This window comes from Capsicum annuum, chromosome 11 (assembly GCF_002878395.1).
Source record: "Capsicum annuum cultivar UCD-10X-F1 chromosome 11, UCD10Xv1.1, whole genome shotgun sequence".
In the NCBI taxonomy this organism is placed as follows: Eukaryota; Viridiplantae; Streptophyta; class Magnoliopsida; order Solanales; family Solanaceae; genus Capsicum; species Capsicum annuum.
The window spans coordinates 93,533,003-93,605,091 of NC_061121.1; positions in this window are offsets into that span (position 1 = coordinate 93,533,003).

The window sequence follows — 72,089 nt, forward strand, 5'->3', positions numbered from 1 at the left end:
CTTATTTTTAGTTTTTCTATATTGAGTTGTAAATAGTTTTTGTTTAGTTTATTTTTATTTTATTTATTTCTCTTTTTATAATACTTCTTGATATGACAACCCGGGATAAATGGTTTTCAAGTGATGATGATTCTATATGGTGTATGATTTGTGGTCAAAGTGGTCATTCTGAAGATATGTATGTTGTAAACCCCAATTTTGTAATGTTTATGGGCTATGATGAACGGTAAAATTACATAAACTACTATAATTTAACGAGGATGAATCAGTCACAAATTTAATCATGGACCAACTAGCAGTAGTTTTAACAACAACAACTAAACATGCAGGCCACAACTCAAACGAGCAATTTGGAAGATTTGATGAAATAAATTTTAGCATCTCAGAATGAGTTGTTGGCATACATTAATAACTAGAGGAAGAATTCAGACTTCCCAACTTATTGTAGATAAAGTTGTGGATAATTTAAGGAAGTTTGAGTACTCGAAAACTAGAATTGTTGAATAGGTTGAGGAGATAACACTGCCACCATGTCTACAGTGGCTAAAAAAATAAAAATATAAGGAGGATATTATCCAATTTATGGAGTAAACACAAGAATCACAGCCACTAAATTGTCATTTTTCTTTTGCGACTGAAATTGAGAAAGTGAAAAAAAGTGAGTGTGTAATAGATTGTGTAGATTTTGAAGTTGGATTAGTTGTGCCCCCATTCATAGAACTTTTACACATTATGTTTAGATGATGTCTTATCAATGGAGTCATTTAAAATTGTGAAAGAGTGTGAAGATGAGGAACAAGAATCCTATATTCTTGATTTTACACTGGTTAAGCAATATAAAAAACACACCTCACTTTAAGACCAACTGTTTTACTATGGACATTTAATTACTCGATTCCTTAATCTTCGTACCACCTCTATATGATAGAGGCAAAATGATGGATGTGATGTTGGGGGTAAAATTTATATCCTCAAGGTGGAGGAAAAAGTTGATTTGGGTCGTGCCGTGGCACTAAATTAGGCGCTTCTTGGGAGGAAACCCAAGCTTAGGTATGTTTTCTTTTCAATTTTTTTTAGTTTTTATTTCACGTAGTTTTTGTTTTTTATTGAGTCACAGGTTAATGGAAAGTTTGAGTACCATAAAATTGAGTTAAGGAGCATGGAAAATACTGAGTGTGGGGTCCCATGGATCTCATTAATACAAAAGATGCTACTAGCTAGGCCTAGAGGCCTCAGAGAGTATTTCTGTCTCTTACCTTTTAAATTCACTTTGGGGACAAAGTAGATTTTGAAGTGTGGGGCAGGAAAATTCTCAAATTTTGGTTAATTTAAATTTTTTAAGAATAGGAATAAGTGAGATATTTGAGTTGGTGCTATTTTTTATTGTATGGTGCAAGTGTTTTGTTTGGTAAAAGCTTGTTGATTGAGGGAATTTCTACTTTTGAGACTTTTAGTATCATTTTTGTGACTCTTGTATTTTTTGGCTTAAATTTGAATTCATGCTATTATTTGGTGGAGAGTCAATGATGATCCTATTGAGTTGAGCATGTGCCATGTGTAGTAAGGTTTTTGTACATTCCTTGTTACATGTGATTTCTAGAACTTTCTCGGTGTATGTGTGAAGCGAAATAAAGAATGTGGGTTTAGGAGATGATTTAGGCATTTCTTTGATAGCGTTGTTTATACATCCTATTTTTCCTACCTTTGTGCTTAATCCTAGTTAACCCCCATTAAGCTTTTATATTTTTCTTTGGCAACCTCATTAGTAGCCTAATACTTTCTTTGGTAGACTATAATTTTATCCAAAAAGGTCCTCAGTGCTTTAATGAAAAATTGATTGAGTAAGGAGTTTGAGAAATTGAAGAAAAAGGTGAAATTGATGCCCCAAGGTAATAGTTATTGGTGTTTATATTCAATTTGTGGTGGATGGGTGTGATATAAATGATTTTAGAAATATTCCCATGATTGAAGAGAATAAGAAAAATTAAATCTTAAAGGAATTAGCAATACGCCCACCATGTGTTTGTGAAAATGCCTAAAAGAGATGGGGTAAAATAAAACATATGGGTGGATGAAAAAATTGTACTTTGTTTGTTGGAGATTGGTTTTAAATGTTTAATGTAGTGTATTAAAGCACTTAGAGAGGTTACTCACTATTCTTGGCCAAAATAGTTTCTACCCATCCCTAAGCCTACATTACAACCTGGAAAAGACCTTTTTGATCCTAATCTTTACATTCTAATATTAGTGGAGCGTTACACTAAGGGAAAGCCAATGGTTCATTTTGTGCAACTTGTGAATTCCTTGTGAGAGTGAGGATGTTGGGTGAATTTATGCATTCTAGCATCACTATTCTAGCATTTTTAGCCTTGTTTTGAGGCTGATTTGTGTTCTATATGGGTTGATAATGAGATAAATATGTATCAAAGTGTTAATTCATGTGTTTATAATGTTAGGAGTTAGTTCCAAAAAAGTTTGTGCTTAAAAAATTCATTCCGAGTTTAACTTGGAAAACTAGTGCTACTAGCTTGAGCTAGGTGCTTGTCTAGTTAATTCCGATTGATTCTATAGTGTTGAAAGTTTTTGAAATGGTCTTTATGTGTTATTTTGAGTGGAATAAAGTGTTGGTAATGATCAAATTTCAATTTGAATGAGTGTATAGCTAGAACAATAAGTGAAAGATCAATGCGAATTAGCTTAGCTTACCTCTTGTTTTGATTCATTGTAATGGATGTATTGTTATGTTTTCTTCTTAATTCGTGTTCTTTATCTGTGTAGGATGCTTTTGGAGCTGAATATCATGATATTTTGATGTTAATAAGTCTTGGAATTCATGGAAAATACCCCACAAGACAGAGGTTCAATAAGGGAGACTCAACACTTAGCCAAATTTTGAAGAGCAAATTCCAGAGAGCCTGGGCGATATTGAGGTGCCGCCCCACCTGTAGAGGGGCTGTATCCAGAGCGCGGACCCACCTAGAGTAGGGGGATACCCAGGGCACCACCCCACCTAGTCCCATGATCAATATCTAAAGGTTTTCTTAGCCAACACGGATCGGGCTTACTCCTATACTATAAATACATGTTATATAACATTTTTACATACTTTTGGATACCTTTGGACAAGAGGAGGCTACTCTACACATTATTTAGGTTTTATCATTTCGTAATTTTGTTTCTTTTTGGTTTGTATCATCACTCTAAGTGATTCGATGCTGAATATTTCCATTCAAGGCTAAAACTCCTTTTCTGGGGTTAAGGCTAATATCATGACTGCTTTTATTTTGAATTAATTTCATTTAGTTGATTATCATTATGGTTGCATTTTTATTCTTGATTTAATTATTTTGAGGATTGATCACACTTAGAATACATTGTCGACCTTGTGATCTCGAAAGAGGGAATAGGGAGATAGGACGTGGGAATAGACAAAGTACGGTTTTTATTTCTTTATAAAATAAGGAATTTGAATTATCATCTAGGACATGGATGTACTTAGAAACCTTACTTGATTCACACGTAGGATGATAACTTTAAAACACTTAAGTGAACTATTACATCCCCGCTCAACGATATAGTTGTAAGGTTCAACTTAGGTAAAGGATTAGAGGTTGGGAAACCATAATCATGCAATTAAACCTACGAATCAACAACCAAGTTAAGCAATTTAACGAAAGAATTTCAATAACGTAGTATGATTGTTCGTAAGCCTTAACCCTAGGCTACTATCCATAGATTACCCAAAGTCATTATTTTCTTTCGTTAGTTTAGTTTAGTTTTAGTGTACAACTTTATAACTCTATTTTCTCCTCTTCTCAATTGGTTTAACTAGAATTGGATAAGTGGCAAAAGCAAGTCCCTGAGAGATCGATACTTGGGCTTCCTTGAATCCACTTTATTACTTGATAAGACCACATACACTTGCGTGTACACTGTCAAGTTTTTGGTGTCGCTGCCAGGGACTTATAACTAGGCAACTATTTTATTTTTAGTTTTTCTATATTGAGTTATAAATTGTTTTGTTTATTTTTATTTTCTTTTATTTCTATTTTTATCATACTTCTTGATATGGCAACCTGGGATAGAATGTTTTTAAGTGATGATGATTCTATATGGTGTATGGTTTGTGTTCAAAGTGGTCATTCTGAAGATATATGTGTTGTAAACCCCATTTTTGTAATATTTGTGGGCTATGATGTAAGGCAATATTGCATAAACTACTATAATCGAATGGGGATAAATCAGTCACAAATTTAATCATTGACTAACCAGCAATAATTTTAATAGCAACAACTAAATATGCAGGCCACAACTTAAATGAGCAATTTAGAAGAGTCGATGAAACAAAATTTAGCATCTCAGAATGAGTTGTTGGCATACATAAAGAACCAGAAGGAGACTTTAGAGAAATTGGAAAATAAGCTAAAGGTAGGTGTAGAATTGACTACCCAACTTGTTGTAGATTAAGTTGCGGATAATTTGAGGAAGTTTGAGTACTCGAAAACTAGAATTGTTGAATAGGTTGAGGAGATACCATGCCACCATGTCTATAGTGGATAAGAAAAGAAAAGAAAAATGTAAGGATGATATTAGCCAATTTGTGGAGCAAACACAAGAATCACAGCCACTAGATTGTCATATTTCTTTTGCAACTGAAATTGAGAAGGTGAACAAAAGTGAGTGTGTAATAGATTGTGTAGATTTCAAAGTTGGATTAGTTGGGCCTCATTCAAAGCATTTTTCCACATTATGTTTAGATGATGTATGATCTGTGGAGTCATTGAAAATAGTGGAAGAGTGTGAAGATGAGGAACAAGAATCCTATATTCTTGATTTTACACTAGTTAAGCAATATAAAAACACACCTCACTTTCTGGCCGAGTGTTTTACTATGCATATTTTATTACTTGATTCCTTAATCTTCGTACTACCTCCATATGATTGAGGTAAAAAGATGGATGTGATGTTGGAGGTGAAATTTATATCCTCAAGTTGGAGGAAAATGTTGATTTGGGTCGTGCTATGACACTAAATTAGGGACTTCTTAGGAGGCAACCCAAGCTTAGGTATGTTTTCTTTTCAATTTTTTTTAGTTTTTATTTCACATAGTTTTTGTTTTTTTATTGAGTCACAGGTTAATGGAAAGTCTGAGTACCATAAACTTGAGCTAAGGAGCATGGTAAATACTGAGTGTGGGGTCCCATGGATATTATTAATGAAAAATATGCTACTCGCTAGGCCTAGAGGCCTCAAGGAGTATTTCTATCTCTTACCTTTTAGATTCACTTTGGGGACAAAGTAGATTTTTAAGTGTGGGGTAGGGAAATTCCCAAATTTTGGCTTAATTTAAATTTATTTTTAGGATAGGAATAAGTGAGATATTTCAATTGGTGCTATTTTTGATTGCATGGTGCAAGTGTTTTGTTTGGTAAAAGTATGTTGATTAAGGGGATTTCTACTTTTGAGACACTTAGGCTCATTTTTGTGACTCTTGTATTTTTTGACTTACATTTGAATTCATGCTATTATTTGATTGAGAGTCTATGATGATCCTATTGAGTTGAACATGTGCCATGTGCCTGTAAGGTTTTTGTATATTCCTTGTTACATGTGATTTTTAGAACTTACCCGGTGTATGTGTGAAGCGAAATAAAGAATGTGGTTTAGGAGATGATTTAGGTATTTCTTTGATAGCCTTATTTATACATCCTATTTATCCTACCTTTGTGCTTAATCCTAGTTAACCCCATTATGCCTTTAGTTTTTCTTTGAAATCCTCATAAGTAGCCTAATCCTTTCTTTTATAGACCATAATTTGATCCAAAAAGCTACTAAGTGCTTTAATGAAAAAATTGAGTAAGGAGTTTGAGAAATTGAAGAAGAAAAAGGTGAAATTGATGCCCCAAGTTAATAGTTATTGGCATTTATATTTGATTTGTGGTGGATGGGTGTGATATAAATGAGCTTAGAAATATTCCCATGATTGTAGAGAATAAGAAAAATTAAATCTTAAAGGAATAAGTAATACGCCCATCATATGTTTGTGAAAATGCCTAAAACAGGTGGGGTAAAATAAAAGATATAGGTGGATGAAAAAATTGTACTTTGGTTGTTGGAGATTAGTTTTAAATGTTTAATGTAGTGTATTAAAGCGCTTAGAGAGGTTAGCCACTATTCTTGTCCAAAATAGTTTCTATCCATCCCTGAGCCTATATTACAACTCGAAAAAGACCTATTTGATCCAAATCTTTATATTCTAATATTAGTGGAGCATTACAATAAGGGAAAGCCTATGGTTCATTTTGTGTAACTTGTGATTTCCTTGTGAGAGTGAGCGTAATTTGATTCTTGTACCTATTATGTTATAAATTGCATTATTATGAGTGATGTGGGTAACTCTCTTTATGTGAGAGGCACATGTTTGATGAATGTGGGTGATTTGTATGATTTCCTTCATTAAATTATAAGCATGATTTTGCCAACTAAGTGAATCAATTCTTGAGGCTAAGATGTTTTCAAGTAGTGTTCATGAGCTTTCAATTGTGTAAATAACATGGTTTGTCTAGAAACTTGCATTTCATGTAGTCATTGTAGTACTAGCTTTAGTGTCTTGAACATACTAGAAGTGTAGAATCTCTAGCTCATGATACTTAGAGTGAAGAGTTTTCCGAGGATGAAACAAGGCTGTAAGTGTGGGGTGGTGATGTTGGGTAAATTTATGCATTCTAATATCACTATTCTAGCATTTTTAACCTTATTTTGACGATGATTCATGGGCTATAGGGGTTGATAGTGAGATAAATATGTATCAAAGTGTTAAACAATGTTTTTATGATGTTAGGAGTGAGTTCCAAACAAGTTTGTGCTTAAAAGATTCATTTAGAGTTCAACCTAGAAAACTAGTGCTACTAGCTTGAGCTAGGTGCTTGTCTAGTTAATTTTGGTTGATTTTATTGGGATGAAAGTGTTACGAATGGTCTTTATGTGTTATTATGAGTGAAATAAAGTGTTGGTAATAAGTAAATTTCAATTTGAACGATTGTACAGCTGGAACAATATGTGAAAGATCAATGCGAACTAGCTTAGCTTACCTCTTGTTTTGATTCGTTGTAATGGATGTAGTGTTTTGTTTTCTTCTTAATTCGTGTTGTATAGTTGTGTAGGATTCTTTTGGAGCTGAATATTATGATCTTTTGATGTTAATAAGGCTTGGAATTCATGGGAAATACTCCACAAGACAAGGGTTCAAGAGAGGAGACTCAACACTTAACCAAACTTCGGAGAGCAAATTCCAGAGAGCCTGGGCGATATTGAGGTTCCGCCCCACCTGTAGAGGGGCTGTAGCAAGGGTTCCACCCCACCTGGAGTATGGGGATAACCAGGGTGCCGCCCCACCTTGTCCCATGCTTAATATCTAAAGGTTTTCTTGGCCAACACGGATTGGGATTACTCCTATACTATAAATACATGTTATATCATGTTTTTACATACTTTTGGATGTCTTTGGACAAGAGGAGGCTGCTCTACACATTATTTAGGCTTTATTATTCTTTAATTTAATTTCTTTATGGTTTGTATCATCAATCCAAGTAATTGGATGATGAATATTTCCATTAAAGGCTAAAACTCCTTTTCCGGGGTTAAGGCTAAGATCATGACTGCTTTTATTTTGAATTAATTTCATTTAGTTTCTTATCATTATGGTTGTGTTTTTATTCTTGATTTAATTATTTTGAGGATTTATCACCCATAGAATAAATTATCGACCTTGTTATCTCGAAAGAGGGAATAGGGAGATAGGACGTGGGAATAGACAAAGTATGATTCTTATTTCGTTTTAAAATAAGGAATTTAAAGTAGCATCTAGGACAGGGATGTACTTAGAATCCTTACTTGATTCACATGTAGGATGATAGCTTTAAAACACTTAAGTGAACTATTACATCCCCGCTAAACGATGTAGTTGTAAGGTTCAACTTAGGTAAAGGATTAGAGGTTGGGAAACCATAATTATGCAATTAACCCTACGAATCAACAACCAAGATAAGAAATTTAACGAATAAAGTTCAATAACATAGTATGATTGTTCGTAATCCTTAACCCTAGGATACTATCCATAGATTGTCCTAAGTCATTATTTTTTGGCCTTAGTTTAGTTTAGTTTTAATTTACATCTTTAAAACTCTATTTGCTCCTCTCCTCAATTGTTTAAACTAGAATTGGATAGGTGGCGACCGCAAGTCCCTGAGAGATGGATACTTGGGCTTCCTTGAAGCCACTTTACTACTTGATAAGATCATGTACACTTACATATGCGATTGGGAGCTATCATCCTGGCACCAAAATAATTTTTTGGTTCATTTCTATAATCTCCAGCCTTACATATTGAGTACACAAATTACCCTATAATGAAATAAGTGCAAAACATGGGTTACCTCCCATGTAGCGCTTGGTTTAACGTCATGGAACGATGTGGCTAGGTTGGATACTTAGACTTCACCGACCAGCCCTATGGATTTCCTATGATGCAGCCTTATGTTCCCCCAGAAAATCCTTCCCCGTGCTCATTATTCCTTAAATATTGATGCACCCACTCCTTCTCGTATCAAAAGGGGAAAATCCAAAACTCCAAGTAGCCCTTGCAAAAGAGTGACCTTCTTGATGTCTACAGCTATTCCATTTTCATGTCCTTCATAGGATTCTGAGCTTAGCACCATGAAATATTCCTTTCTAAACCATCTTAAAAAACATCCTTCTTCTCCTACTCTTCCAAAGCTTAACTCTTTCATCACTCAACTTGTTAATGAAGAATCTTTCCTGAATATTCAAAATTGTTTTGATGATGTTTTGTTGGATAAAACTAGGGTAACTAAAAACCTCATTTTGCTGTCTAAAAGCCTAGGAAAGAGCATAGTTGACCATAAGAAAAATAATATCAACAAACCACCAAGAATCTCTAGAAAATGGTTTAGAAGTTTTATTGAGAAACAACTGACTCTTGAGGGTCCTAGTCCCAAGAAGAGAAAAATAGCTAAAAGGGAATGTGTGATCACTTATACCAGAAGTAAGAATATGGAGAAAAGTAAGGCTGTATCCAAGAAAGTTAGAAATAGGTTCTTGAAGAATAAAAAGGTGTTAACTAGAAGTATTTTTAATTCAAATTTGCTAAAAGAACCTGGTATGGTGGAACTTGTTGACCTGGTTAAACATCAAGTTTGGATACATCTCATGGAAGGATCTATTCCCAATGTTTTTGATAAGATAGTCAGGGAATTTTATTTCACTTTGAAATTCTTATAAGATGGGATAAGTCTAATTGCATAGGTCCAAGGGAAGGAAATAAAGATGAATGAGGAAACACCGGGAAAAATTTAGAAGTTCCTATATATGGGGTGATAACTGTCTCTAAGCAACTGCCTTCAATAGAATTCTTAGAAAATGCATCCAAGGTCAAAGGGAAATCTATGGCTGCAGTGAATTGGAACTCACTCAAGAGTGAGTTTCAATTGATTTTTGACTTTGTGAACAAGGTAATCCTACCTAGGTCACAAAAGAGAAATATTGCCTCATCCTCTGACTTATATGTAATGGAATGCCTTAGTAGCTTTAAATTTATTAATCTACCTGCATTGATGATAGAACACATTCACAAAGTAGTTTTTGGTAAGAATGGAAAACATGACATGCTGTATGGATTTTGGCTAAACAAAGTACTTAATTATTATGGCATTGTATGTGATTCTAGAACCCAAGGATCTATGGTTCAAATGCTTGATATGAAACACTGGTCAAGGATGAATGTGTCAAATTGAGTAGCATTTATCAAAGGGAGCTCAGGAAGGAAATAGAGGAACTGAAGTTCAACCTTGCTACCAAGGAGGACGAAATCAACAAGCTTTAGGAGATAATTTAGTTTCTATCGAAAGGAAGCCCATGTGACAAATAAATGCTTAGATCTGAGAATGCTAAACTGAAGAAGCGGGTGTCAATCTTAGCTGATGAGGTCATTAAGTCAAATACATATATAAGACATCTCAATAACAACCTAACTCTACTGCTTTTAACTCTTCTTCCTAGTCCTTCAATGGTTAATCATTCTTGATTCTTGTGACTTTTTACCTAAGAACATTTAATTTATCAGCTACTTTGATACTTACCCTACTTATGATGAATCTTTGATTTGTATGTTACATTTGTTATCTTTAAATTACAAAGTTATTCTTCATGTTAGTGTTTCCCCATTGGCCATGAGTTAACTAATATATGCTTAATTTATTACTTTTCAATGATGCCAAAAGGGAGAATACACTACTGAGTACATATAGTAGGGGACCAGGAACCAAATGTTATGTTCTAGGTAAATGTAAATGGCATGCTAATAGGGGGACTTCTGTGAGGTGCTGAATAGAAGAATTAGGAGTCATGTTAGTCTGTGAGATGCAAAATAAAAGAATTAGGAGTCATATTGACAAAGGGAAGCACACAATATGCAAATGGACAAATTAAAGGTGCATAATGACATAGGGAAGAAATGGAAAAAATCAGAAGGTGACAATAAGGGACCAGGTCCCTGTGTTGGTGATGAAGGAAGGATGATGATAGGGGGAACATTCATCTTCAGGTAGTATTCACACTAATTAAAAGTGATGAATTTACATTGATGCTCAAATTGTATGGTTTGATTTGTCATCCTCAAAAAGGGGAAAAATTGCTATATGTAGTTTTGATAATGAGCAGCTGAACTACAAGGGACCAGGTCCCTAGATGTGCAAGGCACAACATAGCTGGCATGCATCATCTGTACAGTTTTGTCCTCTTGTGTAACGAATATGTAGATGCTATTTTGTACTGACTTGGATAACTGGTCCAATGATCTGTCAGCCCTAATCATCACTTATCTATAAAATAAAAGAGATGCCTCTTCATCAAATGAGTTTTTTTCCAATTCTACAGAGTGAAGTGAGGTAACAAAAACTCCATTTCAAGTCTGCTCAAGCATTGCTCATGTACTTATCCTTCTAGTATGCTTAAAAAGTGAGTGGGTTTTCTTGACTGCTAATTTATAACTGAACTACTCATGCTATAAGAGTATTGTTTTCTCATTGAGAGAGTTTCTTAGATAGATTTACCTAAGTTTGACACTAATTAGAGCTAAATAAAAGAGAGGGTCCTTGGTAGAGTTAGCAAGATGAGCTTGTACTAGAGTTACTACTAGCAAAAGAAACCTAGAGTTAGGTTTAGTGAAGGCTGTAATCAAGATTTTGATTATAGTGAATTTATAGGTGCTTGTGAGGGCAAGCCATGGTTTTTCCCTTTCTCGGTTTTCACATAAAAATCCTTCTATTTTAACTCTTCCTGCATAGTCTTTTACTTCCAGGTTATTTTTGTGTACTTTGCCTATGATTGATTTTGAGGGACCTGGTCCTTTATTATGTGGTGAAACCCCCAAGGGTTCTAACAAATTCCATGCCATCAGTGTTCATAATTAATGTTTCTAATGCCTCAACCACAAGTCTCTTCTCAATGGGAGAAACCACTACATCAACCTTATCATTAATAGTGTCTATCACAGATACCACCCACATATCATTAGGCTGTCGCATCGACTGACACACATTAAAATCACTTGCTCATTATTGAGCCTGAACTTTATCTGTCCCAACTCTATATCATCCAATTCCCTACCCGTAGCTAGGAAGGGTCTACCTAAAATGATAGGGACTTGGAAGTCCACCTCAAAGTCAAGAATAAAATAATCAGCTAGAAAAATGAAGGATACCACCTTTACCAGCACATCATAGAAAACACCAACCGGTCGCTTCATAGTGCGATCAACCACCAATAACCTTATAGATAATGTGATTCTACCTTTTGGCTCAAACCTGAATTTTTTGCCTTAATCTCCTTATGGAAGGTTTCCTGACTCTCCTAACCTTTTACCAGCTTAGACAACTTTTTTTCCATCCTCGACTCAGTTTCTCGACTGCCTGGTGGAACATATCTTTCTCGCTTCTCCTTGTAGTCATACTTTCTTCTCCATTCACCATCACTCTCTATACTTTGATCTCTGTACCTATTTCCATAATAGTTCTTACCTTTGTTTCCTTTCCCCTTGGCTTGAAAACCCACCAACTCATGATCTGGGAACTTTCTCTTTTCTCTTAAATTAGTTTTATAAGATTTAAATGCCTTACGCTGTGGACCCATTGCATTGACCTTCTCAGAATTCATTGTTGTGAACTACTTAGTCAATAACCTAACCTCATTCCATAGTTGAGCAACCTCTTATGCTATCGTGTCATTAAAAACTCTGTGCTCACTGGAAGGTCCAATAACATAAATACCAATATTTCTCTTAGCCTCCTGAGTATGCCATCCTTGGTTGGAGAGCAAGATCTTATCTAATACCTATGATGCCATATCCTAGCGTAGATGCATGAATTCTCCAATGATTGGGTACCATTATTAGCTTCTTCTTAAATAAGAACCATGACTCATTTATCAACTCCGAATGTAGTTACCTGAAGTTATATATTTTATTTTTCAACTGCAACATTCTCCCCAAAGGGAATAAAAATTTAGAAACTGCCTCCGCAATTTATTTCAAATAGTAATTAACCCTCAAAGAAGTTCCCCTAACCATAATGTAGCTTTTCCAGTCAATGAAAAAGGGAACAACCTGAGTCGCAGTGCCTCCTAATCTACCCCAAGTATAATTTATGAGGTGCAGATTCTAATAAAGTTTGTGAGGTGCATATTTGCATCATTAGTGGGCAAGCCCACAAATACACCCTTCAAATTCAACAATTGATCAGGGCACTGCTAATATTAAAATTCACACCGGTGGCAAAGTATAAGGAATGATAACTCCTATATCTGTGGGCTCAACGTACCCTATATCCTCATTTAGATTATCATAAGGTTTAATGTACTCATATACATAGATTACTTAAGCTCTATATAGTCTGTGTCGATTCCCATTGGGTGCTGCTTGATGATCTATTGCAGGTCTCTACCTATCTAGCTCTACCACCTAAGCTAAATGATGGGCCTCTACTTCCCTTCTCACATTATCTGTATTTACTTTTGCCAATAATTATTCAATAGTTTTATTAGTAATGTCTTTAATTCTTTCAGGAGAAGGGGGAAGCATACCATCAGGATTATTTTAAACCCCTTTAAGCTGGCCATCACGTATGTGTTTTGTCATCGTATGATTCAGCTATAAGATTCTCTCTGGGTTAGGATTCAGTGGGAGTATGGGATTGACTTGACTCCTAATGTTAGACATAGACCAGTGTATACCCAATGAATAACTAAAAATTAAACCTAAAAACTATAACAACATCAATCAATAACTCCGTAATCGTATTCCCCAGCAATGAAGCAAAAATATTATATTGCCTAAACTTACACCTCCACGAAGTATAAAACAGGCAAAGTTAAATACAGTAACAAAACTAGGTTGGTGTCGATCCCATAAGGAATAGGTCAAAATTGTATCTCACTCTTTCTAAAATAGTAGGGAAATATGGAAAAGGTAATTCGGGGATTTGCATCGAACAATAAAAAGTAACAAGCTTTATATGTCTTTGGTTGTAAAAAATCCAAAATGAACACTAGGATTATGTTCCCGCTGGCTTTATTACTCCATAAGTTTATTGTACTCAGTCCGACTATATCAATGCTACACATGCATAATCTGATAAGAAATGTATCAGCAACTGTCTTGTGGACTCGATTGTAAATCTCACCCTTCACCTTGTGAGTCTCAGGGTGTCGCATTACTAACCCTTGTCTTCAATTCTAGTTTAGCTTTCACCTTGTAGGTATCAAGCTATTAGACGAGGGTTGGTAGCCTAGAATCACTATTGTGCTTTTATTTTTCCAATCTTGAACTTTCTTGTAAAGATGATCACGAATACGGACAAGTATTTTTCTTCTACAGTAGCTAAGGAAGAAATTAGATGAAGAAGATCATAATACATGCGGCAACAATGATCTAACTGAACCTCGTTACTTTCCCTACTTCATTAATTTGCAGAGGTTCCCACAACCATAGTTAAGGAAATTAGAAAGAATAGAATAAATTGCACAATGATGAAAGAATAAAATACAAAATCTCAGATTAATTATGAAACCAAAAACCAAGAACAAAAGTATCAAGGATATCAAAGTGCGTGAAAATATCTCAAAGTGTGTAACCTAATACAACAACAACCCTCGAGTATTTTTAGTTTGTCAAAATAATAAAGGAAACCTAATTAAAACATAATCGGTAAACTAGGTTGGTAGTGGTCACGTCTCTAGCAACGAGTCATTAGGACTAGCAACGACTCGTTGCTTGCTGTCATAGCTCTCTTTTGGATTCAATGGTCATAACTGGTTATGTGATATAATTAGTCGTAAGCTAGGCCCGTTCTCACTCTAATGAACTTTCATCTTTCAACACATGTCTTCTGCTATCATCACCACTTGTCACCATGAGTCGTTGTCACTCATGATGACTCGTAGTCTTCACTCGTTATGACTGCAGCTTCACTTTGATAACCTTTAGGACTTTTAACTACTTTGCTCAGAATGACTTTACTCTTTGACTCGTAGTCAGTCATAATGAGAAGTGAAGAGTATTCACTTTATTCCAGGAGCTCAGCATGGGCCATCATTAAATCATGACTCTAGCAACGAGTCATTAGATGACTAAAAATTTTTGCCTGGTCGACACTTGCACTTTTTATGAGCTTTTTCATCCTTTTCCAATCAACACCACTTCTAACCCAATTCACCTATAACATACCTAAAACACACATCGTATCTGACAAATGACCTAAGTAAATGCATATTTTCACCACCGTAATCATCAAAAGTTCCATAAAACCATAGCATATCAGTCCTTTTTCCCTTGATTTATATTTTTTTCATACACTAGGAAAAATTCAAAGTCTTTTAGTTGGGGGTGGAGTGTCCCATAGCCACCATGGATTTTTTTTACAGTTCTGCTTTTTTTGTTAGCCGTGGTATGGTTTTAGAGCCGACATGTCTTGGGTAATATTATGTCATATTGTGTTTTATTTCATATTGTGTTGTGTTGTTGTGTACATAGGAGATTTTTTTAGTATCTAAGGCAGTTGATGTAGTTTGTGTTGATTTTTCAGAAAAATGATGATACCCCTCCCAAATAATTATTTTTGAACTGTGAGATGTGTATATATTTGTAAACATTATTAATGTATTCATGGCATTAGAATTGGGAACATAATAATCACAGCTAGAAATTGCATGAACCAGATAGGTAGTAGCTTGAGATCCAATCCTGTGCCATGTGTGTGTGAGATACTACATTGTTTCCTTTATGTGTTGAATTTAGAACTTGCGTGGTTAGTCTTGACTAGGTTATAAGATTGTCTATTTGGATAGGATAATAGTCCATTGTTGAAATAAGTCCACTTTTTGCCTGAATGACCTTCTACATTTGAATGAGTATCCCTTGATCCCTAAATTAAGCTTGTATAGACTATTTTTCTTGTTAAATATTTCACCTTCCTATTTTTGTTATAATGAACCTGTTTTGGCCTTGATCCTCCTTGGACATGTGCACCTCACTCAGGCAAATCACTTAAGTTGAGGGTGGATTTCATAGGGGTGTATAATGTGAAGTGGGTATGGAGAATGGTAAATAAGAGAAAATAAATTAGCACTGGGTGTGGTATAAAAAGAAAAAACATAAAAAGAAAAATAAAAGCAAAAAGAAAGAAAAAGAAAAGAAAAAAATAAAAAAACCCACACCCAACCTGTATGTACAATAAAAGAATAAAAAAGAAGAAATAAGGGTGGAATAAAAAACATTGGTTGATACGTGGATCCACTAAGTAAGTGTAGTTCTAAGGAGGCTTAGTCACTAAAATGTCCATATGTGCCATACCAGCCTCCAAGCCTACATTACAAATCGACTAAAGTCATATAGTGGTCCTAAACCAACTATTTGAAAACTAAGGTAGATAAAATAAGGGAAAGCCTACGGTATTAGATAAATATTGTTGGAACTTCATCATGAGTGCGAGTGTCTCTTTATACATCCCCTGCATTGACATGCATGATTTGAGATGAGTGACTGAGACTTCTTTGACGTGAGGTCATATGCATCATGTTGCTAGCTGATTACTTGTTTGGGTAGTGTAATTTGTACATATACATGATTGTTTGTTGATAATATAATGCCATATCTTGATTCACTTGTGTTACTTTGTTGTGCTTCATTGATACACACAATTGGTTTCAAGTGTAAAATTTGGAAAGGGATAATGAATTGAGCTTAAACTTGATGATTAACTGCCATAGATATCTCAGTATTCTCCTAGTTAAATTTTATTGTGTTGTTTTGATATGTTATGTTTCTTGAGGATATGGAAACATTCTAAGTTGAGGGTGTTCATGTGCTATGGTTTCATAGCACTTTCGATGGTTAAACGATGAAAATATGCAAGTTACTTAGGTCTTTTTGTGAGATATGATGTGTTTTCTGTTATGTTTTGCAGGAAACCAGGTTTTGGAGATGAACAGGAGAAAAAAGGTGAAAATTGAAGTGTTTGGACTACCTACATGGGCACTTACACCTCATTTGTACTACCTATGTTGAGACTTTCACTTACGGGGGACTACCTATGGGTAGTAGGTAGTACCTACACCCCGTAGGTGTCATACTTCATGGATTTCCTGAGAGATTATTGTAGCATTTGGACACTAGCACCTATATGGGATCACCTACAATCGGTAGGTGCCACCTACAGGCCGTAAGTGGCCCCATATGTAGCCACTGACTCCAATTTTCCTCTTTTGTTTAGGATTGGTTTCCTAGGGTTTTTATGTACTCTACAAATACCTTTTTGACGTTTTTAGTTTTCTTACACACTATTAGAACTTACAAACATATATTTGATTTTGATTTTGGGATTGTTTTGAAGAAAACCATATTTAGCCTTTTGGGCCAAAATTCCCAAATGTTATTGTTGAAATTGTATTTTAACAAGCTTTAGCTGACAAGAATCGAAGTAAAATAATTGAAATAGGGATTTGGATCTTACTCAAGCTTGAAATTGGAAGAAATCGCCCATAAACTCTAAAACCCGAAGCTCAAATCTCAAAAATAGTGAAAAATAAAGAAAAAAATCTATTTTTTATACTATACTAGGGTTGACCTCTAAAGCGGTCAAATGTCCACATTAGCGGTCACTGCTAAAGCAGCAAGTCTCGTTTTAGTGGTACCTGCATGCATGCCATTTTGCTAAAGCGGACAAGGGGATGCTTTAGCAGCCTTCTCTAAAGTGGACAAGGATCCGCTAAAGCTCCTTTCCAAGCTGGGAGCCGGGTCGCTAAAGCGGCCAAAATGGTGCTTTAATGGATGTACCACCTGGGTGGTGCGTTTGCTGGACTAGGCAATTTTCATGTCTCTGCCAACCCCTCGGATTTCATCTAGAATCTCAAAAATAGAAACAGTCTATGCTACCCTATCACATTCGACGCTTCAAAGTCAATAAGAACATCAAATTTTTAAAAAAAGATTGTTTTCATAGAATTGTCCCCCCCCCGAGACCCAATTTTCCAATTTTCCAAACTACGGGTCAAAATTAGGTATAAAAGTAATAAAAGTGCACTAACTATGCTACCAACCCAAAATTGAAGTTCTAGATCTGATGGCATCGTCCATTTTTCCATCCGATCACATAACAATAAATGTTAATAGAAGTTAACGAGAATGCCTTTTTAACCTCCAAAAACCACAAACTCACACAAATTGCACCAAAATGCATTGGGAACCATGCCAATCATTCCATACCCCCAAAATATTACAAAGCAACCATGAGGAGGGGCAAAATAGTCATATCACATAAAAAGGAAAGTTTCACAGAATTAATACCTTACAATATCCACCACTAAGAATCTAGTTCGTCCTTGAACTTAAGACAAAGGGAAATACCCGAATTAGCAAAAAATGTTTGGGATAACTACCAGTCATATTTAACTCGACCTCCTAGTAGCCTCATCCACAAGTTGATGTCTCCCCTTAACCACTAAAATATCTCTAAAACTCAACCGTCTAACATCCTGAGTAGGATGGAGACTAGCTCCTTAACAAAGGACTATATCTCATCTAACAACACTAAACACCAATGAATGACATAAGACTTATCCGAAATATAGTGTTGAAGCATAAAAACATGAAAAACTGGATGAACGGCTAATAAATTTGGGGGAAATACTAACTCATAGGCTACATCCTCTACAACCCAATGAATCTCAAATGATCCATTTACCTGGGGCTATGCTTTTCTCTCTTCCCAAACCTTATCATGACCTTTATGGGTCAAACAAAAAGGAAGACTCGATCACCAACACTAAATATCAAGGCATGAAATCTACGATCCGTATAACACTTTTGCCTACTCTGAGCTGCTTGAAGTCTATCCTAAATGATCCATACTCTATCCAAAGACTCATAATGTATGTTCGTACCTCGAGGTCTTATCTCTGAAACCTCAAACCCAACAACTGGAGAGTGAAAATACCTCCATACAAAGCCTCACATGGAGCAGTCTCAATATTAGAATGGTATCTATCGTTATATGTAAAATCTACCAAAGCTAGATGTTGCCTCTATTTACCTCCAAAGTCCGTAACACAACGGCAAAGTATATCCTCTAAAATCTGAATAGTCTATACTGACTGATCCCCAGTCTGGGGGTGAAAAGATGTGCTAAGATCAATACGGCTACCTAACTCCTCTTAAAATGTCTACCAAAAGTGAGATATGGAAACTAAACCTCTATCTGAGATGATGGATACCGGTACACCATTGAGATGAACTATCTTACTAATGTAGATATGGACCAATCTCTTAGCACTGAACAAAACTTGAACAATAATGAAGTGAGTAGATTTGGCCAATCGATCCCAAACACTATTAGAACTGCGAGAAGTATGAGGCAACCCAGTCACAAAGTTCATAGTGATCCATTCTTATTTTTACTCAAGAATGGGTAACCTCTGAAGCAAACCACCAAGTCTCAAGTGCTCAACATTCACATGCGGACAACATAGGCAACGTGCTACTAAATTAGCTATATCCTTCCTTATACTACCCCACCAGTAGTGATGTCTAAAAATATAAAACATCTTGGTCACTACGAGAATAATAAAATACCTAGAACAATGGGCCTCCTCCAATATCAATCTTACCTAATCACGCACTCTGGCCACACAGACACTTTCTCCAATACTCAAAAAATCATCTAAATTAAGTGAGGTTCCTTAGCCTCACCACGCAACACGTTATCCCAAATCACTCTTAATCCAACATCATTAAATTAATGATCTGGAATCGGCTCCATCAAAGAAGATCTAGTCTTTATGAATACCATAACATACCAGGTGTCAAAATATCAAGACTAACTATTTGGTTAACTAAAGACTAAATTTTTAAGCAAAAGGCCTATCCTGGGTCAAAAGATGTGCTAAACTACCCATATTAGTCGACTTCTGACTTAAGGCATTTGCAACCATATTAGCGTTGCCGAGGTGATAAAGAATAGTAAGGTTATAGTCCTTAAGCCACTCAAGCCAATGATGATACCTCATACTAAGATCCCAATTGGTGAACAAATACTGAAGGCTATGATGATCTGAGAAAATCTCACAATGGAATCCATACAAATATTGCCTCCACATTTTCAAAGTAAATACAACTACGTACAACTCTAAATCATCGATAGGATAATTCTTCTCATGGGGATTCAACTAACAAGAAAAATACACAATCACCTTACGCTTTTGGATTAACACAAAACCTAACCCAATATCGAAAGCATCACAAAAAATGATAAAACCCACACCCTCCTTAGGCAAAGTCAAGAAAGGAGATAAGGTTGATAAATCATTAAGTTTTGAAAGCTTGCCTCACTAGTATCAATCAACTAAAATGAAATCTTCTTTTGAGTCAACTTAGTCAAAGGATCCGTAGTAGATGAAAAACCCTGAACAAAGCATTGATAGTAGCTTCCTAAACCATCAAAACTTTGAATTTTGATAGGAGAAGCAAGCCTAGAATAATCATAAACTGCTATAATCTTGGAGGGATCAACTATAATACCATCCTTGGCCACTACATGAACCAAGATAGAAACAAACCCTAACCAAAACTCATAACTGGAGAACTTAGCATACAACTTCTTATCTCTCAATATTTGAAGTACAATATACAAATGATCCTCATGCTGGCCTTACTTTTGGTGTAGACACAAATATCATCAATAAATACAATAAAGAAAGAGTTGAGATACAATCAAAACACCCAATTCATTATCTCCATCAATGTGGCCGGGGCATTGGTCAACTCAAAGAACATGACCAAGAACTCATAATGAGCGTATCGAGTCCAAAAAGCTATCTTCTAGATATTTGGAGCTCTATTCCTTAACTGGTGATACCCAGACCTCAGATAAATCTTTAAAAATACCAAAGAACCTTGAAGATGATCGAATAAATCATTAATATAAGGAAGAGGATACTTATTCTTAACCTTCACTTTGTTCAACTATCGATAATCAATATTCATAGGCATAAACCCATCCTTTTTTTATTTACAAAAAGATAGGTGCCCCCAAGGTGATACACTAGGTTAGATAAATCCCTTATCAAATAACTTTTGTAACCCATCCTTTAATTCCTTCATCTCTGCTGGGGCCATTTAGTAAAAAGGAATAGAGATAGGTTTGGTACCTTACTCAATATTAATAGCAAAGTCAATATCATAATTTGTAAGCTTGCTAGGCAAATCTTTGGAAAAAGCATCCATGAACTCATCAACAATATAGATAGAGTCCAAACAAGGAGGTGAATAAACACTATTCACACAAATATAGGCCAAATGACAAACATCCCCACTTAACCAAGAAATGGGTACGTATAAAGAATTTAGCTCTCTTGGGACCCAATTATTGTGAACCCTTTTAAGCTATCTTGGCATATCCAGCGGAGCTAAAGTCACGATCTTAGAATAAAAGTCTAGGATATAATGAAAGAGAGATAACCAATCCATACCTAAGATAGTATCAAAATATACCATATATATGATAATCAGATTTGCCAAAATCTTATTGCTGACAAAAGTCATAATACATAATCCCAATCCACCACTAAAGAGTCTCCTACAGGGGTAGATACATTGGTAGGCAAAACCCAAAGCAAAATATGCAGACACATAGGAGAAATTTGACCCCAAATCAAAGTATATAGATGCAGATCTGAAACAAATAGGGACTATACCTATGTTAACATAAATAGAAGCCTCTACCTCTGGTCTAGAAGGTATATTATATCACTGTCCACATCCCCTACTTGATGGAATATACCCACAACAGCTCCGTGGGAACCACTACCTCTAATATATGTACTTCTAATAGTACCTATACTTCTCAAATGGTCACCTCTCTTTATTGATATAAGAGCATGCCTAAAAACATAGGAGGGCCAGTCCTTAGCTAGAAGGCTAAACTCGTCGCGCACATAACAAACTTACATCCAACTCAATAGAAGGAGGTATGGCATAAGCTAGAATGACCAACCCAAAACACTAAATCAGAAGACCTACTATCTGAATCCTATAAGGTTGCATGACCGATCTACTGTGGTACTTATGAGAAATTCTAAAATCTCTAACTCTAGGATTGTTACTACTAGACTCGCCCTATTGGCATACCCTATTGGTGCCTCCTTAAGAAACTAAAAGATTAGACTCAATCATCTTCACATGATCCATTATACTCTGAAAAGATGCCCCTAACAATACTATCTGGGCCATAGCCAACTGAATTAAAACATCCAATCTATTTATGAACTTCTAAATCTTCTCAGATTTAGTGGCAATACTGGCAAAAAAATATTTGGACAAGGCATGGAAATATGCCTCATACTCTAGAACAGTTATGCAGCCTTGCTCCAAATGATCAAACTAATCTCTCATCTGATCCCTCAAACTAAATGACATAAACCTGTCCAAAAAGGCCTCAACAAACTAATCCCAAAACATCTCTATAAAACCCAAAGGTCTGCAACTATAAAGTGTCCTCCACTAATTTCTAGCTACATCTCTCAACTGATAGGAAGTGTAAGAATCTCCGTACGACTCAAGAAATTTTAGGTTATGCAACTTCTCCTAACAATTAATCAAGAACTCATAGGCATTGTCGCCCACAACACTATGAACCTTGATGGACTTAAGCTAGTGATCTCTCAAAACTCTTTTGATACTTAGAAGACATAACTATACCCATAACAATTAGAGGCATAGTGAATCTAGCTGGCTGAGATCTTCCTGGTGGGGTAACATAGAAGAAGGTTAAACTCCTAACCTTAGGATACCATACTCAGATATCAGCATAAAACTAGGAACAATACTTGAAGTATGTGGAGTACTATAAGCAGATATTGATACAACTGGAGGATACACACTCAACAATGAAGGAATACCATAGGCAGACTCTAAAACAGATTGGGGTATAATACTCGAATCTAGAGGAACACCAGGTGCAATCAAAGGAACACCCTCTAAATGAGTCAGGGAATGAATTAATAACCTCTTTAATATCGAGGTAGACAAATTCTATAGAACCTGAGTAGGTCCTATATCTCTAGCATGCTCAACCTAAGGCTCAAAAGATATCCCCCTAGTAAAACTCTAGAAGGGGAAAGTCCTTGATACCGTACTCTACCTTAGACTCTTCCAAGACTCATCACTCGCCCACTAGACTAGGCTCTCTTCTTAGATGATAGTTCAATATCTCTAGCCTAATGAGATATAGTCCTTACCATTTGCATAGAAAAGAGTGAAACATGATTTAGAATATAAGGTATAAAAGATCTGCATGATAAAGAACTAAATAAGGAAGTTTTCTAAATATATCTTATAAATTCTAAAAAATAGATACAAATGTCTACATATCAATCCGTAAGACTCTACCTGACACCCTTTTCTTTAATTAGTAAGACCAATGAATCTGGATCTAAACCAATTTGTCATGACCCAAAAATAAGGGTCATAATGGAACTTATATCGGAAATGCCTTGACAAATAAATGAATCACCCAAATTGATACGACTAAGAAAATAACAAAAAAATCACAAGGTAGAATTTTTGAATAAAGTAGAACTATACATACATAAAGATAGTGGAAATTTAAAATTCAAAAGAATGCCTAAACCATCCCAAAACATAGTTTCACAGTGTAAGAACAATCTTCATAAAACACAAAATCTGAACATACAACTAAAGGTCCAAAAAGGAACACATATCTATCTCTAAATACAAAACAAGACATAAACTAGATAGGATTGGGTAGGAGGTTAACTCTGGATGCATAGAGAAACCACTACCTTGAAAGTATCATTGCCTAAACTCAACTACTATGCAACACACTCATACTTGAATTTGAACTAATAAGGCACAATAAGGATACGTATAACCCACTTGCACTTAGTAGGTATCATAGGTTGACTGAGCAAAGTAGAAAATAAGGTATATCCCAAATGTAATTAGCAAATATCCCAAATGGTATCCCACACCGTCTCTACTAATAATACTAATTATAACATACATCCAAGTACAAGTGAAAAATAGAAGAACAAAAAAAATAGACATCAAATTAAACAAAAAAGTACAAAACAAAATATGCATAAAGTATGAAATATAGTGAGAATAATAATGATGATAGTGATGTGATAAGCATGAGGTTGTCACATATCCTCCGTATACACCTACCGAACTCTTATATAGAGGAGTTCCCATGGGAGTTTCGCAACCCATATACAATCCACTAATAAACAGCAATACCAATCCAATAACTTTAACTCCTCTGTGGCACTTTATCTTCATCAAAGGGTTTTTAAAAATGTCACATTTCTGTTAGAAAAACTAGTCTTTCCGTCGTGGTACCAATGTCTCATTAATGAATGTATGTTATGAGGATGTAATTCTTAGAACTATACCTGAATGACAATCCCAAATCCAAATAATACACATGCACGTGAGCTAGCTTAGTAAAGCTAACTATTCATGATTTAGTATTATCCTTGTACCATTAGAGTGATACATGCAAGTAATATGTCTGGATACCATATAAACCCCCACTTAGGCATTTCTACTAGGAAGAAAAAAACCAAATATATATATATACAAACAAGGACAACAACATCGTATAAGGCACCCACTTGAGCCACACATAGAAATTAATATCTCAACTACCAATAGCAACATCATAGACCCCACACAGACACATAACAATAATAATTCTATTTTCATGTTTAGTACCCATACCTATGTAATACCTCATAAAATTCTAAGCTCATTTAAACTTTTAGTTGCATGCTTAAGGGGTCCAAGGCTTAAAATTTTCACTAAGTGTTGAGGACTTAGTAATTGTCAAGACTCTAAAACTCTATGGACTTTATAGTTGTCCTTAACGATCTTGAGACATTAGTTTTTTAGTTTTAACATGTTTAGAGAGGTTAAGGGTATGTCTCGAAAGAGTTTTGGAATTTTCAGATAGGATTCGGGGCATGTTTAGATAAGAAGGCAGTGAGCCTACACGATAGGGCCATACCATGTGGGCATTCCAAAGGAATAGGGTCCGAATCACGAAGTCCATTCCCAAGGGATAGGTACCACATCATGGAGGCCATTCTCTTAAAATGGGGTCCACTTTACGAAGGCCACTCCCCCACTATTCAAACTTCATTATTTAAGGGGACAAAGGGTAATTTGATCCTTTCCCCTCAACCCCAGTCATCCAAAACATGAATTATAACATTCATAGGGAATTATTTTCCTATTACCCTCAAAATTACTCACATAAAAACCTGCAAATACAACCGTAACTTGGGCATAGTTTTCATAGTCTTTATTGATGACATCCTTGTCTATTTCCATACCTAGAATGTTCATGAAAATCATCTGAGGGTTGTGTTGTAGACCCTTATAGATCATCAATAGTTTGCTAAGTTTAGCAAATGTGAATCCTTTTTGAGATCAGTAGCTTTTCTTTGTCACATAGATTTTGGTGATGGAATTTGAGTTGATCCTCAAAAGACCGAATTAGTAAGAAACTAGCCAAGACCTATCTCTCTATTATACCTTAGGAGTTTCTTGGGTTTAGATGGCAATTGCAGATGGTTTGTTGCAGGGTTTTATACTATTGCTTCCCCTATGTTGAGGCTAACCCAAAAAGGGTTAAGTTTCAATAGTCGGATTCCTACGAGTAGAGTTTTTAGGAGCTAAAGACTCAACTTACTTTTGCTCTAGTCTTGACTTTGCCGGATGGAACATATGGGTTTGTAGTTTATTGTGATTCTTCTAGAGTTGGTTTGGGTTGTGTATTAATGTAGAGAGGAAAGCTTATTGCCCAAACCTCTAAACAACTTAAACCCCATAAAAAAATTATCTGACCCATGATCTTGAATTCGTAGTTTTTATTTTTCCTTTGAAAATTTGGAGGTACTACCTTTATGGGGTTCATTTTAATTTGTTCACAGATCACAAGAGTTTACAATATGTATTAATGCAGAAAGACCTAAATCTTTTCCATAGAATATGGATTGAGTTGTTGAAAGATTACAATATGAGTGTATTATATCATCCAGGCAAGGCCAATATCTGTGTAATGTTGTCCATGTCAAAGGTGATTAAAAGAAGTTAGTCCGTGAGGTTCATCATCTTGCTAGGTTAGGAGTTTGGTTGGTTAATTTAATCAAAGGTAGTATATGGGTTAAGAATGGATCAAAATTTTCAATTATTACTGAAGTAAAGGAAAAGCAAGACCGGGATCCTAGTTTGGTTAAGTCAAAAATGGCAGTTAGAGATCACAAGGTAGAGGTTTTCTTCCAAGAGGGAGCTGGTGTGCTTTATTGTCAGGGTAGGTTATGCATTTTGTGTGTTGATGGTTTAAGACAGCAAATATTAGCAGAAGCACATGGTGTGCAGTATTCTATTTACCCTAGAGCTACTATGATTTACCGTGACTTGCAGGAAATCTATTAGTAGAGTGGTATGAAGAAAGTTATTATAGATTTTATGGATAAGTGTTCAAACTCTCAGTAGTTTAAGGTTGAGAACCAAAGGCCTAGTGGTATATTTCAGGAGTTTAGCATCCCTACTTAGAAGTGTAAGGTGGTGAACATAGATTTTGTGATACGATTGCCTCTTATGCAACGTCAACATAATTCAATTTGGGTCATTGCAGATAGAATGACCAAGTTAGCCCATTTCTTGCCAGTTCATACTTTGTATTTAGCTGAGGATCATGCTAGACTCTATCTTAAAGAATTGGTGAAGTTGCATGGGGTTTTGTTGTCCATCATTTCAAATAGAGGTACCTTGTTTACCTCTCACTTTTGGAAAGCTTTTTAGAAGGGTCTTGGTACCCAACTTCATCTCAGCAAAAATTTTCATCCTCAAATAGATGGTCAGGAAGAGAGGACCATTAAGACTTTAGAAGACATATTGATAGAGTGTGTTATTGAATTTGATGGTAGTTAGGATGACTACTTACCTTTTGATTGAGTTTTCCTACAACAATAGTTATCACTCTAGTTTTCAGATGGATACGTTTGAGACTCTCTATGGAAGGAGATATAGATATCCTTTTGGTTCGTTTGAGGTAGGTGAGTTCACTTTGATATGGCCAGATTCGGTATTTGTGGTAATGGATAAAGTTTGATTAATTCGAGAGAGGATGAAGACAACCCAAAGTCCTCAGAAATCTTATGTAGATGTGAGGAGAAGGGATCTTAAGTTTGTTATTGGTGACTTGATCTATTTAAAAATTTTACCTATGAAAAAAGTGAAAAGTTTTAGTAATAAGGGGAAACTCAATCCCCGATACGTTGGCCCATATAGAATTTTAAGCTATTTTAGGAAGGTAGCATATAAGCTTGAGTTGCCTGTAGATTTGGCATCAATACACCCGGTGTTCCTTGTTTATTTGTTACAGAAATACATTGGTGATTTAGCTTCTGTTGAGATCCTTGATCATCAGGTTCATAGGTAACGGAATAAAAAAGTTTCTTTTGTTAAGGTTTTATGGAGAAATTAGTCCACTGAGGGAGATACTTGGGAAGTAGAAGCACATATGTGAGCTCGGTATCCTCATCTTTCCTCCACAAATTTAGACTTTGCTTAAGGTAATAGTTTTCTTTAGGTTGACTCTTTTTGTTCTCTATTTTATCTATACGACTGTTCTCATGTCACAACATGCATTCATGAAATTAGTTTCGCCCACATAGCAGGTACCATGTTTCAGATCCAGTAGTTTGATCATGTTTCATCTTATCAGTATTCAGTATAGACTCTCAGTCTTCTTAGTACCTCAGCTTAACCAGTTTCAGTCGAGGATGAATGGACCCTAGGGGGAGATATTATAGTACACCATAATATTCTAAGCTCGTTACAACTTTTAGTTGCATGCATAAGGGGTCCAAGGCTTGAAATTTTCACTAAGTGTTGAGGACTTAGTCATCGTCAAGACCCCAATACTTTAAGGACTTTATTTTTGGTCTTACCGGCCTTAAGACATTAGTTTTTGAGTTGAAACATGTGAAGGGAGGTTAAGGGTATGTCTCAAAAGAGTTTTAGAATTTTCAGATGAGATTCAAGGTATGTTTGGACAGCAAAGAAAGTGAGCCTCCGCACCGTGTGGGCCATTCCTAGGGAATAGGGTCCACTGCCCCACTATTCCAGCTTCATCATTTAAGAGGATAAGGGGTAATTTGGTCATTTCCCCTCAATCTGAGTCATCCAAAATATGATTTATATCATTCATAGGGGAATTATTTGACCATTACCCTCAAAATTACTCACATAGAAACCCTTTCTCTTCCCAAGAACAAAATTCAAGCTTTTTCTCTCAAGAACTCACGAATTTAATCTCTAATTTTAAGATTTCTTCAAAAATTCATCCAATCAAGGTTTGTGGGACATCCATCATTAGGTCCCTTTCACCCATTGAGCCCCAAAACTCTCTTGTAGTTTTTAAAGTATGAATTTTATTCTATTTTACGGAATTATCCTTATAATTTATGAATCAAATCAATGACCTTCTTAGTAAATCAAATTCAAGTCTTGTCAATATGTGTTCCCATGTTATCCTTAAATTCGTAATGAACCCTCAAGTAATGAATTTAACCATGTAAATATGTTGTGTTTCCCATTTTTAACACCTCCACATGTTCAAATTCATGCATTCTAACAGTTATGAAATTTACTATCATTTTGGGTCTCTGCATTATGATTTTCTACTATTTTTTAAATGTTATTTTCATACTTTTGTAATCATTCAGTGCTGGCGGATTATGAAAACCTGATACCTATGTGTCTTTACATGATTTTTGTTTCCAAGAGACAAATCAGTTAGACCATGATTTTTACTACCACATTCAGAATATCATATTAATGCTGAGCATTTACAAGTATCGTGCCATTCATGTTAAACAACCTAATAATACCAGTGTTATTCAGTTAAGAAAAGGATTTAGAACTGAGTGAATGCAGGGATGTCGGCGCCCCCGTCAGTTTAGCTAGAGTCGTTAATAACAGTCCCTAAGTTCCAGAACTACATAGTCAGTGTAGGCTATGAGGGGTCACCCGTCAGTTTAGGCTTGACACACTAGTCCTTCGGGATAATAGATTAGTAGATCGACACATCCATGTGTTAGTAACCGTAGTAAGGTACTGACACCCTTCCAACTGGGGTTACAGGTTGGACCCCAATTAGCTAATATTGGAGCATGTCGGTTACATGATAGCCCCCACAGTTTCAGTTAGTACTCAGTTTATACAAGTTCAGGTTTTCTTAACCAAGAAATGAGATTTCAGTTATTCAGATTATTTCAGCACATGCTTTACATTATCTTGCATTCTCAATTTGACATGTTCATGCATCCATGTTCAGTTTCCATATGTATTTTAGTTAGTCATTACCTCATGTACTAGTATATTTAAAGTACTGGTCGTATACTTTTTGCTTGCCTATGTGTATTATAACATTGGTTTGGACGCACAGTTTCCCGATCATCCCTAAATAACTTAGAAGTTCCCCGTAGCAGTAGTGGTGAGTCCTCATCCATCGAGGACGTGATATGTTATTTTAGTCATTTCAACATTTCATTACAATTCAGTTAGTTGGGAGTTTGTACCATTAACTTCGTATGTCTTAGAGGCTTTTGGATAGACAATCTAGTTTTCCAGTGTTGATCATAAACTTTGGACATAACATTTTATATACTTCAATATTTAGATTAACACTACGTTATTGGTATATCTTCCTCACATGTTGTTTTACATTCATTTTATTCAGTGCACATAGTAGGTACCAGACCATGGGTTAGCTTAGGGTTACTTGTGGTCGTAAGCACCATGTCGCGACTAGGGGGTAGTCTCAGGTCGTGACAACCCATACGCTTTTATATTAATATTGGCTTCCTAGCTATGTCTGAAGAAATTTAAGCCATAACCTACCTTAAATAGTGAAATCCCAATATAAAAGCCTTCAACATGGAGCCTTCCCCTCTCGAACGACCTTGAAATCATCTAAAAGATACAAACATAAAATCTATACAGTAAAAAAGCTAATGATATTCATATTGTCTGTTTTTGAGTCGAGATCAGAACGGATCCTCCAAACAGGTTTTCAAAGAGAGGGAGTAAAATCATAATTTTATTACATAAATACGTTACACATGATTAGCGCCATAGAATAAAACCCCAGTAAAAATAGGTTAAAATGAGGTTTAAATTTAAAGAAAATTATTTTAGTCCTTTCGGGCTAAAATTCTCAAATTTCACTTTTGAAATCATATTTTGACAAGCTCTAGATGACAAGAATCAAAATAAAATAATTAAAATAGGGATTTGGAGCTTACCTAAACTTGAAAATAGAAAAAATTTCCTAAAAACTCTAAAACTTGAAGCTTAAAGTCTCAAAAAGTATGGAAAATTGAGAAAAATCCTTTTTAATACTTTACCAACGCCGACCGCTTTAGCGGTCACGGCTAAAGTGGTCAAGTAATATTTTAGCAATACCCGCGTACATGCGAGTCTGCTAAAGTGGACAAGGGGCCGCTTTAGCAGCCTCTATAAAGTGGACAAGGCTCTGCTAAAGTGCCTATTCCCAGCTAGGAGATAAGTCGTTAAAGCGGCCAAAATGCCTTTAGTGGCTGTACCAGTTGGACTTTAAAAGTTTTCAAGTCTCCATTAACCCCTCGGTATTCATCTAGAATCTCAAGAATGTAAATGAGCTATGCTACCCTATCAAATTCAATGCTTCGAAAACAATGTCGATATCACATTTTCAAAAAGAGGTTGTTTTCACAAAAATTGTTCCTCAACACCCAATTTCCCAATTTTTTGGATCGAGGATTGAAAAGACATGTAAAACCCATAATATTACACTAACCACACTACTAACTCCAAATCATTGTTCTGAATCTGCTGGCGTAGTCCTTTTTCCTATTCGATGCATTGAATCTATATTGATTGAAGTTAACTATAAAGCCTTTTTAACCTCCAAAAATCACAAACTCACATAAATTGAACTAAAATGTATTAGGAACCATGCCAATCATCCCTACACCCTAGAAATATCATGATTAAATCACGAGGAGGGGTAAAATGATCAAATCATATATAAATGAAAGTTTTATAAAATCAAATCCTTACATAAGGCTGTTGAGCGGGCCCACCCAGGTTGAATCGGCCTAAGTAATATTATTTTTACTGATCTCTAGTGCCGGAGGACTTGTTTTGCCTTAGATTTTCAAGTAGTTTTGTGAAAATAATTGACAAAAGTGTTTGGCTATACAATTTGCCATTATTTGACAAATATTTTTTACAAGTAATCCAAATTTTCAAATAGTAGAAAAACCTAGCATTTAGGCCAAATTTAGTTTTTGAAAACTTTTAAAGGTTAAATATGTTTTCATATAGTATGACCAAACACATGGTGAAACTTCACCAATAAATGACTTGCCAAAAATATTTGAGAATTTATGGCCAAACATTAGCTAACTCTATAATGGGACGATCTGGTCCGGATCCAATAGTAAAATAATTAGTGACGGCCTAGCCCATGACCCCTGTTAATATTTGGTACTATTTTATCATGCTGGGTCGGGTTACGTAGGTGAGCCGGCCATGGATCGGATTCACTGAGCTCATCCAAAAATTTACTTTTTTTAAAACAATATATATACATATATACATTCAACTAATATTACATAAAATTTAAAAGAGCATATATAAAATATATGTACCATATATTCGACAACATAAAATTCTTAAAAGTTAAAAGAATATATAAAATGTACATATAATAAATTCAATAACATATGCTACTTTAAACAATTCACGTTTAACATATTCAACAACATATACTACTTAAAAGAATATATGTATAATATTCAAGAACATACACTACTTAAAAAAATATTAATATAATATATTTTACAACATATACTACTTAAAAGAATATATATCCAATATATTCAACAACATATACTAATTAAAAGAATATACATACAATGTGTTCAACATACACTCTTTCAAAAGAATATGCATGAATATTATGATGACTCAAATGGTCATGATTGACATCCAGCCTAATCTTATGATGGGAGGACCATCTAACCTAATGGATACAAAGTCAATGTGACACTTCACAAATTGTTTTCATAAAATTATAGATTAAAATTTTCTAAACACAATAAAAATCATCCAAAAATAAAATTCAACCTAATAAATTTCATAACTGCAAAATTGAGTGTGACATATATCTATTTAATATAATCTTCGAACTTAAAGTCACCCTACAAGCACAACTAAGACTATCCAAAAATATAACTCATACACTAACGAAAATATGGAAGGAAATATACAAAAATATTAGTTCCTAAATAAGGGACATGAACACAAATCTAAAGATTTAATGGTTTCCGGTCATGGAGCTCACCGTTGAATCATAGTCTAAATCAACTGGCTAAAGTCTAGGTCTCATATCAAAAGTCAAAACACTGCACTCAATAAAAAGAAGAGCACAGGTAGCATCAATACATCAATAAATACTAGTAGGCATCACAGGTCGACTCAGCTCAACAATATATAAATAATTAAACCAAATGTAAGTAGCAGTGATCACAATAAAACATACAACTAATGACAACCAACTACAATTATGACAATTCAATTCAGGGTGAAAACTACTACACAAGTACAAATTTACACTTAGTCAATTTATTAACATGTGTCACGATCCGAGACTACCTCTAGTTGTAATACAATGCTTAGAACCCCAAATAATCCCAAGCTAACTCATGATACTGGCATAATATATGCAAAACTAATTAAAGTGTATATAAGAGCTAAATTAACTGGGTATAAGCATAATCATAGAATGGATGGTTAAATATATGAGTGCTAAAAGTTTACAACACCATAATCTAAAAGAAAAAGGAATTGAGACTACATACAATAACTATGACTGACTATCTATGAAGCTTCTACTAATACTGATTTAGGGTTGTCGGGACATGACCTCTAACTATCCCTAATCAATACATAAGAATAGAAATGAAATACGAGAACTAAAAATACACTTGAAGAACTGCAAATAGACTTGAATCCTTAAAATAAGAGAAATTATCATCTGCTGGTTGGATGTTGTGATCTATCTGACTATGATCCTAATAGTAAGCCCCTAAATCCATATCACATGAAAAATATAGGTAGAAATGGTATACAATTGATACTTTTGAATTTACTGAGTATATGTGGTGCACTAGTCATGAAAATACTTAAAACAAGCCATAAAACTAAGAACATAAACTATTTACTAAAATATACATTTAAAATATGTCTATACGTAAAACTTGTGGGGTATGGTAAAGTATCTATATCATGAACTAAAACATTTCTAAAAACTAGAAAGCTATTGAAACATAAATATTTAATATGATTTAGAATTAATGTTGAACGTGCTATAAAACTATACTAAATGTTGGTTGAATGCAAATAGTTGAACTGGAGTACAATGATGCTGTATAAAATACACATGTACTAAAATACAATGATAATATGAAAATTCATAGTTTAAAAATAAGTAAAATTAAATAGAGGGTTATGTAAAAATATTGAGTCTAAAAGTGTTGGATGTGCAGTGATGCAATGAATAAGTAAGTAAACATGTAACTGATTAGTACTATATTGAATAAAGTGAATACAAGGTGATGCAATAACTAAGTTTGTACTGTGGGAGATACTATTAAATGATATATAACCATGTGAGCTAAACATGGAGTACAATGTATAAACTCCATAAAGAAAGGCCTTATATACTTTGCTAGGGTATAAAGGTTGGTCTGACATGGTACCACTAAACTAATTTACAAAAATACTAAGGTGTCAAGCTTTGTCCAATGGGTGACCCTTTAGAACCTATAATCGCACTGTAGCTTTGGGACTTAGGTACTTCTACTAAAAGTCTCATCCTATTTGATGGGTAAGCCTTCATCCTTGTGCCTACTCAGTGCTAAGTACTACTTCCAACGGAATATAAGATATTGAATAACTCAATAATATTGATGTTATGAGACAGAAAGATAAGTTCTTTACCTGAAATCATTCTAATCATGAAAACTGAAGGAGCTTAATGTTCAACAAATAGTGCATGAAATCCTACATTATTAACTGTTCATAACCCACCATAACTGAAGAATGCAACTACTCATGACGATCCTATGATATGAGTAGAATGGTAAATTACTTAACATAAGTCAAAAATAAAAAATTTATCAACATATTGAGGATTCATAATTCTACGAATGTAAAGATGCTAAATTTCATGAAAAATATATCAGGTCGACTAATTTAGATAGAAATCCATTAAATCATTATAAATAAAGCTTAATAGTCTTTCAAACTGATATAATATAATATCTTAGCCATATGCTTGAAATCTTAATTAGTATCATGTAAATCATGAATAAACTTGAAAGTAATATGAATTCTACAATATAGCCCTAATAAATTATTAATAATCATTGAAATATGCTTAAGAATGAAAAATATATCATAGTGAACTAAATTTAAGCTTGAAAGCATAACTGAGTAAAAACCCTAATTCATGGGAATCATAAAATCAATACTGAAAAACTGTAATTTGGGCATGAGGATGAAAGGAGATCCTCATTGAATACTCACATACCTGATTACTTTTGATTCTTGAATCAATGTTTGGAGGATTTGATCTTAAAGAAGAAGAACCCTAATTTATTTCTTTAGGAGGTGAGAAGTCACTTATTTCTCATATTTCATTAAGTATTTTTATGTGTAACGAAGTGAGTGAGGGATTAGGAGTTGTTTAGGCTCTATATTCAGCCTTAAGATAGTTTAAACAATGTATTTTAGGAGTTTATAAAGGGGAAAAAAATCAAAAAACTCTTTTAAAACCATTTGGAAAGTTGTTGGTACTGGTCTCAACGACTCTGGTGATAATTTGTAGCATCTAGGGATGAGTCATAGCTTGAATCATCATCCCAGATTCATTCTAGAACTTTTATAATAATGGCAATGAGTCTTAGGATAATTTATAGGGTATGGATATGATACATAGGTTCTTGGTGATGATTTGTGGCTTGAGTCATCTTCACTGACAACTTTGATATTGCTTCAATTAAATGGACATAACATTTTACTTTGATATTTGATAAATGAGCATTTGGATAGTTTATAAATAAAACTCAAATACCTTTTAATTGGTGGGTCTTTATCCTCAAAACTCATCATAATATATGAGTCATGCTCAGTTGATGTTGTCTATAGATAACTTATAAAAAATTCAATTGGTAAGAAAGCTTTCAAATTATCTATGGTCTAGGAGTTAGTTGTGGCCTTAACTTTGGTCAAAATCACTTCTCACATTACTAATTAACTAAGTTTTGTTCGATATATTCTTGAATAATATTTACTATCTTAGCTTGGAGTTTTGGGGTGTTACAATATCTCTTCCTTGGGATCATTCATCCTTGAATAGTGACTAACTTCTTAAAGAAATGGGAAAATGATGAAATAAAAACACTAAATTATAAGATTTAATTACTGAGATGCTAACTAATTTTCTATAAATTTATGAATGCATACTAAGTCATGTGAGCAACTGAACATCATGAGACTAAGAGAAGTAATAAGGAGGAAATTTATTATATTGAATTGATTTTAGGTTTAGAATATGGATCACCTGTATTTATCCACAACACAAATTCATATGAGAGCTTACATAGAATAAGAACAGGCATGGACTCAAGCGAGTACGACTAAAATAAAGGATGGGGAACTATAGGAGCTTGTTTTTCTAATCTATGAACCAAGTTATTGGCCATATAAATGAACTCGTAGAGAGTTTATAACACAATTAAAGCATTCATGGCATGAACATATACATATATTGCAAAGTGCTTGATAATGATTTGATATTTCTAAGAGCCATAGAGAAAGAGATATATATCACCTTTAATGCTTCTCATTAGAGGTTCTAATAACATTAGGGAGGAAATAATTTTTGGAATGATATGAAAGAGATATGTAAATTAAGGTTCTAATATGGTTTGAGTATCCTATTTTAATGATCTGAGCTTATGGAATAGAAATGACATTGATGTCGCCCAAATTACAACTCCAAGAAAGTATAACATAGTCACTATCAAATAAATAACCCAACAAAGGTTGGGGTCAAACCAACAGGGAATAGAATGAATCTCTGTCAAGAACTTGTTTATGTAGTCGGAAAGTGTAGAAAATAAATGGGGGAATTTTCTAAGAATAGTAGTAGCTACAAATCTTGATCATTTTAGGTTGAAATCAATATGAGACAAATACTAGGAGTATGTCCCCCCTACTTCCTATCATGATTGTTAAACTATATTGGTGTTTTGCATATAAAATCTCATAAGTTATATATCACCAACATCTATCGACACCTCTTGGTGAATTTTACTCATATCTAATTGGTCTCAGAGTGTCGCATTAATAACCCTTATCTTGGATCCTAGATTAACTATCCCCTCTTGATCGCAAGTTAATTAGATAAATGTTGATAACTTCAAATTACTATTGTGATTGTACTTTCCTCATCTCACCATCTCTCCCCAGTTAGTATCAAATATAGGTGGGTTCTTAGTATCTGCAGTTGCTAAGAATGAAAAATACAAAGAAAACCACAATACATGTTGTAATATAGATAAAGAAAAACTTTGCACTTCCTCTAATTCATTATTCTAAATTGGTGTTTATATATGTATTATGGTTTTCTTCATATTGCTTTCTTTCTTAGAGACTGCAAATTCTAGAAATCCACCTATATCTAATACTAACTCAAAAGAAAGGTAGAGATTAGGAAAAAAAGATCACTACAGTAATTTAAAGATACTAACCTTAATCTAATTAAATTTAGACCGAGAGGAGATAGTTAATTTGTGATCTAGGACAAAGGTAAGTAATGCAACACTCAAAGATTGAGAGAAGATGAGTGAAATTCACCAAAGGGTGTTGAGAGATGGTTGGTGATACATAAATTTTTAGATTCTCCATGTGAAACACCGAGATAGTTTGATGATCACGATAACTTGGTTACCCTACAAGTCATAGTATGGCTCATTATAACTGCCATGATGAAGAGTTAGGGATAGTCTTAAGTTCAACAGAATTTCTAAGGGTACTCAAACTTCCCATCTCAATTTTCACACATAATTACTCCTTAAATCACCCCACAAGGTTTCTACTCCCATTATAGTCGGATACCTCTATTTCATCAATAAATTTTGAAATTAAAGATAACTCTAGAAAAGTTAAAGTCAAATATCATTGAACATTCAATTAATTGAACAAGTAGGAGCATAATTAACAAAAATGAATAAAGTACTTACATTTAATCGAGAGTATGGTTGGATGCTATAACTTCAGTTAATCTTGTTCTTGAGAATATGATAGCTGACTTTTAGAGGCCTTTGGGAGTACTTGAGATTTTAAGAGGGGTGATTAAAGATGATTAAGAGTGTAATTAGTGTAGGATAGATAGTTATGGAATGGAGGGAGTTACGCAGTTTCAAAATGGAAAGAGAGCTATTTGGGAATTTAATTTCCCTTTTATTTTACATATTTTGGTTTGGCCCTGATGATGACTCCCGGCAATAACTCATAGTCATTGACTCCTTCCATTTAGAGTTCATTTGTACCTAGGTCTCCAGCCATGACTGCTCAATGTGATGAGTTGTTGTCACGACTCATTCAGAGAGTCATCAAGACTCTATAGATTACTTACTTGGGATATTTCACTTGGGTATCTCCTGATGAGTCATAGTGAGTCCCTACGACTCGTAGGGTTCCTTATGGGGATTTGGACACCAAAAATGTTTTGGTCTTTCATATAACTTTCATCCCTTCAAACTAAATAGACAAATTACCCTATAATGTAATAAGTACAAAACATGGGTTGCCTCCCACACATCGCTTAATTTAACATCACAGCATGACATGGCTATGTTGGGTACTCAGACTTCACTAATAAGACCATGGATAGACTTCCATGCAGTTCCTAATTTAATGTCATAACACAACTTGATTGGCTTGGCTATTCAGGCTTTGTCAAGACTAAAATCTCACATTCTTTCAATTCCTCCATGCTACCCATGTAATGTTTGACATGATGCTTGTTTACCTTGAATAGAGCATCACCTTCTCGTTTCAGTTCAATTATAGCATGAGGGAATACACTAACCACTATGAATGGTCCACAATACCTAGATTTCAACTTTCCAGGAAACAAGCAAAGCCTTGAATTATTCAACAAAACTATATTGTCAGGTTGGAATACATTTTTCTCAATCTTCTTGTCATGGTACAACTTCATCTTTTCCTTGTGCAAAGCAAATTCTCATAAGCACGGAGGCGAAATTCATTCAAATCATTTATCTTACTCATCCTAAGGTTTTCAACATCACCTCACTCAAAATTCAGCATTTTAAACACCCATAGTGCTTTGTTTTTAAGTTCAACCGGCAAGTGGCATGAATTGCCGTACACAAGCTGATATGGGGAAGCACCCATGGGAGTTTTAAAGATTTTCAGTAAGCCCAAAATGCATAGTCTAACTTCCTTGATCAATCAGTCCTGTTAGCATTCATAATCTTTGCAAAAATTGATTTGATCTCACGATTGGAGACGTCAACCTGCCCACTTGTTTGCGGATGGTAAGGTGTTTCTATCTTATGTTTCACACCATATTTCTCAAGCAAGACCTCAATTAGATGATTGTAGAAATGGATCTACCATCACTTATAATAGCACATGGAGTACCAAATCAAGAGAATATGTTTTTTTTTAAATTGTGACACTAAAACATTCTTTATTCAGAAGCACAACCGCTTCCACCCATTTAGAAACATAGTCAACTGCCACCAATTTATACTTTATACCATAAGAACTCATAAATAAACCCCTGAAATGAATTCCCCATACATCAAATAACTCAAGTTCAACAATAGGTGTCATAGGGAGGTTATGCTTTCATGAGACATTTCCTTAGAGTTTCCATTGGTCAAATGATCTAGCATAATCATGTGCTTTATTATAAATCATCAGCAAATAGTAACCACATACCAAGATATTTTGTGTCATGCGCATACCACCATGGTGGCCTCCAAATGGAGATGAGTGACAGACCTCTAGGATGTGCATCATCTCTACTTCGACAATACACATCCAAATCACACCATCTATGCACACCAGAAATAAGAAAGGGTCATCCTATACAAACTTTCATACCTCATGCATAAATCATTTTTGCTATAGAAATGAAAAGTTTTTTGGCACAAGGTCACTTGACAAATAATTGGAAAAATAAAAAAATCAGGGGTTAAGTCTTGTGATGCTGCCAAGACCCGCACATCTTGAAAAGTATCATCAATCTTATGTTCATTCCCTAATTTGAGTATTACCTTATCTCTTAGGAAAGGTAGATGGTATGCAACCTAATTTTCTATACCTTCCAGTCTTGAACTGGACAGTCAAATTCCGACAGCAATAGTACCTATAGAATAAACCTAGGCTTCACATATTTCATTGCCATAAGATACCTCAAGGCTGCATGATCAACATACACAATGACTTTGTCCCAATAAAATAGGACCCGAATTTCTCTAAAACAAACACCACTATAAGTAACTCCCGCTTAGTTACCGTATAATTTTTCTATGTGGGCTTATTCTTCTTTGCTCTCATAGTAGATGAGAAAAAATATTTTCTCGTGTCATTGGCCTAGGATAGGTCCTAGGGTCAACATAACTGACATCACACTTCACCTCAAATAGAAGAGTCCAATCCAGAGATGCAATGATAGGGGCAGAAATCAACCTCTCTTTCAAGACATAAAGGCCTTGGTACAAGCATAATCAAACACAAACTTTACCTCCTTCTCTAATAATTTGCACAATAGATTTGCAATTTTAGAGAAGTCCTTAATGAGCCATCTATAGAACCCTATATGACCCAAGAAACTCTACAGACCTTTGATAAAACTAGGTGGAGGCAATTTTTCAGTCACCTCAATTTTAGCCCTATTAACCTTTATTCCCTTTTTCGCACTGTTGTGCCCGAAAACTGTTCCCTCTTTAACCATGATGTGACACTTCTCCTAATTTAACACCAAGTTGTACTTTTTATATCTCTGTAGTGCATTAGTCAAATAACCCAAACAATCATTAAAAGAGTCACCACAATTGAGAAATTATTCCTAAAGACTTCTATATTATCTTCAACCATATCCAAAAAGATGGACATCATACAACACTGAAAGATGGCAAGAGCTTTACTATGTATGAAAGACATCCTCTTAAATATGAATGGACCATATGGATGTGTTAAACTGGTTTTATCTTGTTTATTTGGGGGCAACAAAATCTAAATATACCCTGAATAAGCATCAAACAAATAATATCATCCTCTTCCTACAAGATTGTCTAACAACCGATCCATGAATAGTATATAAAAGGGATCCTTCTACATTCAAGTATTCAACTTTCGATAATCCATATAAACTCTCCATACCATAATTGGTCTCATGGGAACTAACTCATTATTCTCATCAGGTACCACCATGATCCTACAATTTTTGGCACATACTAAACTAGCCTCACCCACTTTCTATAAGTAATAGGATAGACCACACATACATCTAACCACTTGATGATCTCCTTCTTCATACCTCTTGCATAGGTGGATTCAAATAAAGTTGATGATTGGTGCTAGATACTGATTCCATATAAAATCTAATGAGTACGAATTATGGGTACAATCCTGACAATATTTGCCATAGTCAAACCAATGGACTATTTAAACCTATACAATACCAAGATACATGCCTCAACCTGCGTATCAAAAAAATCTTTGGTAATAATAATTGATAAGGTATTATTGGACCCTAAGAATGCATAATGTAAGTGAGAAGGGAGGGCCTTCAATTCCAAGATCGATGGCTCCTCAATAGATATAGCCAAGATGGTGGAGTCGCTTTGTTCTACAAGTCTAGATCTATCTTATTTAGGGGTCGTTTGGTAGAGTGTATAAGATCAATGCAAAATATAGTGTATTAGTAATTCTTGCATTAGTAATGCTTGTATTACTTATGCTTTATTAGTTATGCATGTATTATTTCTTATACATTGTTTGGTTTGATGTATAAGAAATAATACATCTTACATAATTTCTATAAAAGAAATGTTTGCTTACAAAAATACCCTTCTTTGATTTTGTACATTTTTTTGCAACAAAATTTTTTTGCCATATCAAATATAATTAGTATTGTTGAACTAGTATATAGAGGTTTCAGATTAATTGCAAGACCTTCATCTTTACACATGAAATGTTATGCCAACGGATTAACATAGTCTAAACAAAAATAAAATATAAGACGTAAAATTAAGAAATAGTCTTAATTTTTTTTAATCTTTTTAAAGACCCTGGAAGCAAAGAAAAAATATGTTATAATTATTTAAATCAATTATTCAATATTGTAGATTAAAATGGTGGGAAAAAAATTGTAAAATGTTTTGAAAAGATTCACTATTGCAAATTAAAATGGCGGGAAAAGGAATGGTGAAATATTTTGAGACGGAAATTGAGGGGTATTAAGGTCATTTAATAAGTTAATACATGTGTTAAAGACTTTGTATTAATAATACATAGAAAATGGGAGGTATTAGTAATACACACCTTAATATACAATAGAGTATATAACTAATGCATTGACTAAAAATTGTATCAAACAAGGTATTCATAATACACATTAATTAATACATGCATTATTTTTGCCGATACACTCTACCAAACGACCCCTTAGTGTATAAGAATAAGAACCTCTGCCAATAAGAGCACTCTCCATCTCATCATACTCATCAATACTATCGCTATCAAAGTTCATGATCGCTGTTGCTAATGCATCTATACCTAGTTTTTCCTTAATAGGTACACTAACTGCATTATCGTTAATAGTGTCTATCACAGACACCACATGCTTATCTTTTGGTTGGCGTATCAACTGGGTTATATTAAAAGTAACCTGTTCATTATTGAGCCTGAATTTCATATGTCCTATCTCCATATCAACCAAAGTCCTACCTGTGGATAAGAAATACCTTCCTAAGATAACGCAAAATCCACCTCACAATTGAGAATTACAAAATATGCTGGGAATATAAGGGAAACTACCTTCACCAAAAGATCACACAAATACCAACTGATTTCTTCACAATTTGATCCACCATTAATAATCTCATAGACATTATCTTAGGTGAACCTAACCCTAACTTCTTGTGCACCACTAGTAGAATCATATTAATACTAGCTCCTAAGCCACATAATGCTTATGCAAAATTCAAGAACCCAATTGTGAAAGGAATAGTGAAAACTTTGAGATCCTCTTTCTACTCAAACAAAGATCGAAAGGTAATGGAACTACAATTGTGCATATTATTAGGGAGATCAAAAATCTCTATTTTCTTATTTATCACTAAATCCTTCATTAACTTTACATAGCTACGCATCTGCCCCAATGCTTCTAGAAGAGGCCTATTAACAGAAAATTCTTTCAACATCGACATAAATTTCTGACATTTCCCTTTTTTTTCTTCTTTAACCTTTGAGAAAAAGGTGGAGGAGGTCATGGAATGGTTTTCAAAATTGGTTTTACCTCATAACCCTTTTCGCTACTGGTCTCAACTTATTTTTTAACATCAATTAATTTCTGTGACGTCACAACATTAGTCACCAACTTCTCAATTTCAACTTTAGGTGCATCATCAAGATCAATTGTATCATTTCTTACCTCATCAACTACCAAAATATGAGGATCAATAGTAGCCTTACCACTTTGCGTGGTGATGGCTAAATAATGACTATCATTGTTTGGATTTTGAATGATGTTACTCCAAAGGGTACTCTATTGATGTTGATTTAGAGTAGCCAATATTTGACTAAACTACTACTCAAGTTTCCTAATCACAGCCATATGTAATTCCTCTTTCTGGCTTAGTACTAAAATATCTACCTTAATTTTTTTAAGTCAACTCTGTTGACTCCCTAAACTTATAACCAACCTTGTAAATAATGTTTTCATCAATGAATTAGTATCACATTTCCATGGTGGAACATACACGTCACTTTTCTCCTTATAATCATCTTTTCTCCTCCAGTCTCTATATTTCTCTCTCCTATCCTTATATCTATCCCTATAATAGTTCTAAACCTTGATTCCCTTCCCTAAAGTTCCAAGTGTCTTGATTGGACCCTTGTCCCTTGGCTTGAAAACCCTCTATCTCTCTTTCAAAATACTTAGCCTCCCCCATCAAAGTCAGACTCATTATGTCTAATAGACTTACCTTATACAACCATTGTATTTACCTTTTAAGCATTTATAGTTGCAAGCTAATTGATAAGTAGCCTAATCTCCAACCATAGTTGTGATACCTTTGGAGCCACTGTATCATCTAGGACTCTCTTCTCACTAGACGCACTAATAGCATAAATACTGACTCCTCTTTCTGCCTCTTGAGTACGCAATCCTCGATTATTTTAGAGACCCAATCTAAAATTTTTGCTTCTAACTCCCAATAAAGTCTTATTAAAGCCCCACCAGTAATCTTTGGTGTTTACATTTACGTTTCTATAAAATATCTTGGGCAAATTCCTACCTGAAATTCTTTAATTAGGAAGATTCATCAACTTTTTCTTGAACCCCAACCTTGTCATATACCGTGCCTCTAAATACAATTGCCTAAAATTATAAATCTCATGCTTCAGCTATAGTATTTTAAAAGATGGTAAGAATCTATCCAAGAATTATGTTCAAAACTCATTCTAAGAGGTAATGGACCCATTGGGTAGTTTCCCTAACCACAATGTTACTTTTATTATAAGAGAGAATGGGAATAACCTTTGTCTCAAAGCTTCCTGATTTACCCCATGTACATTATACAAAGTGCAGATCCCAAAAAAATTCATGATGTGCATATATTGGTCATCCATTGGTAAACCAACAAAAACACCATTTAGATTAAGAAACTGAATTATAACACTTGCAATGTAAAATTCCACCTCTTGGGGCAACTCAGAAGGAATGATAACTCCTATCTCAATAGGCTCAACATACCCCAAGTCTTCTTCCGGGCCATTAAAAATTAGTAAGTACTAATAAGCTGGGGGTGGTTGAACTCAATCTCTTCTAGCTTTTTCTTTATTAAGTTCTTCTCGATGCTCTTCTTCCTATATCAGTCTTTTCTCTTAATCTAAATGATGGGTAATTGATAATATCATATTATCTTCATCTAATAACCACACAATGGTTTGTATGGACGTTTCATGAACATCATGAAAACGTTGCATATTCAAGATAGTTAGGTCATATTGAACCCCATGCTCATGCTCTTTCATCTTATGATTTTGTTGTAATGTCCTCTCAAGCTTAATATCAAGTGGTATCAAGGGATTTCCTTGATTTTGAGTACTACTCATACACTGACATACGCCTTAAGAACAATAGAAAACCAAAAACTAACAACCTCAATCAATCAATCCATAATCATATTCCCCAGCAATGACACCAAAATTTATATTGCCAAATTATACCTCCAAGAAAGTATAATACGGTTGTTGTAAAATAAAAAACCCAATAAGTGTCGAGGTTGAGCCCATGGGGAATAGAGTGAATCTTCGTCAACAATTTATTAATGCAGTCGAAAAGTGCATAAAGTAAATGAGGGCATTTTGTTAGAATAGTAGAAGTAATAAAAAATCTTGATCACTTTAGTTTGAAATAAATACGAGATGACTAATAGGACTCTGTTCCCAATGACTCCCTAACTCTACAGACTTATCATGCTTGTCAAACTATCTCGATGCTTTGTATGTAGAATCTAACAAGTTATGTATCACCAACAGTATCTCAACACCTTTTGGTGAATTTCACTCATCTTCTCTCAGTCTTAAATGTGTTATTACTAACCATTTTCCTAAATCCCAGATTAACTATCTCCTCTAGGTCTTATGTTAATTAGATAAATGTTGGTAGTTTTAAATTACTATTGTGATCTTTTTTTCCTAATCTCAAACTCTCTTTCATGTTAGTATCAAATACAGATGGGTTCTTTGTATCTACAGTCGCGAAGAAAGAAATCAATATGAATAAAACCATAATACATGCATAAACACCAATAAAAATGACTTTTCACTTCCTCTACTTTGTTATTCCACCAGGGTTCCTTAGTTAATAGATTTAGCCAAACATGTTTTCAAGAACACCCATACAATTCTTAATAGAAATAATATGATTAATCTCACAATAAATTAAGAATGTAAACTAGAATCTCAAATTAATCTCAAACTGCAAAAGTCAAGAACAAGAATTCTAAGATCAAAAGTATACTTAGAATGAATAAAATGTTGTAAGTATGTAAAGTGCGTAAACTAGTAACAAAACATCAATTGGGTATTTATAATTACATAACAAACTCTAATATTCCTAACCAAAACTAAATAGAAAAATAAGGTTGACAGTGTTAACGACGAGTTGTATGGACTAACAACGACTCATTGTCATCTCTGTATCCTGGCCTTCGATGTAGTTGGTGATGACCCACACATCACTAGTTGAGTCGTTGCCAGACTATCTACCTCAGTAGTACTTCTTGAACTTTCATAACTTAAACTTCATATGCTCAAGACGATCTTCCCTATGAGTCATAGTCATATCCTATGACTCATCATCGGTATCGTTTCCATTGGGATCAAACTTGTATTATTTCGAGACTTTGTCATATTTTTACTTAGAACAAACTTCACTATGACTCGTAGTCAGATCCTATGAGATCGTAGGTAGTGTTGAATTTATTATTCATCTTTGATTTCTTCACTGGTTACCCAACGACTTGGATAATGAGTTGAAGCATCACCAAATGACTCATTGTCTAAATAGAAACTTCAATTCTGGAGTTTTTTACTTTTATTTTCATGTTGCTCACTTCTAACCCTATTTTCCTACAAAACAAAAAAAAACATAGCACATTTAACAAAAGGGACCTAAGTAGTTGCATAATTTCATTGTTTTAAGCATCGAAAGTGCCATAAAACTATGACACATTAGGTATAGATTCGAACAGGAGACACCTTCGGTTTGAAACTACCCATCATTAAATAAGAGTATCTTAGGTCGAAAGTAAGTCTAAGACAAATATGCTTTAAGAAGTGTGATAGATAACCTTCTAACTAGGTAATATTTCTTAACCATTCTCTTTAGCATGAACTTACTACTCTTAACTATCTATAATTTTCTAAATCTCTTAGGGATAGTTTATAAATAGCTACTAGATGCTAAGTCTAGTTGCATGCTCATACTCTATTCAAGTTTAACTCAGAGATATAAGGCATCACTACTAAAATATCTATACTAGTATTAACTCTGGAAATCTATGTTCTACAATCACTTAGAGCTATTATCTTCAAAGATACACTTCATTTTACCATGTTAAACAGTCAAAATTAAGTTTTAATGAAAGAGACACTAACAACCATAAGTAATTATATACAGGTATATGAATAAATCATTTAATATTATCGCTCAAATTCTAGGAATATCTCCATCAAATCATAAGAGAGGTCACTACAAAACTAGGACATGAGTGTCTAGCATACGAGAAATATTATGAAATCTTGACATAAGGATTTTCATGACTTAAACACGTAACTGAGGCCTAAGGAGTTAAATATTATATGAACAAACTTGTACAAAAGTTCTAATCTGAGAGAACACCTAATGTAGTGTGATCTAACTAATCATTTCGAACGTATCATGAGTACCTGGAGTTGAGCATACTGTAAAACATAAGTACATGAGTCATAAGTTGTATGACATTGGACTAAAATTCATAAGAGTTATGGATTATGATTAAAGCTATTAAGTGAACTATTACTCCTCATACTATGAACTGATAATGGATATTTTTTTAATGAACTACATGACTATAAATTATGATCATAGTTCTAACACTCAAGGCTTGAGTAGTATGTTGTGATAACTGAAGTACAAGGACTATACTGAGATAGGAATAGGAATGGGTTAGGTAGTTTCCTCCCCTGGTTCTATTCTAGAACTCGCTAACAATACTATTAGAATCTCAAAACTTAACTTGGATGATCACTCTATCATCTCTCTCTTAGATTTATGCTATCATTCTAAGTTTGGGGACCCCTTCAATAAACTTTAAACTTAATTTTAATCATTTTGTTCTAGTATTCAGGGAATAATTATACGAATAAATACTAAACTCCTATTGAAAGGCTATATCTAAAAGTGTAAACTCAATTCTAGTCTCTTAACTTTATCTAGCCTCTATAGTCATCATACTATAACTTAAACACTTACTAACTTAGAATCTTCTAAAGTATCTCAACACCCTAAATACATACCTTTTTTTTTATAAGTCAGAACTCTTCTCTCTATTAGTTTGATTATCCACAATTCACATTTAGGATCTAACACTTAACATAGATTTTCACACAATTTCTCATAAACTATACTAACTTACTACTATTGTATAGAAATTAGGGAATGCTAGTCTATACAAAATTGTATGAAAATATTCAATCTTAACCAACTCCACTGTCTAACTTTAGTCTACAAGAACACCTCCTTTCATGATCTTACTACACTTCCTTACTACCTCATTATGAATATCTTCCCTAAATGGGCTTTATAACATCTTAAGGACCATGGCATTTTATTCAACTCATAAGGTGTTTTCCAAAGTATGCCTATATTTTAACCATTCTATAGTTGCTACACTTCTAGACTCAAACTTTTAAATTTGGGTTATTTTGCTATAGGGTTTTGAGTTAAGTAATATGATATCACATTATACTTTGGCTCAGCGCATAAGTCACTTGAAAAAGAGTGAATTTGCATGAATCACTAAATATAGAACTAATGTCTCCTCTTAAGCCCTTGTGTAATCTCATAACTGTTTGCAGTCTCTATGTAGGAAAGCTTTAGAAGTATGATGTTTAAGCTGTTGACTAGATGCTTTGATCGTTGGAATATGATATTGATAGTAAGCCTCTGAGTCTACATCATACTAAAAACATAGGAAAAAGAGGTATGCAATCAATACTTTTGAATCTACTGAGTATATGAGATATATACTAGTCGTGAAAATTCTTGAAACTAGGTTTAAAATTGAGGATATAAGATTTTAATTAAAATACGCATTGAAAACATTTTTGTACATAAAAAGTGTGAAGTATGATGAAATCTCTGAATCATTAACTAAAATATTTTGAAAACTAGAATGTTGTAAAAACATAAGAAATTCATATAATTTATGATTAATGCTAAACATGTTGGAAAATTTTACTAAATGCTAGCCGAATGCAAATAGTTGATCTGGAGTACAATGACCCTATATAAAATAAACATATAGTAAAATGAAATGATAATATGAAAAGCCATAGTTTAAAGATAAGCTAAATTGAATAGAGTGTTATGTACAAATATTGAGTCTAAGATCATGGGATGAGCACTGATGCAATTAACAATTGCATAAATATGTAACTAATTAATATTGTATGAAATAAACTGAATACAAGGTCTTACAGTGAACTAAATATGAATTTCGACATATAACCATGTGAACTAAATATGAATTTTGATATATAAACTCCATCAAAAAGAGTTCAATATACCTTGCAAGGGTATAAAGATTGATAATACGTGGTACCACAAAACTAAAGCCCAAAAGGACTAAGGTGTTAAGCCTGGTCTGATGGATGATCTTTTAGAACCTATGGTGGTGCCGTAGTTCTGGGACATAGGAACTTCTACTAAAGGTCTTACCCTATCTGATGGGTGAGCCTTCATCCTTGAGTCTACTTGGTGTTGGATTCTACTCCCAACTGAATATAGATTGACATACTGAATAACTTAATAATACTGATATCCTTTGACTATAAGATAAGTACTTTATCTAAAAGTATTCTAAATCATAAAAACTAAAGGATGGAATGATAAACAAGTAATACATGAAATCCTAAGTTATCAATTTTCATAACCCGCCGTCACTAAAGAATGCAACCACTTATGACAATCCTACATTCTGAATAGAATAAGACATTACTTAACACAAGTCCAAAATCATAAATTTATCAACATATTGAGGGTTCAAAATAATAAGTATGTAAAAATTCTAAATTTAATGGAAAAATATGACAAATCAACTAATATATACTGGAAATTTTCAAATTATGATAAAAACTGCTTAATAGTCTTGAAAATTGATATATCATACAAAGCTCGATGAGATGCTTGAAATATTTAGTAATATCATATTAATCATGAATGGAATTGAAAATAACATGAATGCTATAATATAGACCTAAGAAATCATGAATAGTCATTAAAACATACTCATGAATGAAAGAAATATCACAGAGACTAAATTTAAGCTTGGAATCATATTCGGGTAAAACACCTAGTTCATGGAAATCATAGAATCACGACTAAAAAACTATAATTTGGGCATGAGGAAGAAAGAATATCCTCATTGAATACCCTCTACTGAAATACTCATGAATGTTTGGAGGATTTTCTCTTGAAGGTGAATAACCCTAGTTTGTTGCATTAGGGGGAGGGAAGTCACTTGTTTCTCATGTTTATCTTAATATATTTGTGTGTTATTAAGTGAAAGAGGGATTATAAGTAGTTTAGTCTTTATATTCAGCCTTAGGATAGCTTAAATAATGTATTTTAGGATATAAAAAAGTGGGAAAATACAAAACAAGCCCTTTAAAATTATCTGGAACATTGTTGGTGCCGACTATAACGACTATGGTGATGATTCATAGGGTTCAAGGATGAGTCATGGCTTGAATAATTATCCCATACCTTTGATAGAACTTTTTAAATTAGTGGAAATGAGTCTCTAGATGACTTATAGGGTATGGATATGATTCATACCGTCTTGACAATGAGTCATCGCCACTGATAGGTTTGACAGTGCTTCAGCTAAATGATGACAATGATTTACTCTGATGTTGAACTAATAATAAATTAGATACTTTGAATAGAAGACTAAAAATTACTTTTTTTGGTGGGCGATGATCGTCGAAAACCCTTATAATATAAGAGTTGTACTCTTTTGATATTCACTATAGATATATTTTATACAAGAATTCAATTAGTAAGAAAACTTTAAACTTGGCTATGAGGTTGGGGTTAATTGTGGCCTTAATTCATGTCTAAGTCACTTCCTCAGATTACTAAATCACAAAGTTTGGTTCTATATATGCTTGAAGTAAGTTTCTAGTCTTAGCATAGATTTTTTCAGGTGTTACAGTAAGGTACATCACAACATATAAGTATAATGTATATTCAAATGCAAAAGATGAATGCATGCATGCAAGATGTATGTATCATCTCTCAATATCATCATCATAAATGCCATTATCAACATTATCATCATCATAATATTTTTAATATCACCTTTAATATCATTAATTCATCTTCACAATGACACCCTACGACCTTCAACAATTAATGATATACAATACAATCAATAATCACTTGTAGTGTCTTAAAATAGTTACAAACAATAAATTCACGTATAAGCATAGAGTCAAGAAAGTATATTTTCTATGAATAAACCATAAACTAACTCGATTCCTGCTTAAATCATTTCAAGCCACAAATTTGTGTTTTCTTTCCTTTTGATCCTTTGTTGATCTATAACAATAAATTTAGACACTCATTGTAATTATTTTATCCTTTATAACCATTAGGAATCATTAATAATAAATTTCAACAATAATTCTTTTCTAGTTAATAACCTTAGGATTTATTACCATCTAAACCATATGAATTCCGCTTGTTTTAGCATAAATGATCATAATTCTACTCCAACTAGTTTTTTCTAAAACTCTAGGATAATTACCACTTGAGTTTAATAACACTTCCATCAATTTTCATTTTGTTCATAAATTAGGGCTAAACACCAATTTCTACCATGAACAAGATTCAAATAATTTTTGATGATTTTAGGAAGTAATTCAAGTTTAGAAAGTAGAAAACCTTACCTTTAAAGATGAAAACTTCCAAAAATGTAGAAAACCGCTTCTTACGTTGCCTCAACTTGTTTTTGAAGAAATTGGAATGAAAAATGAGTATTTGGATTATATTAAGATGGAAACCACACTTTTACCTCTGTGACGGAAAAGTTACCACTGTAGCAGTTCGCAGGGTGATAAAGGCCACTACTATGGCGTTAATTTTAACACTAGTGGATTTTAATCACTACAGTGGTCTTAAGGTAGAATATCAGGCCATCTTATCAAATCATTCTATTTTATAACACGCCTATCAAAATACAACATTACAAAATAATCCATTCACAGTAAACTCTATAACCAGAGTTCTATTAATCTATTTGACATACCGAAAGTTTCTACAACTTTCTAAATTCAACCTATACTACAATATCAAATTAAAAAAATACACTAATACACTAATTATTACCAAATTTTGATTAGACTATCACACCCTAAAAATACACCTAAGACTAGGTTAGTCCTTAATTTTTAAAAGTTTGTCTACGGGAAAACTAGCAAGGGTTCTACTCAATATTTTAGTATAATGATGAATTAGGTCATTACATTAGATACCATTTTACCATTTCTTCACCCATGAATGATAATTATCCAAAAACAACATAACTTAGGCAAGCGTATTTATCTGAGTCTACGTGGAAATGTAGGTACCACTTGTGGATATCCGTCTCCATATTTGATGTTGCTTGCTAAATCAGACAATTCCTCCCATGAACATTTTAGGATGTAAAGAGGTTAGTTTGTAATTTTCTCACATACTATATATCGATTGGCTCTTCTTCTAAAGTGAGCTCTTTATCAAACACTTTGCTGTCCCAACGAATAATGTAATCACAATCATTATGGTACTTCATAAGAACGGATACGTTGAACACCAGAAAAAATCCAAAAAAACTAGGAGACAAGGCTAACTTTCAAGCCATTGACCCTACTTCATTCAAGCTCTTAAAATGTTTGATATACCTCAGACTCAACTTGACCTTATTACTAAAGCACATCATAACCTTTATGGGTGACACTTTCAATAGAATCTTCTCACCTTTCTCTTATTTTATATCTCTCACCTTGTTATCTGCATACTCCTTTTGTTGAATTTGAGCTGCAACTTACTTTTCTTGATTGAACCTTACCTTCTCCATCAGATCCTTGAGCATATCAGTGCCTAAAGTCCTTAATTTAAATACACTAAACCATCTAATCAATGACCTATCTATTATACTACGAAAGGTTTCAAAAGGAGCCATACAAATATAAGAGTGGAATCTATTGTTAGATGCAAACTCACACAAAGGCAAATACTGGTGCTGATAACCCTTGAAGTCTATTACACATGCCCGAATCATATATTCTCGCTTGCATTATTCATTCTATCTGTATGATAGTATATGGATGGAAAAATATACTTAGGTCAAACCTAGAACCCGATTCTGACTAAAGCTTTTCCCAAAAACTAGAAGTGAACTAAGAACCTCTATTTGACAAAGTAAACAATACAATCTCTTTAACATAACTCTTGGCAGCTGTATTAAAATCCATTCTTATCAATATGAAATGAGCAGGCATGGTCAGTTAATTGTTGATAACCCATATAGAGGCATATTTCCTCAAGGTGTTTGGAAGAACCATAACAAAGTACCTGGTTATCCTTTCAAATTTCAATTTCAAAATCTTTATTCTCTTGAACGTACCACCAGGTTTTGGATGCTCATACTTGACCTGTTAATAATTTGGACACTTAGTCACAAACTCCGCAATGTCATGCTTCATTCTTCTCTACCAATGATGCTATCTGAAGTATCTATATATTTTAGTTGCACCTAGATATACAAAGCACATATAATATTGAGACTTTGCAAGAGTAGTAAGGATTAATTCATAGTACATAGAATCTTGGGCCTTTGCAAGAGTAGTAGGGATTAAGTCATCCTACAATGAGCACACACAACCCTATCTTACACTAATTTTTCTCTAAAATTTCTTAGTTTCTTATCATCAAATTATCTACTCTTAATTATTTTGAAAATAATGGACTAAGCATCAACATGGGCTTATACTCCTTCCCCACTAGTTACTTGCAATCTCTTGAAATCATTAGCCAAAGACTGTACCTCTCTAGACAATGGGTGTTTGAACACCTCCAATATTTCCAAGCTTCCCAGACTTACTAGCTTCAATATCAATGTGTCTTCCACCATATTATCCTTGCTTGTATGATATTTGATTGAGATGTTATAATCCTTGATCAATTCCATCCACTTTCTTTATCTTAAATTCAGGTCTTTTTAAGTGAACAAATTTTGTAAATTATAATGGTCACAGTGTACCTAATATTCATCCCATAGAAGTAGTGTCCCCAAATTTTTAAGTCAAAGACCACAACTACAAACTCTAAGCCATAAATGGGATAACTCTTATCATAATGTTTCAATTTCCTCAAAGAATAAGCAATCATACTCTAATACATCAAAACAACACCTAAACCTAATCATGAGGCATGATAGTATACAATAAAGTCCATACCTTCCACAATTAATGTAAGAATAGGAGTTGAATTTAACAAGGTTTTGAGATTTTGGAATCTCTTTACACTTGTCATCTATAATGACCCGAGACTACTCCCCAGTCGTTACACAATGCTCATGACCCCGAAGGACCACAAGCTAAACCTTTGATGATATCTGTACCTGAGAACTACATAATATAATACAATAAATGCAGAAAGATACCAAAAACTTGCCTTAAGGTTCAAAACATCTAAAATACTCAAAACTAAAAGCTGAATACTAATACATCTATCTGAAAAAGCCTCTAACTATGTGATCTTTGGAGTTGATGGGACATGTCCCCAACTAACTCCATCGACTGATAATAAAGTAAATCTAATGAAGTACTAAAATAATAAGCATCCTCGGATGATGAGGACTCATTGCTATGTCAACTGCTGCTGACTGAGTCTGGACTGCTAAGGGTGCTTTGGGGCTCGTGCTTCTGAACCAAGGGGATTAAATAGAACACCATAGCACAAATGCGTCAGTATGGGAATGTACTGAGTATATAGATGAGGTAAGGCTAAATGCAAGGGCTTATGTATGAATAATAACTAACTAAATGATATGCAAGAGCAGGATTAGCATACATAGAGAATAAGTAACTACTAACATACTATGCATACTATGACTGAACATACTGGGACTGAATCTAATAATTGATACTGAATATGCCATCAAGCTGAGGTTTCTGAACATACTGAGATTGTACGTATCCAAAGCTATTGAAACTGATATCTGTACTTATTAATACTAAAAAATTGGATGATTGAGCCTATCGATAATTGATACCGACTGGCTAAATCTGAGATCAAACCTATCTAGCGGGATGATGTCTAAATCTTCTAATAATGATTAAGATTGACTAAGCTTGAGATTAGGCCTAACTAATAGGTGATCACTAGTATTGATATTGAGAAAAATTAACTGAATTTGAGACTGAGATCAATCCTATCTGATGGGTGACCTCTGTAGATACTGCTACTCAATAACTTCATGTGAGACCAAGCCTATATAGTGGGTGGTCTATGAATCTATGGAACTATTTGAGTTTCTTACTGAGATTGATGACTGTATCTGACAGTCCTACTTTCATAGTTCTACTCTGAAGCCTGATACTAAAACTGTAACTATGGGAATTCTCACTTAACTTACATGCCCTGAATCTAATCTCGTGGGGTCCAACCTATAACCCCAGTTGGAAGGGTATCAATACCGTGCCACGGGTAAAGGCCTCTGCTCTAGTCAAGCCTCTCTAACGGGTGACCCTGAACAGGAAGTCAAGCCTAAGTCAGTATGAAAGTCAAGCCTTAATATAATGGGTGACTCCTGGTCCTGCGCTGCTACGTAGTTTTGGAGTACAGGGATTGCTGCTAACGACTCTGCCTCTCTAACGGGTAAACCATTATCCTTGCACTCGTTCGGTGCTAGTTACTACTCCCAACTTAAGGACACTGAACTGATTCTTAACTGAACTTAGACTGAGCTAAATCTATTACTGATCATATTTCTTGACTGATCTGACTGAGTTGACTTGGTTCCGTTATCTGATGGAATACTTATGAATTCTACTTTCTGTCTGAAAGTGACTGATGTCTGAGGATGGATTGAAGTAGTAATGAGATTTCTGAATTTTCCTAAATGTTTTGTCACTGACTAAACTCTATGGATCATAGGACGACTGAGATTATCTTGAGACTGACTCGGCTCTAGACAAGCAACTAAGTTTTTGGGTATAAATACCCTCAGGACTCGATAACATAAATTAATAAGACAGAACCACACTTGAATATCATGACAATGGACTATCATTCACAATACAATCAATACGATATCTCGTCAATCACTTGAATGTCATAAGAATGTAAATGTATAGGGTAGGCATACTAATACCTCATAGCTGTTCAATAAGGAATACTCATAGACAAGAATGTATGCAACTTATCATAATACATTCACTAAGGCATTTCAACAAACGCTTGGCATGCACTAGTTATCACATAATTGGGGATTCATGCTTAACATACTAAAGAGACACTATCCTCTTTACTTAAGTATTCTATCAAACATATGGGGAGCATGCTTTGGTTATACCACAGATTCTATACTTAAATTATTATGAATACATCAATATCATGCGACTTGAAGAAATTTTATCATGAACGTCACATAGTAGGATCAAAGCTTGGATCTTTGAAATCAAGTCATGAATTAAAAATCATCAACGACATGAAATTCAAATTCTATTTACAAAAAAAAAATCATGAAAATCTCATAAATATATATACTCTTGATTTAGAAAAGGATTCTTGAACTTCTTGGGTGAAAGTATCCCAAGAATCAACATTTGCATACCTTAGTTTTCTAGATTCTTGAAGTTCTTGAAGACTTTTGGAAGGATTCTAAAGATTGCTTTTGAAACTTGAGGGCTAGTGTTTTCTATCTTTGAGAAAGAGTGTTTTGTTCTTGATAGAGTAATGAGAATAGATGAGCAACTTTGGATATTGGGGTTTTAAGTCCCGTGTAGAGACTGATTAGGGATTTAGGAAAATTACCAAAGGGTCCCTGAAATTTAAATAATGTAACCTGAATGAAATCTCGATTTTACACGCTGGCGCGACGCGCCATAATCGCGCCAGCTTACTAGAAAGTAGACAATTGGTAAACTTCTTGATGGAGAGATGCGGTGGAAATCGCGTTGCCACCTTGGTTGAAAACTGGAAAGACACCGCGATGCGGTGACATTGCGAAGGATCACTAAAATTTGACAATTGCCATTTTGGCTGACTCTGCGATGCGCTAAAGTGCAAGGTGGCACACTGTCTCATTTGGTATCGATGGAAAGCTTATTCAATTCTCTACATGTTTCAAAATATTTCTCAGTTGGGAAGTCACTTCAAAATCTTTTAGGACATGCTCTAAAGCTCAGACTACAAGAGGAGTCTCTGGGATCTTACATCATCCCACACAAATGTAAATTTCTCCGAATTAGATGGGTCATATATAAAGAAATAGCAATAAATCATTTTACAAATCGATAATTGTAACTAGCTAACCCCGTTAAATTATGAACCCCGGTGATATTTCATGATCTATTCCTATTCTTAATAGGTTAAAATTTTTATATATCTACCATCACCCCTTCTTTATATACCATGTATCCTATGAAGGACACTAAAGACAACCAAAATTTGGACTTTGAGCTCTTAGCGGATAGTTGCCACTCCTTAGTAACCCCAATACTATACACAAGTGAGTTTTATGTTCCTGTTCATTCTTGGAGTAAATGAGAATATCATTAATAAAATAATAACAAGGAAATCCAGAGACAACTTAAAAACACCATTCATCATACTCATAAAATTATCTTGGGTATTAGTCACAGTAAAAGGCATGAGCGAAAACCCATAGCGCCCATAATGAGTTTAGAAAGAAATCTTTGGAATGTCCTCTACTCTAATATTGAGCTGATGGTGACCTCAAATTAATTTTGGAAAACATCAATACTCTTGTAACTGCTCGAACAAATCATTTATCCTAGGTAATGTTTTTTTGATGCGATGGGTTACCTTGTTTTCCTGATGGTACTCTATGCACATTCGCGTGATACTATTCCTTTTTTCACGAATGGAACAGGATCACCCAAGGTGAAATACTTGGACAAATTAATCATTTTTCTAATAAGTTTTGCAATGGGATTTTAACTCCTTAAACTTTACTGGTGCCATATGCTTGGAAAGAATAGAGATAGGATGGGTTTATGGCTTTAAGTCTATACAAAAGTCAATGTCTCAATCTGGAGGCATACTTGGAAGGTCATCTGGAAGCATTTCTAAGAATTCACAAACATCTGTGTCCAAATTTATGGGATGAACTACTGATCCTTATTCCTAAAGATAAGCTAGAAATGCCCTACAAGCCCCATTAAAATAATTTTTGGGCATGTCTAATTTGGGCATGTCTAACTGACACAATATTGAACTATGCTTAAATGTACCCTGCATTCTAACTTTTACATCTTGCACATGAATACACTGATGATCTTAGCATAATAATAAGGAATAGCATGATAACGGAACAACCAATACATTCCCAAAATAATATCAAATTCCTCTATATCTAAAATCACTAAGTTTGTCAAAGTCTTAAACCCCATAAATATCATAGGACATTCATGATAAACTTGATTAACAAGTACCGAAACCCCAACTTCTATGGACATACACATAGGAGTAACCAGATATTCAAAGTACAAATCCTAGCACAGGAAAATTTTACTGACACATAAGATAAAGTGGACCCAGGATGAAACATTATAAAAGTCATTTGATCACAAATAAAAATAGTATCTATGATCACAATGTCACAAGCTTACACTTCAGGATGGGATGGAACAACATAATACTATCCCTCTTATTATCCTTACTGCCACCTCTAACTTACTAAGCAACACCTCTACCAACTTGTCCTCTACCTCAATAGGCTTTGTAATCACCCCTCCCTACAGTCTGACCACCTTGCCCACCCTATAGATGACCCATGTAATTTCCTCCACCACCATGACCTATTGTTAATAGTGCATTAGATATTAGTTTCTAGTCAACTGCCCTCTATACAAGAGATTAGGACAAAACCTTTTGATGTGGCCAAAACCCTATACTCGTGGCATTTGATGTAGGTTTGTGAACTAAAGATGATGAAGGTTTATAACTGCCAGTCCATGATAGCTGATAACTAACCCTAGATAGGTCCCTTGCAGATATAGCCATAGTTGAATTATAATATAAAAAGTAATTGACTTAAACCATAACCTCTCAAATAAGTATCCCTAAATTGTGTTGATGTTTGGGCCTTTTTATCCTCTATCTTCACCTTCCTTTTCTTTGCAATAGATTTGACCTTCCTCACAAACTCAACCAAATCTTGAAAAGATTTTCCCAAAGCCACCACTAACAAGGTAACTATTTTAATCCCTAAATTCAAACCTTTTACAAAGTACCTAATTCATTCCTTCTTTGTAGAAATCAGCCATGGTATGCCACGGGACAAGGCATTAAACTTGGACTCATAATCCACCACAATCATATCACCTTGCACTAAATTTTTAAACTAATAATTATTTTAATCATCATAAGTGCATGAACATGCTTTCAAAGAAATAGATTCTAGAATTGAGCCCAATTAAATAAAGGTAAGGAACCCTATATAATGACCCATTAGGTCATTTTCCATATTTCTTCTTATTTTTACTGTTAGAGATTTTTTATAGGTTCCCCAAGTCATTTATGACTTTCTAGAACTAGCATTTAAATTACTAGACTGTTCATTTAGTTTTTAGAGCCATTTCTCATTTTGAAGTCTTCGCTGGTTCTAAATGGCCAACATATGAAAATTTTTGTTAAAAATCTCAAATTTAAATTTTGATTATTCCAACAGTTCTAGAATATCGATTATAGGCTAGGTGGACCTTTGGTTTAAGTCTTGAAGCACCCTAACTCATTTCAACCTATTGGTCAAAAAGTTATGAAATTGGGTGTGGCACCCATATTTCATTGAAAAGACCACAGATGAAAATTTTGAATGCTCCATTGAGTCTAAAACATCAAATTTTGTGTTGTTACATAGTTTATTTGTATATATGAGATTCTAAATGAATTATTAGGGCTTGGTGGAGACATGGAAATTTCCAAAGTCTCAGTTGTAGTTGGTACATCACGGTCGTGATAGTTCGAGCCACGGCCACGACTTATTGAGTAAGGCAGCAGGTATGGTAATCATGAGCCACAGGCTACAATCGCGACTCATTTGTGCAGCCACAAGATAAGGCAATCACAAACATTTAGTCACGATAGCGAGTCTCGAGAACCTTGTATAGGTATAAATAGACCCTCTTTGCATGTTTTATCGCACTTGTCATCCTTTATCTTGAGAGATAAACCCTAAAAATAGACCCTCTTTGCATGATTACGCGATTTTTCTTCAAATGTAAGGTAAGATTCTTCTAATTTCATGGTAGAATTTCCATTTCTTCAAAAATCCGAGGGTTGATTTTAGCCCCAAATTAGCTCGAATTTCACTCATTTTTAAGGTAATGACTCCTTGAGCATGAGGGGATATTTGTTTGTCTTTAGAAATACTAATTTTGATAAATCAGACCCACAAGGGATTTTGGGTTATTTTTTGACCCAATGCGCAAAAGTACAATACAGTTATCATTATTCTCAAATTGATGAGTAAAATATGATTTTGATATCTTGGAATCATGTGAAAGCTTCTCACAAAAGAAAAATGGTTATTTCGTAGATCTTTGAGCTTCCTTTGGGATCAAGGTATGCTAGGTTTTACCCCCTTTATAGATCGAGCTAGTTCATAATATTTTATGATATTATGTTAGATTTAGGATGGGTTTTAGGTATTGGTACGATGAATTTTAATTCCTGGGTTAGTTGGAATTTTTAGATTGTCCAAAAATCATAAATTAGGCATAACTAACCTAGTTACTCATATTTTAGGTGAATTTCCTATCTTAGGGATAATTGAGGCTTGTTTAACATCTAAAAGTAGATTTAGATACCTTAAACCTAGCTCACATAGAATTTGGTTAAAAGGAAACTTCAAAGATTAGAAGTGGGCCCTTGACCCACCTTAGGTTAAGAAACATGTTAGCTTTTGTAGACTTTTATACATTCATTTGACTCTTCAAAATGGTTATTGAGGTACGATTGAGAAACGTGGACACTTGATGATTAAGTTGGTTGATGTGAGGGTTGAGGCCTATTGATTATACTATTATTTATGCTATTGATTATACTATTAATTACATTGGTATATTTATGATTTCCAGTTTGAGTCCAAAGAAAGATTATGACATTAATTATAATTACTGGTTCGAGTCCGGCTATTGTATATATTGACCAATTCAAGTGTGGCTATTGATTATATACTAGTTTGAGTATGGATATGTATATTATTCTATGATTATATACTTATTATGATATATTAATAAAGAAGTGTGAGATTCAGAATAACAATATGGCTAAGTCTGAAAATGAAGAAATAGCTATAATATGGCATGATGTGAGTGGATTCTAGTGGAATACTGAAAATTCGTAAATGAAGATGGTTGAAACACCCAAGAATGTGGCATTGCAAAGAATTTTTTTGTTGGTTGGTGATGATCATGATATGTGTTGTGTTGTATCCTTGTTGCGTGTTGTTTCTAACTTGTTTAAAGATTGCCTTGATGCATATTGATGTGTTAACTTGTGTTTATGCTTTCCTCTCCCCTAATTAGAGAACACATAGTCCAAGTGGGGGAGAATTGAAGAACCTAGACTTGAACCCTTGAAAGAACAACTTTTGAAGTCTCTAGGGTTGGTACAGTTGAAGGGCTTGAGTCATACCCTTGGTCATGACTCATACCCTTATTTCCCCCCTTTCATATCCTATATAGAATAATAAGGTAATATAATGGTTTTTATATGATTTGACCTTCCTTTAATTGCAACCAATGTATACAATTCGCATGTAACTCAACTGTAAAGAGAGAAACCTTAAACCTAGTAGACTATTTTGGTTATGAGTGCTCTATACGAGTTAGGTCACAAGTCATACCATTTGTATATGACTCAAGGGTGTCTAGTCTTACCCTGACCAGTGTGGTTTACCTAGGATAAGCCTAGGGTATGATTTAGGGTACCATTCATACCCTAGGTTATGATTTCTAAGAAACCGTATGAGTGAGTCGAACCTCTAAACAAGTGTACTCTCCAGCTTTTTATTAAGGGCCTTTTGGTCTTTTTTCCCACCTAAAGCCTTAATTCCTTGCAATATATAAGGAATATTAGCCTTCTAAGTCTTCATGTACAGGACTTAAACATTCCAAACACTCTAAAAAGCTTCTTGGATCAAGATTGGAGGCTAGGGTTAAGAGGATATTCATCTAGTGGCAAGAAGGAGTCAAAATTATTGGTGTGTCATCTTGATTAAGGCATTTATCTATTCCCCTCTTTAACTTACTCTAAACCTATATATTTCACACTTGGATTAGTAAGTGTACATGGTGGTTTTGAATTAAATGATAAGGGTTTTTGATATCTATAATGAATAATGATAATTCTTGGTAATACTTGTGTTGATACATGTGTTGTGACTGTTAGAGATGTTGATACTCATGCTGATCATATTATTCTGCATATGGCGGATTTTGATGTGATTCTAGGTATGGACTAGTTATCCTACTATTATACAATCATGGATTATTTTGCTAAGACTATTATCTTAGCCATGCCTAGTGTACCCCAATCGTGTGGCAGAGAGCAGTTAGCCACCAGCAAATGGGGATTATTTCTTATGTTTATACTGGGAGGTTTATTTGGAGGGGTTGGAAGTCTTATATTGCTTATATTTGTCATACCACTATGGAGAGTTCATCGCTGGATCTGTTCCTATAGTTTGTGTGTTTCCTGATGTGTTCCCTACCTACCTACCTACTATTTTCCCTATCCGTGAGATTGAATTTTGTATTGATCTTGAGCTTTGCACCTGACCTATTTCTCTAGAACCTTATCCTATGGATCCTGCCAAGTTTAAGGAGTTGAATTTTTAGCTTTAGAATCTTTTTAGGAAGGGTTTTATTAGACTGAGTGTGTCTCCTTGGGGAGCTCTTATGTTTTTTGTAAAGAAGAAGGATGGCTCCATGTGTATATGTATTGATTATAGGCATCTTAATAAGGTGATAGTGAAGAAGAATTATTTTATGCCTCACATTGACGATTTATTTGACCAGTTTCAAGGTGCAGTGATGTTTTCTAAGATTGATTTGAGATGAAGTTACCATCAGTTGAGGATTCCAAATAAGGATATCCAAAAGATAGCTTTTAGAACTCGTTATCTTCAATATGAGTTCTTGGTGATGTTATTCGGCTTGACTAATGCCCCAGCTCTATTTATGGATTAGATAAATTGAGTGTTCATACCTTATTTGAATTCCTTCGTAATTGTGTTCATTGATGATATTCTTGTGTATTCAAGGAGTAGATAGGAGCACACACAATATTTGAGGATTGTGCTCTAGACTTTTAGAGATCATGTGCCTTTTGTCAAGTTTTCTAAGTGTGAATTTGGCTTCAATTAGTGACATTTCTTGGGCATGTGGTGTTTAAGGATGGTATTATGGTAGACCCAGCCAAGATTGAGGTAATTCGTGATTGGGCTAGCCCTACATCTCAGATAGAGGTTCATAGCTTCATTAGTTTGGCAAGTTATTAGAGATGATTTCTCGAGGGTTTTGCTAGTTTTTCAGCGCCTATGACCAAATTGACCCAAAATGAGGTTCCTTTTTGATGGTCCGATGAGTGAGAATTGAGCTTTTGAAAGATCAAGGATTTTATTACTTCAGCTCATATTTTAGTTCTTTCTATTAAGGGTGAGAGATTTATCATGTTTTGTGGTGATTTTAGTGTTGGGCTAGGTTGTCTATTGATTCATTAGGGTTGTGTTATTGCTTATGCTTTGAGACAACTTAAGGTGCAAGAGCACAACTACCCCAGTCATTATTTAGAGTTGGCGGTGGTAGTTTTCACACTTAAGATTTAGAGGCATTATCTTAATGGTGTTCATTGTGATATTTTCACCGATCATTGCAGTCTTCAACATCTTATGACCTCGAGAGAGCTTAATGCTAGGTAGCATCAATGGATGAAGTTTCTTAAGGATTATGAGATTTCCATCTTGTATCATCCAGGAAAGGCTAATAACGTAGAAGATGCCTTAAGTCGAAAGTCAATGAGTATGGGTAGTTTTGCTTGTATTTCAGTTTCTCAAAGCCCGTTGGCATGGAACATTCAGTCCTTAGCCAACTTGATAATTATTCTCGATATTTCAGATTCTAGGTGGATTCTTACTAGTGTTTAGATGAGATCTTTGCTTTTTGAGTAGATTTTGAATTGTCAATATGAGGATAGTAAACTTCATTTTCTTTATGATTAGGTGTTGAGTGGTGACTGCAAGAGGATCACCATACATTCTTAGGGTGTTTTGAGATTTGATAGTTGCATTTGATTCAAGGATTGTTGAATTGATTTAGTTGATTATACACAAGGCTCAAAACTCTAGATATTCTATTCATCGATGCATAACTAAGACGTATAGAGATTTGAGACAATATTATTGGTGGAGTGGAATGAAGAGAGATGTGGCAGACTTTGTTGCTCATTAGCTTTGTTATCAGTAGATAAAGGCTGAGCATTAACATCCAGGGATTAATTTAGAGGTTGCCCATTCCTGAGTGGAAATGGGACCGAATTACCATGGATTTTGTTAGTGGTTTCACTCGTACATCGAGTGGTTTCGATGGTATTTGGGTTATTGTGGATCAGTTGACCAAGTCATTATATTTTATTGCTATTCAGGTGTCCTTCGCTGCTGAGAGGTTGGCTTGTATTTATATGCCTAAAATGATCTGTTTGCAAGGTGTGCCCATATGTATATTTTTAGATTGGGGTTCCGTGTTCAGTTCTAGACTTTTAAGTGATTTTTAGGAAGAGTTGGGTACTTAGGTGGATCTGAACACAACCTTTTATTCTTAGACTGATGGCCAATCCAAGAAGACTATTCAGGTTCTCGAGTATATGCTCTGATCCTCTGTCTTGGATTTTGGAGGCTAGTTAAAAGGGAACTTAGCTCTGCCAGAGTTTGCATATAAAAACAGTTATCATAAGAGTATTGAGATGGTGCATTTTGAGGCTTTGTATGGTAAAAGATGTCGTTCTCCAATTGGATGGTTTGACACTTTCAAAATTCAGCCCCATGGTGTTAATTTTCCTCATGAGTCATTGGAGAGAGTCAGGTTGATTCAAGATAGGTTACGAATCACAAAGAGTAGGAAGCAGGTCTATGCAAACCGTAGGCGTGCTCTGAGATTTAGAGTTCGTGATTGAGTATTCCTCCATGTATCACCCATGAAGGGAGTGATAAAGTTTGGGGGAAAGAGAAAACTCAGTCCCAGATACATTGGACCTTTAAAGATTATTCGCACAGTTGGTGAGGTGGCTTATGAGTTAGCTTTACATTCAAATTTTGCTACTGTCCATCAAGATTTCCATTTTTCTATGTTGTTGTGATACATACCTGATCCATCTCATGTTCTTAGCTTGGACTAGTATGGTTAGATTAGCGGTTGACATTCCTGGAGGAGCCTGAGCTTATTTTGTCTACTGATATTAAATGGTTGCGCAGTAAGGAGATTCCTGTAGTTCAGGTTCAGTGGAGGCACCGTCCAGTAAAGGATACTATTGGGAGATCAAGAACGAGATGAGGACCCAATATCCTCACCTATCTGAGACTTTAGGTTTATCTTAATCGTTAACTTTTGAAGATTATAGTTCCTTTAATATTGGATATTGTAATGACCCGGAGGGTCATTTTCAATATTGCTACTTATTTTTGCCGTTAGAGCTTTTCTATAGCAACCCTAAGTTATTTATGAATTTATGGAAGAGACAGATCTGTTATCGAGCAGTTCGTTTGATTTTTAGGGCCTTTCCCTAGTCTTTGCTGGTTCCAAACGGTCACTGGACAAAAAATTTAGTTAAATAACCATGAATATAGTTTCTGACTATTCCAACAGCTCCAGAATGTTAATTTTAGGTTAGGTAGACCTTTGGTTCGAGTACCAAGCTCATTTCGACCTATAGGTAAAAAAATTAAGAAATTGGAAATTGGGTATGGGACCCACATTTCATCGGAACGACCTTGGATGGAATTTTCAAATGTACCATTGAGTTTGAAATATCAAATTTGGTGTTGTTACATAGTACATTTATGTATACAAGATTCTAAATGAATCCTGATGTAGCAACCTGAAATCGCCTCCCGGGAAGTAACACGGTGCTTAAGGCTACAAAGAGCCCCAAGCTAATCCTTTGAGCCTGTTTCTAGAAGTAACACTCATTTCCAGATGAAATATTTCAAACACTAGCATAGTCATATCATCGAAAATAAATAAGGAGAAAATGCTTGGTCTAAATGACCAAGCAATACCGGAAACCTCAATACAACCACAATAAGATAACTAGTTTGACAAAGCCTCTACTAATCCATGAACTAGAGATCCATTGGGACAAGTCCTCAATTGGCTCAAAATGAACTGAAAGTAATTACATAGTCTCTCAAATAATGAAATTTTTGACGATTGGTCCTCGAACCATGAGCAATAATCACTGTAGGGATGTAGACAAAGGTACATGGAAGTCATGGATGAGGCTGGAACTAAGCACCTGAACCTACATGATAAGACAATGTAGCACATAGACGTATATGTGGATCAACACTTGGGAAAGTACTGAGTATGTGGGGGTGCATGCATTTATATAAAACAACATTTAATCAAATCTTGCATGTAATAAGTAATGACTCACATAGCTTGAATAAGTATAAAATACGAAGCTCATGAATCATGTAAAATGGAAGATGTAACACAATCTCGTGAGTCATTATACTTTCAGCTTTGAAATTTGTACTCTTCTCTTATTCTCAATACTCAAGGATAAAGGAAGCTTTAAGCAATGCTTTCAACTCAAGCATATGTCTCATGGAGAGTGAAACTTCTTCAATTCTCAAGAACTCATAACTCTATTGAACTCAAATACTTGGAATTCGAAATCATATAACTTTGGAACATACTTGAAGGAATTTCATTCATGTTAGGAAAATATCTCATTTCAAGCTTTAGGGAAAAATATTCATATCAAGGGAAAGTATTTTAGTTTTAAAGGAAATATATTATCTCAATGGAAAATACTTTAGTTTAGGGAGTTTCTCTTAACCTACATGAACCATGCGAGCTACATGGAGTCCAACGTCTTGTCTTCCTAAGGAAGAGACCTCACGTTGGGGAGAGGCGTCATACTCTTGCCAGGGTGTATAACCTAGGTCTAGTGATCACTTAACAAACTCGACCTCGGGCCCAATATCAACTCGGCTTTAGGCCCAATAATAATCATAAACTCAGCCTCAGGCCCAACCTACAGTGGCTCGTAGTTTTGGGGTAAGAAACCATAGTAACTTACCCACTCGGTGCTAAATACTACTCCCTTTAGATTATCTACGCTCATCTCATAAAAATCCCCTTTTAGAAATAATCATATGTTTCACCACAAACGCAATAATCAAATTTGTACTCTCATGTAGGAAAGTGGATTTCAAAGATCAATGACCATTAGGTTTAAACCTTTCTCAACAATCTCAGAATACTCAAATCATGGATTCTTATAGAACAATAGTTCATAAAATTGCAAGTCTCAAGTAGGGCTTAGGAACCCATAATTCAATCTTAGCTTAAAACTCATCAAAAGCATAATAGATAGCATATAGATTCATAACTCATGTAGAAATCTGGAAATTTCAGAAATTTATCTCCAAATCTGAACATACTCATATACTTCAATGTTTCAAACATTTCAACTATTAACTTCTCAAGGATTAAAATCATGGGATATAGACCCAGCTGCAATTTATCCAGAAAACATGTAAAAATCAAGCCATTAGACTCTCAATTCAAGGGAAACATCAAAATCTTGCAACCAATAACAATGGGTGAAAACCCCCAATTCAGTTTCATGTAAAATTTCATAAATTGTAGAGAGTTGTATTTTAAATAAGCTTTTGGGCACAAGTGTGAAAGGATTACCCTAGTTCAAAACCCCACATACCTTGAATTAGAAGCTTTGGATGAACTCTCACATTTGAAACTCTATTCATACTTTTGAATGAGGGTTCTTGAAGCCCTTGACTTGGAAACCTTGAATCTTGACTCAATTTAGAAAATCTATGGTGGATTCTTGACATTGTAAGAAGAGGTTTAGTATACTTAGTGTTTTTGTTGAGAGAAAACTTGAGAGAGACTTCGTAGAATACTTGTAAATGACCTTGATTGGGTGTTTGCACGGTTTAAGAGTATTAGAAAAAGTCCAAAGTGCCCTTTTTAACATCTGTACGAAGATGAAAAAGTTGAACTTGGAACTCGATTTCATGGGCCACCGCGATGCTCCACTATCATCGTGGCTTACTAGAAATTAACAAATGGGAAATTGGTAGTCACCGCAACGCAGAGCCATCGCGTTGTCACACTAGTTTGGATCTGGAACTTCAGCGCGACATGTCAGAATTGCGCCAGGCCACTGGAAATTGACTATTGGAAAATTTGGGTCCTCTGCGATGTGCCACTATCGTGGAGTTCCACTGGAAATTGACAATTGTCAAATAGATCCTCTCCGCGACATGCCAAGCACTAAAGTGATGCTATTTTATGACTAGGACTTAAATTAGCCATAACTTCTTACCTGGGTATCGAATTTAGATGAATCATATATCGATGGAAATCTTATCAAATTTCCCCTGTGATAAAAAGTCAAAATTAGGGAAATTATATATGGTTAAAACGATACTCACTTAGGAAGTCCTTTCTCAATATTTAAGGGCCAGAATCATGCCTCACTTGACACACCTTAAGGCTCATTCTACGATAGAATTTTATGGGGTCTTACAATATCTCTCCCTTGGAAACATTCATCCTCTAAGTAGCGCCCTCAACTGACTGGTTCCTCCATAAATCTTTGACCAAGTGAACTTCGTTGTTCCTTAGTCTAAGGATCATAAAATGAAGGATCTCAACAGGAATCTCATCAATGGAAAGACTATTCTGAATATCGGCATTCTCTAAAGGATCTACTACAATTGAATCACCAATATGCTTTTTAAGCATAGAGACATAAAAAATAGGATGAACAACTGGCAACTCTGCAGGCAACTTAACCTCATAGGCCACCTTATGAAGATGGCTCAAGACTCTACACGGGCCAATATAACGGGTACTAAGATTCCCCTTTTTACCAAACCTTTTCTCCCCTTTTATGGGTGAAATATTCAAGTATACCAAGTCACCCACGTCAAACACATGATCTCTTCTCCTCACATATGCATAAGACTTTTGATGGCTCTGGGCGGTCTTCAACCTCTCTCTAATCAACTTAACCTTTTCCATAGCTTCAAACACGGCATCACGCCCAGTCATGGTAGCTTCACCCACTTCAAACAAACCTATAGGTTATCTACATGTCCTACCATACAAGGCCTTGAATGATATCATCCCGGTGCTAGCATGGTAACTATTATTATAGGCAAACTCTATCAATGGAAAATGCTCATCCCACCTACCTTTGAAATCAAGAGCACATGCCTTCAACATATCTTCTAGTGTCTGAATGGTCCTCTCAGCCAGACTATCTTTCTGCGAATGAAAAGAGAAACTCAAAAGGACTTGGGTACCAAGACCCTGCTGGAATGCCCTCAAAAACTGAGAAGTAAATTGAGTGCCCCTCTCCGAAATGATAGACGAGGGAACTCCATACAACCTAACTAACTCCCGGATAAAAAATCTAGCATAATCCTTCTCTATAGAATCATGATATGTACGAACTTAGTTAGCCTTTCTACAACCACACAAATAGAATCATGATGACGGCACAAAAGAGGAAACCCAGTCACGAAGTCCATATTCACTGTCTCACACTTCTAAGTAGGTATAACAAACTCTTGCATCACACCACAAGGTCTTTGGTGCCCTACTATAACCTGTTGGCACATTGCACACTTTGCTGCAAACTCGACTATATCCTTCTTCATACCATTCGACCAATAGATTTCCCATAAATTGCGGTACATCTTGGTAATGCCTGGATGAATAGAATACCGCACCTCATGCACTTCATCCATAATCCTCTGCCACAGATCATCAACATACAAAACACACAATCTATCTTACACTCGCAACATGCCATCTCTCCTTTGGGATAAAACCTCTACCTTTTGGTCCTGAACTGACTCCTTTAGTCTTACCAAACTAAGATCTATGTCTTTCGTCTTCTTTAATTTTGAAACTAAAAAGGATTCAGAACTACTCTACATCAAAGTACTTCCCTCAGCTGAATCAAGTAAACTAACACCAAATCTATCCAAATAATGCACATTGTGGGCTAACTCTATCTTACCTTCCTCTACATGGGCAATACTACCCATAGAAAATTTTCTAAGGGCATCTACCTCTATGTTGGCCTTGTTCGGGTGATACAACACACTCATATCATATTCTTTTAACAACCTCAACCACCTCATCTATCTAGATTCAACTCCCTCTGAGTAAACAAATACTACAGGCTCTTATGATCAGTAAACACATTAACATGGACACAATAAAGATAATGTCTCCAGATTTTCAAAGCAAAGACAACAACAACTAACTCAGAATCATGGGTTGGGTAATTCTTCTCATGCCGCTTCAACTTCCTAAAGGCATAAGCGATGACCTTACCTTTTTCCATCAACACACAAACCAAACCAACTCTAGAGGCAGCACAATACACAATAAAACCATTTATACCATCAGGCAAAGTCAACATGGCGGATGAAGTAAGTCGAGTTTTCAACTCCTGAAATCTCTTCTCACAGGAATCTGACCACTGGAACTTTACTTTCTTTTGGGTCAACCGGGTTATGGGAGACATAATAGAAGAGAAACACTTAAAAAATGGCGGTAGTAGCCAGCTAGACCCAAAAAACTTCTTATTTTAGATGGAGTGTTAGGTCTAGGCCAATTTCTTACATCTTCTATCTTTTGGGGATCAACTTTAATACTTTTGGCTGAAATAATATGACCTAGAAAGGCTACAGACCTTAGCCAAAATTCACAATGGAAAATATTTGGTAATCTATGAGGGTTTATAAGACAACTCTAAGATGATTTGCATGGTCATTCTCATTATGGTTGTACACAAGGATATTATTTATGAAGACAAAGTAAAACATATCGAGATATTGCTTGAACACCCAATTCATGATGTCCATGAAGGCTGTCGGGGCATTGGTTTGCCCGAAGGAGATGACTAGAAACTTAAAATGACCATAGCAGGTTCGGAAAGTTGTCTTTGGACTATCACATTCCCTCACTTTAAGTTGACGATAGCTGGATCTAAGGTCTATCTTGGAGAAATAACTTGCACCTTGCAACTGATCAAATAGGTCATTGATTCTCGAAAGAGGATACTTGTTTTTCACTATGTCATTGTTAAGCTAACGATAGTCAATGCACAAATACAAATAACTATATATTTTTTGCACGAATACGATCGGTGCGCCCCAAGGAGAAATACTGGGCCTTATGAAACCTTTTTCTAAAAGATCTTTAAGATGCTCTTTCAACTCCTTAAGCTAAGCAGGTGCCATACGGTATGGTGGAATAGTAATAGGCGGAGTATCAGGAAGAACGTCAATCTCGAATTCTATCTCTCTATCGGGAGGTACCCTTTGGAGATCTTCCAAAAAATATCTGGAAACTCATTAACAATATCGACTGACTTAATAGTTGGAGCCTTGGACATAGTTTCTTTGACTCTAACTAGGTGATAGATGAAACCCTTGGATATTAGCTTTTTTGCTTTGAGATAGGAGATAAAATGACTATTGAGAGATACCAAACTCCTGGACCACTCAAAAGCTAGTTTATCAGGAAACTAAGAATTAGCCACACGGCTACGATAGTCTAAAGAAGTATAACAAGAATTAAGGCCATCCATACCAAGAATAAGGTCAAAATCCACCATGTCTAACTCTATCAAATCAGCAAGTATGAATCTATGAAGAATAGTAAAATGACAATTTTTATTCACACGTTTAGCAATAACTAACTCCCGGACGTGTGTAGAAACTAAGAAAGGCTTAGGGATCTTTTCAGGACTCATTTTGAAATTCATAGCTACAAGTGGGGTCAGATTGGAGACACTTGACCAGCGGTTCAACAACATATAACCATCAAAACAAAAGATGTAGAGCATACCAGTAACTACATCGGGTGGGGCCTCTTGTTCTTGATAGGATGGTAAGGCATAGAATCTATTCTGGAGCTGGCTGCCAGCAGTGCTGGATGAAGCGCCCTGAGTAGGAGCGGGATAGGGTACAGGAGATGGTGCACTAGTGACCTGTGCCTGAGGTCGGGTATCTCTATTCCCCTATCTAGTATGAGGACAATCTCTAAGTATGTGGCCTTGCATGCAACATCTAAAACAACCCCTCAGATCTATGAAATACTCACCGGGATGATCACTACCACACTTATCATAAGAAGGATAACGAGGACTATTACAAACACTGTTGTGCGACCTAGACATAAAAGATATGCCCCTTTGCTCTTGCTTGCTTCTAGGCGCAGGAGTACTAGCTAATAAAGGCGTTGGCATAGACAGATGCCTCTAAAATTGAGGGCAGTTTCGTCCATAGAACCTAGGCTGGCTAAACTCATGTTGCTCTAATCTAGCCCTCTTATTACCCCTCACTTGATCTCTCTCCCTAATCTTATCCACCTCTATCTGCTAGGCATACCTCATCAACCTAGATAGATTTATATCTCTTTGCAGTATCATAGTCCTATACTCTTTCAGCACCAACCCAGAAACACCTATCACGAACTTGCTCGTACTAGCTCGGGTGTCGAAAATCAAATCAGGAGCATACTTGGCTAACTTGTTAAACTTCAAGCAGTACTCTTTAATAGTCATGGAGCCTTTCCTCAAGTTCATGAACTCCTGAATATTTTCTTTTCTCATCTCAACCAGAATGAACTTTTCCAAGAATGCATCTTGGATCACCTGCCAATTCAAAGGAGCAACATCCTCACCTTTACCCTTCCTCCATGATACAACCTAGTC